Here is a 63565-nt window from a genome sequence, read left to right as displayed (position 1 = left end):
CAGGTGTTGTCTATCTGCCTTTGATTGAGAGTCCCATATATTAGGGTGTGTTTGTTAGGTGTGGGTGATTGTTCCGTGTTTAGCGTAAGTAAGCCTAACAGGACTGTCAGTTTATCGTTCGTTTTCTTGTTTGTTGTTTTGTATTCGTGTTGATTTAATTAAATGTTCAAAATGAACAACTGCACACCTGCTGCGTATTGGTCTAGCTTTTCCGATGACGATTTCGCATTATCGTCAGAAGACAAAGATATTTGTGACAGCAAGCAGTTCGACACATACAACAACACAGAGTTACACATGGAATAAAACAAACATACAGTCAATAATACAGTAGAAAAATAAGTCTACATACAATGTCAGCAAATGAGGGAGGTAAAGGCAAAAAAGGCCATGGTGGCAAAGTAAATACAATATAGCAAGTAAAACACTGGAATGGTAGATTTGTAGTGGAAGAAAGTGCAAAGTAGAAATAGAAATAATGGGGTGCAAAGGAGCAAAATAAATAAATAAATAAATACAGTAGGGGAAGGGGTAGTTGTTTGGGTTAAATTATAGATGGGCTATGTACAGGTGCAGTGATGTTAGCTGCTCTGACAGCTGGTGCTTAAAGCTAGTGAGGGAGATAAGTGTTTCCAGTTTCAGAGATTTTTGCAATTCGTTCCAGTCATTGGCAGCAGAGAACACGAAGGAGAGACGGCCAAAGGAGGAAAATATGTACATGTGTCGGTACACTGAAAAGAGCAAAACCAGTAGAAAACATTGACTTAAAGCATCAACTCCAATTTAATCCTGCCATTATAGATAAACAAGCTCACTTCAGTTTGATTGAACATTTTGTACAATATTGATCTCACAGGAGTTTATCATAGGAAATTCATATTCTATGTAATATAAAAATGAGTGTTAGACTTTTGTAATTTTGTAAATGACATCGCCGAAGTCGAGGATCGGTAGGATGGTCAGTTTTACGAGGGTATGTTTGGCAGCATGAGTGAAGGATGCTTTGTTGCGAAATAGGAAGCCAATTCTAGATTTAACTTTGGATTGGAGAGATGTTTGATGTGAGTCTGGAAGGAGAGCTTACAGTCTAACCAGACACCTAGGTATTTGTAGTTGTCCACATATTCTAAGTCAGAACCGTCCAGAGTAGTGATGCTGGACGTGCGGGCAGGTGCGGGCAGCGATCGGTTGAAGAGCATGCATTTAGTTTTACTTGTATTTAAGAGCAGTTGGAGGCCACGGAAGGAGAGTTGTATGGCATTGAAGCTCGTCTGGAGGGTTGTTAACACAGTGTCCAAAGAAGGGCCAGAAGCATACAGAATGGTGTCATCTGCGTAGAGGTGGATCAGAGACTCACCAGCAGCAAGAGCGACATCATTGATGTATACAGAGAAAAGAGTTGGCCCAAGAATTGAACCCTGTGGCACCCCCATAGAGACTACCAGAGGCCCGGACAACAGGCCCTCCGATTTGACACATTGAACTCTATCAGAGAAGTAGTTGGTGAACCAGGCAAGGCAATTATTTGAGAAACCAAGGCTATTGAGTCTGTCGATGAGGATGTGGTAATTGACAGAGTCGAAAGCCTTGGCCAGGTCAATGAATACGGCAGCACAGTATTGTTTCTTATCGATGGCGATTACGATATCGTTTAGGACCTTGAGCGTGGCTGAGGTGCACCCATGACCAGCTCTGAAACCAGATTGCATAGCGGAGAAGGTGCGGTGGGATTCGAAATGGTCGGTAATCTGTTTGTTGACTTGGTTGACTTGAGTATAAAATAATCACATATCCAAATATTTGTGAGCATACAATATAGCTTAGTATTTAAGTTATTTATTTTACACTGTCATTTTTGCTCATCTTTATCAAGGGAGTTAATAATTTTGGACCCTACTGTACAGTGAGGGAAAAAAGTATTTGATCCCCTGCTGATTTTGTACGTTTGCCCACTGACAAAAAAATGATCAGTCTATAATTTTAATGGTAGGTTTACTTGAACAGTGAGAGACAGAATAACAGCAACAAAAAAATCCAGAAAAACGCATGTCAAAAATGTTATAAAATGAGTTGCATTTTAATGAGGGAAATAAGTATTTGAACCCTCTGCAAAACATGACTTAGTTCTTGGTGGCAAAACCCTTGTTGGCAATCACAGAGGTCAGACATTTCTTGTAGTTGGCCACCAGGTTTGCACACATCTCAGGAGGGATTTTGTCCCACTCCTCTTTGCAGATCTTCTCCAAGTCATTAAGGTTTCGAGGCTGACGTTTGGCAACTCGAACCTTCAGCTCTCTTCACAGATTTTCTATGGGATTAAGGTCTGGAGACTGGCTAGGCCACTCCAGGACCTTAATGTGCTTCTTCTTGAGCCACTCCTTTGTTGCCTTGGCCGTGTGTTTTGGGTCATTGTCATGCTGGAATACCCATCCACGACCCATTTTCAATGCCCTGGCTGAGGGAAGGAGGTTCTCACCCAAGATTTGACGGTACATGGCCCCGTCCATCGCCCCTTTGATGCGGTGAAGTTGTCCTGTCCCCTTAGCAGAAAAACACCCCCAAAGCATAATGTTTCCACCTCCATGTTTGACGGTGGGGATGGTGCTCTTGGGATCATAGGCAGCATTCCTCCTCCTCCAAACACGGTGAGTTGAGTTGATGCCAAAGAGCTCCATTTTGGTCTCATCTGACCACAACACTTTCACCCAGTTGTCCTCTGAATCATTCAGATGTTCATTGGCAAACTTCAGACGGGCATGTATATGTGCTTTCTTGAGCAGGGGCGCTGCAGGATTTCAGTCCTTCACGGCGTAGTGTGTTACCAATTGTTTTCTTGGTGACTATGGTCCCAGCTGCCTTGAGATCATTGACAAGATCCTCCCATGTAGTTCTGGGCTGATTCCTCACCGTTCTCATGATCATTGCAACTCCACTAGGTGAGATCTTGCATGGAGCCCCAGGCCGAGGGAGATTGACAGTTCTTTTGTGTTTCTTCCATTTGCGAATAATCGCACCAACTGTTGTCACTTTCTCACCAAGCTGCTTGGCAATGGTTTTGCAACCCATTCCAGCCTTGTGTAGGTCTACAATCTTGTCCCTGACATCCTTGGAGAGCTCTTTGGTCTTGGCCATGGTGGAGAGTTTGGAATCTGATTGATCGATTGTTTCTGTGGACAGGTATAACGAGGGTCGTACAAAGGGGATCAAGGCGCGGTGTGTCAAGTGCTCATATTTTACTTTAATGAAACACTAAATCAAAACAACAAAAACGACCGTCAACTGTTCCGTCAGGTTACAAGGAACAAAACAAAAAACAACTACCCACAAAACCCAAAAGAAAAACAGGCTGCCTAAGTATGGCTTCCAGTCAGAGACAACGAAAGACACCTGCCTCTAATTGGAAACCATACCCGGCCAAAACATAGAAAACAAAACATAGAAATAGAAATCTAGAAAAACCCCACATATAAACAGAAAACCCAAAACCACCCAAAACAACCCACCTGTCACGCCCTGACCACTCTACTATGGCAAATGACTTCTTACAAGGGTCAGGATGTGACAACAGGTGTCTTTTATACAGGTAACAAGCTGCGGTTAGGAGCACTCCCTTTAAGAGTGTGCTCCTAATCTCAGCTCGTTACCTGTATAAAAGACACCTGGGAACCCGAAATCTTTCTGATTGAGAGGGGGGTCAAATACTTATTTCCCTCATTAAAATGCAAATAAATGTATAACATTTTTGACGTGTTTTTCTGGATTTTTTTGTTGTTATTCTCTCTCACTGTTCAAATAAACCTACTATTAAAATGATAGACTGATCATTTCTTTGTCAGTGGGCAAACGTACAAAATCAGCAGGGGATCGAATACTTTTTTCCCTCACTGTATGTGTATGAGGAACTAGAGCAGGGGTGTCAAACTCATTCCGTGATGGGCCTAGTGTCTGCAGGTTTTTGGCTTTTCCTTTCAATTAAGACGACCAGGTGTGGGGAGTTGTGACCTTAATTCATCAGTCAAGTGCAACAGAGGAATGAAAACCTGCAGACACCTGGCCCTCCGTGGAATGGTTTGACACCTGTGGTTTAGAGGGTTGTTAGAGGAGGAAGGCCAGTCTTCCTATCCTTGGAACCAGGATATTCACTGCTCTATCCGTTTGTCTAGGATGAGGTGTCCCTGCATCCTCTTTAAACTAGAGGTGTTTTATTCCCATGCCCTCAACAAAGAAAAAAAATTGACATTTGGCAAAACACAGCAGGATTAGAGGGGGAGAGATAAATCATTACCAGTATGTTAGTAACATTCTCTTCCTTAGTAACTGGGAGTAAACCCTTTCAAGTTACTCTAAAGTCACCAGTAATCCAAACACTACCATTCTGTGTGTAATGAAAGACATTCTGGTTGATGTACTGTATTAAAGCAGACAAAGTGCAGGAAGAGAAGAATGATATGACAGAAGAAATGATGGGTGGCTAGGCATAAACATCAGCAGGGAATGAAGAGTGGGTAGATTCTAGGGATGAAATAAATCTCCCTCTATTGAAATGTTTCTCTAAGATAAGTTATAATCAGCTCAGACACAATACTCAAAAACTATCCATGCCTCTCATCAAGACCGCGACACAAATTCAATGACAATAAACATTTCTCAAAACATTTTATTTTATTGTATCAATAATACTCACAATAATGTCACAGAAAAATCACAGAGTGTTTAAGACAGGTCTGGTCTATGTAAGATATTTTTCTTTTGTTTTAAAACAGCACAGCTTAAAATAAAGTCAGTGGATGAGGAGCAAGATTACAACCTTGAAATGATACTCATGAGGACAGAACACTGAAGAAACCCAAACCTCATAACACATCAGTCTCTTTTAAATGGGGCTAAAACTACAACTACTGCCAATCACAAATGCTTCACAATTTTATGAATTTCGTACAATGCAAAAAAGTTGAAAAAGGTATTGTGTTTATCAGTTAGATACAGTACAAAGACATCATTCTATTCGTTTACTGGTAATTGTAATGACGCGGTTCTAAGCACCAACCTGTCGGTTGAAGTTATATTCATTGACTTATATTCATAGATCATTTATACACAGTTAATGAGGAGGTGACGAGGCAAGAGGGGGTTGAGCACCATGAAAATCCAACCTCCCCCTGTTTGCTCTTCCCCGTCCACCCACAATAGGAAACCTTAAAAATATCTGGTGTCCCCAGAGAAGCACCATCAATATGCAATAAATACATTTAAGAAAACAAACATATACAAGTATAAATAAAGTCACAATTTACAATTCTTCGTTTTCTCTGTAATCCAGAAAAGGAGATAGCAACCAAAAAAAGAGGTATAAAACCGGGAGAATGATCCCATTAGAAAAAGAAAAAGAAGGGGATGTTCTTTAGGGCGAATTGTAGCAATCACATCTCTCTCTACCAAACATTATTTAGGATTATTATGCAAAAACTAAAATCACATTAAAACACACCAGATTTCCAACAGAGTGAAACCAGATTTGTCCTCTAGTTTTAGTTAACCCGTATTTCAGAGACATTTTTACAATTTCTTAAATTAATATTCCTAATGCTTTAGAAAGTTGTGCCTGTATGTTTGATTTTCTAATTTCCTTTCATCTAAATACAGTTCACAAGGCCAATGTGGTGTACTTTTAGGCTGGTAAAACTTTTGAAATATCTAGGTCAAAATAAATACAATGGAAATAGCACCCCAAAGAGTATACAGACAGGAATGACAAATGTCAGAGTTCACCTGAATAGAAAACCAAACCAAAACAATGGGATTTCAATGAGACTATCAGCTACTTTGCTTGTGAAGCAATTCCCCTGCTGTTACCATAGCAACACGGTAAATTCGTGGACATAGAATAACTAGATTGGTGTAAAAAAGTTCCATTGGATTTGCATAAAAGTACCTGAATTAATGCACCATATACCGGCTACTTGACGCTTTTGAATCACAGCAGTGTCCGTTTTAAATAAGACCTGATTTCCAGTGCTAACAATGTTCACATTTTCTGTAGTTGTCTGACATGTTTTAACAATTAGTAGTACCAGTCTAGTCATTCTATCTCAAGACTCAAGTCCAATCAGCAGCTGGTAGGAGGGGAAGACAACAGTGAGCTGGAATTCAATTGGCTGATGGCTGATGGCCGATATCTTATTGTGATGTAAACAATACTGAGTAAACATGGTTGGCTGTTCACCAAGTGTTAGCAGTAGTAGTATTCCTTGAAGACAACGTCTGTGCTGCCACTAAGTAGGAGCTTTGGTTATGGCTGCCAGACAACAGGAAGGATGCCTCACTTGGAGCAGGGTGATGGAGTCTGGAGAGAGAAAGAGGAAGAAAAAGACAGACAGAAAGGGGGGTAAATATGATGGACATAACTTCACAGCACATAGGAAAATTGTGTGTGTGTGTGTGTATGTCTCACCACACAGATGCTGTCATAGGTTCTCATCAGCTCCTCCATGCAGTACTGCTCCAGCACCACTACTCCTGCCAGCGAGGGGCTCTTGGACACAGTCCGGGCACAGTCCTCACAGTGCACCATGTAGGTCTTCCTGCTGCCAGACTCACTAGTTACAAACAGCAGGTCAAACACCTCCACCTGCACACAGACACAACACAATCACTCACTGCAGAAATAACCAAAGGCATACATCCACACTCTGTTGGTAAGATGCTCGGGTCATGGTAGTTCATAGCAGGTCTGATACAAGCATACATCCACACTCTGTTGGTAAGATGCTCGGGTCATGGTAGTTCATAGCAGGTCTGATACAAGCATACATCCACACTCTGTTGGTAAGATGCTCGGGTCATGGTAGTTCATAGCAGGTCTGATACAAGCATACATCCACACTCTGTTGGTAAGATGCTCGGGTCATGGTAGTTCATAGCAGGTCTGATACAAGCATACATCCACACTCTGTTGGTAAGATGCTCGGGTCATGGTAGTTCATAGCAGGTATGATACAAGCATACATCCACACTCTGTTGGTAAGATGCTCGGGTCATGGTAGTTCATAACAGGTCTGATACAAGCATACATCCACACTCTGTTGGTAAGATGCTCGAGTCATGGTAGTTCATAGCAGTTGGTCTGCTACAGGCATACATCCACAGGTTGTTGGGAGGGACTTACGTCACACTCATTGCAGTAGTAGGCTGGTTCGTCCTTCACACGGCTCTGATAAGAGATCTTCTTCCCTGCAGCAACCAGCTGGTCTCTCAGAATCTGAATGTGCTTAATGGACTGTAGGAGACAATGTCTGAGAGAGAGAGAGAGAGAGAGATAAGGTGTAGCAAGAAACAAACATTCATACTAGATAGATGACGAGGGACACACACACACACACACACACACACACTTGACCATCTTGTAGGTTTCTTGGTCGGTGATCTTGATAGTGCGGGCTACATTCCAGGTGACATGGATCATCGGAACGATGGACTTGACCTTCTTCACCTCATTCCACTCAAAGCGCTCCAGAGCCAGTTGATACTGGTATGCTGCAAGGGCAAAGACGACACACACATACTTTACAGTAGAAAAGCACACAAAAGGATTTTGATATGAATTTGACTGAGGTAAAGGATAGTGTAGATATAGTAGCTGCACTGTGTATGACCCAGCTCCCATTTCCTATCTATGTCCTGCTGGACACTGCTAGTAACTCACAGTTGAGAGGTCCCACGTTCCAGGCGATGTTGTTGCACCAGCCCACAGCCTGGACCCAGTGGACGGACCCTGCGTTGATCCACACCAGGTCCCCTGGTCTCTGGATGAAGCGGTACACTGGGATGTTGGAGCGGTACAGGTCCTCCAGAACAGGCCACCAGGACCCAGTCAGGTAGTCTACTCCATACCTGAAGGAGGGAGGAGAGATGGTAACAAAGTGGTGGTTTCTGGTTCAAATCCCCTTTGAGTCACTATTGTTATGCCTTTCAATGAGCAGAACAGCTCAAAATGCTTAACTAATTTGAAGACAGAACCCTCACACAAAAACAGAACCATGACTCACTTCTCACAGAAATTGTTGATGTGCTCCCAGTAGTGTTCATGGACTGCAAACCACTCACAATCTCCCGGCCCAATGTTAATGTTCACAGAGCAGAAGTTATTATTCTCCTGGTGACCTGAAAACAGACATACAGAGATATTTAAGCCAATGGACAGAGGCATGTAATATGCATATAAACACACACCAATAGAACTAAGACACTGACCAGGCGTGCGGCTCCCGGGGACCTTCATGTAGAGCTGGACGGTGTTCATGCCCAGGATGGTGTGTCCCACGTGGCTCAGCATGTTTCCATTGTACTCCACACGCATGAAGGCTGGTAGTTTCAGCAGCTCCTGCAGCTGGGGCTTCCACCTGGTAACACATGTCAAACACACTCTACTTCCTCTCTAAGGGTGTCCTTAGCCCTGTCTAAAACAATCAACCACATGTAAAGCTAATCTCACCTCTTAGGATCAGAGATGTCGATGTTGGTGCCGAATTTGATAATCTTCCCAGTTGATTTCGCCTCCGGCCTATAGGAAAGAGGAAGTGTCTTTAATAACGGCAGAACATTGTTTTGATTAAAAGTATTGTATTTGATTTCATAAGGAGTTGACTGCACAGTATGCTGTGGATACTATGAGGTGACCTGAGTGTGTTAGCAATAGGGGTAGGGCCAACTTTGGTAGGAGTTGCTTTGCTAGTAACCACAGTAGGGCTGGCTTTGCTGGTGCCAGATGCAGGGTTGGTTGATGGCTCAGAAGACGTCTTCTTCTCTTCTTGTTCTTCCTCATCCTCATCCTCACTGTCCTTCTCTTCCTGTAGATACATTTAGGCACATGAACTTAGCTTGGCAAAGAAAGGAAGTGGGGGGGGGGGGGTGTATGTAAGCATTATGTGTTTCTGTGTGTGATATTTGTGTGTGTGTGTGTTCATCAACAACCTGGAGGCTCTCCTGGAAGCTGGAGGCCTGGTACGCGGCGTACTTGGCGATGGTGGTGTGTGAGCGGCTGCTCTCGCAGGGCCAGGTCTGAGCTGAACCAGTGGCGTCCCAGTTCTCATCAGCAGGCTGCTGTACCTGGGTCCTCACCTCCACAGCATGCTCTGCATTGGCCTCCACCAGAGACTTAGTGGAGAACAGACCCAGGTCTGACAGAGAGGGAGGGAGAGGAAAGAGGGACAAAGGTATAGTGAGTAGATGATACATTATGTTGCTGTTTTAACTTTTAGCCCTGAGAAAAATTGAAATGTGCAAACTCACTGAGTCGTAGTGATCCAGCCAGGCCTCTGATGACAGTGACAGGGTTCTTGGGGTCGGTACAGAATTGGAGGAGGACTGGGGAGAAGGCATCTCGCTTACTCTCCAACTGGACACAGACACACAGGACAACACAGGAATACATCAACTAGGCATTGCACAAATACAGAACTGATACATGAGTAATGGATATGAGAATGAAGAAGAAAAGAGGGGGGAAAAAGAAGAAGAAGATTACTTTATGGTCTATTGTCACAAGACACAGAGCTGCATGTTTTTTTGCTTTACCCCCCCAAGACACCCACACAGACAGGTTGGTGCATAGGGTCAGCCGCAGTGCAGCGCCCCTAGAGTGTGGACTCACATAGATGCTTGGTGTGGGTGGGTTGAGCTTCTCTCTTGGGATGGGTGTGTTGGTGCTAAGAACAGGCTTGACAGAGAAAGCAGGGAGCAGATAGGACTCACGAAACTTCCCGTTTACCTTTTCCCCCCTAAACAGACAGAGAAAGAGACAGATGAAGTGGGAGAATTCAATAAGATTTAATTTAATACACTTTTCATTGTTTTGTGCCACAACCTCTCTTCCTCCAATTAAATGTCTTGGTAGTAAATATACAGCACCAGTCAAACGTTTGGACACACCTAATCATTCAAGGGTTTTTCTTTACTTTTTACTATTTTCTACATTTTAGAATAATACTGAAGACATCAAAACTATGAAATAACAAATATGGAATCATGTAGTAACCAAAAAAGTGTTAAACAAATCAAAATATATTTTATATTTTAGATTCTTCAAAGTAGCCACCCTTTGCCTTGATGACAGCTTTGCACACTCTTGGCATTCTCACAACCAGCTTCATGAGGTAGTCACCTGGAATGCATGTCAATTAACAGGTGTGCCTTGTTAAAAGTTAATTTGTGGAATTTCTTTCCTTCTTAATGCATTTGAGCCAATCTGTTGCGTTGTGACAAGGTAGGGTTAGTATTCAGAAGACAGCCCTACTTGGTAAAAGACCAAGTCCTATTATGGCAAGGACAGCTCAAATAAGCAAAGAGAAACGACAGTCCATCATTACTTTAAGACATGAAGGTCAGTCAATACGGAAAATTTCAAGAGCTTTGGAAGTTTCTTCAAGTGCAGTCGCAAAAACCATCAAGCGCTATGATGAAACTGGCTTTCATGAGGACCGCCACAGGAAAGGAAGACCCAGAGTTACCTCTGCTGCAGAGGATAAGTTCATTACAGTTAACTGCACCTCAGATTGCAGCCCAAATAAATTATTCACAGAGTTCAAGTAACAGACACATCTCAACATCAACTATTCAGAGGAGACTGCGTGAATCAGACCTTCATGGTCGAATTGCTGCAAAGAAACCACTACTAAAGGACACCAATAATAATAAGAGACTTGCTTGGGCGAAGAAACACTAGCAATGGACATTAGACCGGTGGAAATGTGTCCTTTGGTCTGATGAGTCAAATTAGAGATTTTTGGTTCCAACCTCTGGGTTTTGTGAGACGCAGAGTAGGTGAATGGATGATCTCCGCATGTGTGGTTCCCACCATGAAGCATGGAGGTGGTGGTGTGATGGTGCTTTGCTGGTGACACTGTCAGTGATTTATTTAGAATTCAAGGCGTACTTCACCAGCATGGCTACCACAGCATTCTGCAGTGATACGCCATCCCATCTGGTTTGCACTTAGTGGGACTATCATTTGTTTTTCAGCAGGACAATAACCCAAAACACACCTCCAGGCTGTGTAAAGGCTATTTGACCAAGAAGGAGAGTGATGGTGCTGCATCAGATGACCTGGTCTCCACAATCACCCGGCCTCAACCCTATTGAGATGGTTTGGGATGAGTTGGACCGAAGAGTGAAGGAAAAGCAGCCAACAAGTGCTCAGCATCTGTGGGAACTCCTTCAAGACTGTTGGAAAATCATTCCTCCTGAAGCTCGTTGGGAGAATGCCAAGAGTGTGCAAAGCTGTCATCAAGGCAAAGGGTGGCTACTTTGAAGAATCTAAAATCTAATATATATTTTGATTTGTTTAACACTTTTTTGGTTACTACATGATTCCATATGTGTTATTTCATATTTTTGATGTCTTCACTATGATTCTACAATGTAGAAAATAGTAAAAAGTAAAGAAAAACCCTTGAATGAGTAGGTGTGTCCAAACGTTTGACTGGTACTGTACATCACATGTAGTGTACTCACTTGCAGGACCTGACGACCTCGCTGGCTGTGTGTCTGATGCTGACCTCTCCTAGTGGGATCCTGTGCTCCTCGACCTTGGAGGCGATGAACGTCTCTTGGTTTCCACTCTCCACCTTGATCAGACGGATCTTCAGCTCCTTCGGAGAGCCCATGGACAGAGCCTTCAGCTTGAGGAAATCAGCAGCAGCCAGGGGACAGGGGGTCCTCCTCACTGGGGCAGCAGGAGGGGCCAGGGTGGGGGAAGGGGAGGAGGTGTTGATGAAGCTGGTGGTGGATGCTGTTGCCAATGTGTCTGGGTTGCTGCCTGGTGTGGACGTCTTGGTTTGAGGCTCACTGCGCCTCTCATCCTTCATCTCTGTTGATTGTGCCCCCTGCTCAGTGTTTCCTGTGTGCGTCTTGTCTTTCTGTCCCTGGATGTCTTTGCTCTGGAGGCCAAGGTTCCCCTGAATGGGACGGCTCTTCTTAGTGTCTTTGTGCTGCTTGGCTGGGCGACTGGGGTAAGGTGTAGATGAGGACAGCGTTATAGAGGCTGATTTTCTGTCACACTTTTCTTCCATGTTCTTCTTTTCATTTCCTCCACTCCTCTGATGACTGCTGATGCTGTTATCTTGTTTTCTTCTCTTCCTCTTCCCTTCCCCATCTCCGTTTCCATCCACACCGCTTGGCTCCCTCTTTCTGTCTGTCTGCCTGCGTGCCTCCCTCTGTCCCCGCTCCTCCTTGGTGGTGGCAGGCAGCCGGTGTGTGGTGGTCAGTCTAAACTCAGCGCTCAGAGACCCGGCCGTCTCCCCACTGTCTACACCCTTAGTCTTCTCCTTCTTTCTCTCATTCAGAATCTCCTCCAATCTCGCGTGCTTCTGTTTTGTGCGCTCCCCCACGGAGAGCTGTGGTTGGTCAAGGTTTAAAGGAGGGCGGGGTTTGGAAGGCGGATCTGAGGTAGTGTGAGTGGGTGATTGGCTAGTGAGTCTTGGGGGCGTGGTGAAGTTGGATGTGGGGGAGGGGTTCTGCTGGTCCTGACAATTGGTTTCCGGGTCCATGGCGAGGGATGACGAGTACTTCACTCCTCCCATGGAGCTAGGAGGAGGACGCCCAAACGGACCGCCGCGATACGTGTACCTCTGGCCCCCCAGGAACGAGGCCAAAGACTTGAAGACATCAGCCACTCCTGTCTGGTGAAGGTGTGGCCGACGGGGAGGCAGAGAGCTGGATGATGTGTCCCCACCACTGTCCTCCTCTTCCTCCTCTTCCTCTTCCTCCACTCCATTGGGAGTATCAGGCAAGCCATAGAGCTTGGCCAGGTCACTATGGCGAAGGTCATCAGCACCCCTCCCCTCACCGACACCCTCGGCCTTCTCATTGAGCCCCTCTGAGTTCCCATGGGGGGGTGAGAGGGGCGGGCCGTGGGTTGGGCTGGGCTGCAGGACAGGTCTCCTCATCACTCCTCCCTCCTCTTCCTCTTCCTCACTCAGGGCTGATGCTGGGGAGCCTTGCCAGCTGAGAACAGGGGGACTGGCAGGGGGGTTGTCTCCCATCTCCTCCACACTGCCCACCCCCGCCGCAGGTTGGAGATCTGGGGCCCGCAGGACCCCGCCTTCTGGACTAACACCCCATGTCTCTGTCTGGCTCTGGATGGATCCCCCTGACCCAGCCACAGGAGGAGCTGCTGGGGTTTTGGATGAGAGTGTGGAGGGGGTCAAATCAGCCTTCCACCCTGGGCTGCATTTAGAATATGTTGGAGGGCTGGTGGGCTGAGGACTGGTATTACGGGTCTTATTGGTCGTGTTGGTGCTGATGTTGTTGTTGGTGGTGGTAGTGTGAGTGGTGGTGAGTGGAGGACAGGCTGGCAGTGGTGAGTCCTTGACTTGGAATTTGGGTTGAGTTGGGTTTGACTTGTTCAGGGTCCCTCCCCTCTCTGACTTTTTGTGTTTGGATGGATGTGGGGAGGGTGTGGGTTGGCTGGGACGGGCTGCAGGCGGGCCAACAAGTGGGATTGTCTCTGAGCTATTTGGAGAGCTGTGCTCATGGGACTTTCCACCTCTTTCTTGGGCTTTCTCCCTGTGTATGTGTTTGCCATGTGTCTGGGAGGGTTGTCCTGGCTTCCCTGGCTTCCCTGGCTTCCCTGGCTTCCCTGGCTTCCCTGGAACCTTAGATCCAGACTTAGGGGAGGAAGGCCATACTGACGGAGGGAGGGATGATTTACGTAGGGACTTTGAGGATCCCCTCTCTGCTTTTTCCATCTTTTTATCCCTAAGGCTCTTCTCACTTTTCTCTGTCTTCCTCTCTTCCTCTTTCTTTTTCCTTTCCACTTTGTCCCTCCCCTCTTCTCCTTTATGGGTTTTATTCTTCACCCCATCCCCACTTTTCTCTTCTTTTTCCCTTCTCCTTGTCCGCTCCTCCATCTTCCTCTCCATCTTCCTCTTCTGTTCCCTCTTTCCCTCCTCACCTCTTTCTGCTCTCCTTTCCTTATGTTTCCTCTCTGTCTGTTTGTGTCTGTGAGGCTGTAGCTCTGGCCTGTTGCCAGTAGGTCTGTTGTTGTTGACAGTAGGAGAGCTGGGTGGGGTCTGAGGCTCTGAGGCCCTGCTAGGCTTCATCTCTGACCTCTGAGCGCCTGAGCCTAGCCATGTGGGGGAGGCAGAGAGAGGGGGAGGTGTGGGACTGGGCGAGGGTGTCCTTGGTCCCCGTTTGTGGGGTGTGTCAGTGCCAATGTCAGGGCTCCTCTGATTGGGAGGAGGATCTTTCTTCCCACTGGCCTTACTAGGAGTGGTGGAGCTGGAGAGGCCAGAGGGGCTGGAGGAGCTCAGGGTCTGATCCCTTTGCTGTCTGTGGGAGCGTGGAGCTGGGGGGCTGTGCTGAGGTACTGAGGGGGGTGATGTGGGATGCTGGTGGTGGAGGTGCTGGCTGTAAGGCACGCCGGTGCGGTCTGCTGGTGAGGAGGGGTGCTGGGACTGGCCATCCACCTCCACTCTGGATCCATGGTGAGGGGGTCTTCTGTTGCCACTGGGCTGGGCTGGAGAAGGGTGGCGGGGATAGGAGGAAGGAGGGGGGTCTTGATCATTGAAGAGGGCCTGGGGAACTGGAGAATGGGTAGAATGATGCGTTCTGTATTTGAGACTCCATAATCCTGACTTGGTGGATTCCTGAAATAACGAGAGAGAGAGGATGGTTTAAAGTCTTTAATAAAGCATTGCTTTCTTGAAGTTCATTGGCTATTAACTGACTTACTTGTAACTCTATAGACAAGCTCCTCCTGTCAGCATGGGTGCGAGGACCAGGTCTGCCATATGATTGTTTCCAGAAGCCTTGTTTGGAAGGGGGGTAGTGGGGTGGTGATTGGTGCTGGTCTGGGCCGGATAGATGCATTGATCCACGGTGAGAGGGCTGGTGAGAGAGAACAGTAATAAAAGTCGGTATCCTGGTGATGTATATTTGATCCCTGCCAGAAGGTGGTGCTATTGTATAAATATCACAGCTACACTCAGAGTTGCTTCAAACCACTGTTCCAGGATCAGATAGATACAGTGGCGACACATCATTCAGGGCAAGAATGGCAGCTTTTTACTCCAAAATGCAGGTGTTTCAGCCTAGCTCAGTGCTTTCTGTGGTGGTGGGGCAGGCCAGCAGAAAATAGGAGCATTTCACCGGGATTGGCTCAGAATTGCACTGTGATTGGCTCAGTGTTCTGTCACTCATGGGGACACTACGTCACCAGCCTTTAGAAAGGGTAGACATCGAGAATGTGAGCCCTTTGGGTCCTGCCATAGACTTAGATTAGAAGTCCCCTTCCATGAAGGCTGAAGGTCACAGATAAAATTACATCAAATCACATTATATCTACAGTAGCTTTGATTGGACTGATGTCAACATCTTACTTTCAAAATCTTAGCTAGCAGTCATCATCATAAATCAAGTAGACAATCTACTAAATCCTTTTAAATCCTTGTGAAGAGAAATAATGAAGATAAATTATAGATAAATTATAGATAAAACGTATCGGTGCTCATCGGCCATAAACATTACACAACAAGTTGGAAATCGTAAATTCAACAATGAGTTGTTTGGAAGGAATCGGTGACAGTGGCTAACTGCAAGCATTGCAACTGGGAAGTCAGACTGGAAAAATACATTTTGAATGATCATCCAACTTGGAATTGTAAATCTTTCTCTTCTGACAAAATTCGCCAACGAAGTACTGCCAAGCACAACAGTCCAAAAATTTCTTATATTCTTCTGCATAAATTATGTAATATGCCAGGGAGATATGGTCAGCCATTTCAGCTATGTTTTTATAAAAAGGCAGTAAACAAGGCTGAATTAACTGTTTCGCTGCCAGACAAGGCTCCGTTGATAGCCAGGTGGTAAGGATTCACTCCATGGAGCTGAAAAGAAAGAGATTTCCATGCTAAAATTGCCACTGGATAGATAATACCCTAATGGTTAAGGTTAGCAGTAGAGCCATCTGATCCAAGATCAAGTTAGAGAAAACTTATTTCTCAAGCACTAATAGCAGAACTAGCTGTGGTGGGGGACCTTCCACTCCTGGAAAACACAGACACAGGGAGAATGGCCAAGGAAGAGGTGTAATGTCACGATCACTTGCTCAGTTGGCGACTAATCTCCCCTGGGCAGATTCTGTGTGTAGACTGAAGAATCTGCCGAGACTCAATGGGATGTGTGAGATAACGAGCTGCAGTAATTTCGGTCTTTGGGTTTTTGCTACTGGTTATATGGACGTATCAGGTTGGGCCAAGGCAGTGCTTATTAGACTGGTTCGCTTCGAGTGCTTTGCGCGAGTACCCACATGGATCCTTTTGCGAGGGTGGAGACTTCGATTTTGTTTATTTTTGTATTCTACCCCCTTTTCCTCCCCAATGTCGATCTTGTCTCATCGGGCTCGGAAGGCGAAAGTTGAGTCATGCGTCCTGGAAACATGACCTGCCAAACCGCGCTTCTTAACACCCGCCCGCTTAACCCGGAAGCCAGCCGCACCAATGTGTCGGAGGAAACACCGTTCAACTGACGACCAAGTTCAGCCTGCATGTGCCCAGCCCGCCACAAGGAGTCGCTAGAGCGCGATGAGTAAAGCCCCCCTGCCAAACCCTCCCCCTAACCCGGATGACTCTGGGCCAATTGTGCGCCGCCCTATGGAACTCCCGATTACGGCCGGTTGTGATAAGGCCCGGGTTCGGCCTTAGACCGCTGCGCTACTCGGGAGGCCCAGAACTCTTGATTTCTAATACGTATAGACCAAGAAGTTAATCACACAGCTGACCAAATTAACATATTACGGAAGATTCTACTTCTGGGTTAACAGAGAATAGGTGTTGACTGACCTGCTCAGGACCAGAACTCCTGCTCCTTTTGGCAGGGCAGTCTTCCCTGTGAGGGGGGGGATGCTGTGAGGGTGGGGAGCGGTGTGGAAGTTGGTCACGGTGGTGGTTGTGATGGTGGGAGGCCGGGCGCTTCCATGGTCCTAGTCCCTGGTCCATCATCCTGCCTGGGAAGGCCCTGGAGCGATCTGAAGGTGCCCACCTCTCTGCTGGGGAGCCCAGGTCTCTGGGGGGGTCTCTGGGCAGATGGTGCTGGTGGGGACCCCCAAACTGGGAGAGACAATTATCCTTATTAAAGTCATGCAATCAATCATAAAAACGATGTAATATATTTAAGCAATAAGGCACGAGGGGGTGCGGTATATGGCCAATGTACCACGGATAAGGGCTGTTCTTACGCACGACGCAACGCAACGCGGAGTGCCTGGATCCAGCCCTTAGCCGTGGCATATACCACAAACCCCTGAAGTGTCTTATTGCTATTATAAACTGGCTACCAACGTACACTACCGTTCAAAAGTTTGGGGTCACTTAAAATAACATCAAAATTATCAGAAATACAGTGTAGACATTGTTAATGTTGTAAATTACTATTGTAGCTGGAAACGGCAGATTTTTTTATGGAATATCTACATAGGTGTACAGAGGCCCATTATCAGCAACCATCACTCCTGTGTTCCAATGGCACGTTGTATTAGCTAATCCAAACTTATCATTTTAAATGGCTAATTGATCATTAGAAAACCCCTTTGCAATTATGTTAGGACAGCTGAAAATTGTGTGCTGATTAAAGAAGCAATAAAACTGGCCTTCTTTAGACTAGTTGAGTATCTGGAGCATTAGAATTTGTGGGTTCGATTACATGCTCAAAATGGCCAGAAACAAAGAACTTTCTTCTGAAACTCGTCAGTCTATTCTTGTTCTGAGAAATGAAGGCTATTCCATGTGAGAAATTGCCAAGAAACTGAAGATCTCGTACAACAATGTGTACTGCTCCCTTCACAGAACAGCTCAAACTGTCTCTAACCAGAATAGAAAGAGGATTGGGAGGCCCCGGTGCACAACTGAGCAAGAGGACAAGTACATTAGAGTGTCTAGTTTGAGAAACAGACGCCTCACAAGTCCTCAACTGGCAGCTTCATTAAATAGTACCCGCAAAACACCAGTCTCAACGTCAACAGTGAAGAGGCGACTCCGGGATGCTGGCCTTCTAGGCAGAATTGCAAAGAAAAAGCCATATCTCAGATTGGCCAATAAAAAGAAAAGATTAAGATGGGCGAAAGAACACAGACACTGGACAGAGGAAGACTGGAAAAAAGTGTTATGGACAGACTAATCTATGTTTGAGGTGTTCGGATCACAAAGAAGAACATTCGTGAGACGCAGAAAAAATGAAAAGATCCTGGAAGGGTGCTTGACGCCATCTGTCAAGCATGGTGGAGGCAATGTGATGATCCGGGAGTGCTTTGGTGGTGGTAAAGTGGGAGATTTGTACAGGATAGAAGGGATCTTAAAGAAGGAAGGCTATCACTCCATTTTGTAACGCCATGCCATACCCTGTGGCCAGTGCTTAATTGGAGCCAATTTCCTACTACAACAGGACAATGACCCAAGCACAGCTCCAAACTATGCAATAACTATTTAAGGAAGAAGCAGTCAGCTGGTATTCTGTCTATATTGGAGTGGCCAACACAGTCACCGGATCTCAACCCTATTGAGTTGTTGTGGGAGCAGCTTGACCGTATGGTACGTAAGAAGTGCCCATCAAGCCAATCCAACTTGTGGGAGGTGCTTCAGGAAGCATGGGGTGAAATCTCTTCAGATTACCTCAACAAATTGACAAATAGAATGCTGAAGGTCTGCAGGGCTGTAATTGCTGCAAATCGAGGATTCTTTGACGAAAGCAAAGTTTGAAGGACACAATTATTATTTCAATTAAAAATCATTATTTATAACCTTGTCAACGTCTTGACTATATTTCCTATTCATTTTGCAACTCATTTCATGTATGTTTTCATAGAAAACAAGGATATTTCGAAGTGACCCCAAACTTTTTAACGGTAGTCTAATTAGAGCAGTAAAAATACATGTTTTGTCATACCGGTGGTATATGGTCTGATATACAACGGCTGTCAGCCAATCAGCATTCAGGGCTCGAATCGCCCAGTTTATAAAAAGAGTTATGTACAGTATTTATAGAGCGCTGCCCTCTTCCCATCTCACCCTGGTAGGCTGGTTTTTGTAGGAGTCCCAGCTGGTGAAGGGTTCCCCAGGTCCTGCTTGGTATCCCCCTTGGTTGCGACCATGGTTGTGAAATGACCGTGGGGAGTCCTGGTGCCAGCCATGGGTCTCATAAGCCTGGTCCTTCTGGTCCCAGGGTCGTGGTGCTAATCTCTGGTCCTGCTGAGGGCCCCTTCCCTGGGCATGGAAGGGTGGCCTGCCCCCCCTATGTTCCAGAGAGAAAGAAGGAATCACTACATTAAGGTGACTGTGGACTTTCTACACACAATGTAAGATCTGAATGATTGAGATGTTTCACTCACCTGTCTGAATAAATCTTGTTTAGTTGGTGGGATTGGTTGATTCCTCCATTGAACCTACAGTAGAGAAAGGAGGGTTACCATTGGCTCAGCACAGACTACAGAACGGGTCAGTAGGCAGTGGTGTAAGAAGAGAGCTCACCGGTTTGGAGGGCCCCAGGGGCGACTGTTGACGAGGGCCCATGTTCCTCTAGAAGGTCCTCCAGCAGGGTAGGAGTCCCTGGTGTTGCGGCCAGAATACTGCTCTGCTGGGTGATACATCCAGGCTGGGAAAGGACAAGCACACACTTAACACACAACATGCATACATAATATACACTCACACAACTGCTTTAGGAACTTCAGGAAACAGATTTTCAGAAGTGAATAATTGGAAATACTGTATCTATAAACACAGTAATGAATCTACATTATAATGGGTTAAGATAGAACATGAGCAAACATACATGAACACACACTTTAGTATTCAAGCAAGACGAATGGCTGCCATGGACACAAACAGTAAAAAACAACTGTAAAATAAACAAAAACTTACACTTGTTTTTTCCTACTAGCACTGACTTTATTGAGAAAAAATGTACTTACAAGCTGTGATATGTGGCTGTCTCACCTAGCTATCTTAAGATGAATATACTAACTGTAAGTCGCTCTGGATAAGAGTGTCTGCTAAATGAATAAAATGTATTGTACACAGAGGTAGAAATACTCCCCACACTTGGTCTGTGTCTGTAAAGCCCTCCACTATAAAACTGAGGGTTACACAACCTGTCTGTCTTTCTTTTACTAACTGTAATTCACAACCTAGAGAGAGAGAGAAAAAAGGGGTGAGAGACTGTTCAGTGTTCAGTTGCTAAACTACAAAATAATGTTCAGTTTCTAAACCACAAAAACAACATGTAGAAATCAACCACTAGCCACATCATGATTGACATTCACAGTCTCTGTACAGAGTCTCTACACCAGGGGTACTCAACTCTTACCCTACGAGGTCCGGAGCCTGCTGGTTTTCTGTTCTACCTAATATTTAATTGCATACACCTGGTGTCCCAGGTCTAAAGCAGTCCCTGATTTAAACGGAACAACGGAAAAATGCAGTGGAACTGGCTTCGAGGTCCATAGGTGAGTTTGAGGGCTCTACACTGTCAGTGGTGGGAAAAGCACCCAATTGTCATACTTGAGTAAAAGTAAAGATACCATAATAGAAAAAGTGAAAGCAACCCTATAAAATACTAATTGAGTAAAAGTCTAAACGTATTTGGTTTTAAATATACTTTAGTATCAAAAGTAAAAGTATATATAATTTTAAATTCCTTTTTAAGCAAACCAGACGGTACGATTTTTTATTTTTTTTAATTTATGGATAGCCAGCGGCAAACTCCAATACGCATAATTTACAAACGAATAATTTGTGTTTATTGAGTCCGCCAGATCAGAGGCAGTAGGAATGACCAGGGGCGTTGTCTTGATAAGTGTGTGAAAAGCATTACAAATGTAATGAGCATTCAAAATGTTTTTTTTTTGCGTGTCAGGGAAAATGTATGGAGTAAAAAGTACATAATTTTCTTTAGGAATGTAGTGAAGTAAAAGTAAAAGTAGTCGAAAATATAAATAGTTGTAAGGGTTGTCGTTGGATAAAGTGGACCAAAACGCAGCAGGAATATGTGCACTCATCTTCTTTTATTTGGTTAAGAAGGAGAACCAAAAAATAAACACGTACACAAAGAATAACACAACGACTATATACAGGCTGGTAAGGCACAAGGCTATACACAGAACAATCTCCCACAAACTACAAAACAAAACACATACCTATATATAGGACTCTCAATCAGAGGCAACTAAAAAACACCTGCCTCCAATTGAGAGTCCAACCCCAATTAACAAAACATAGAAATACAAAAGACTAGACAGAACATAGAAATACACTAACATAGAACAGTTCCCAAAAAACCCCAGAATACATAAATCAAATACCCTACTAAACAAACCACCACCCCGAACCACATAAAACAAATACCCCTCTGCCACGTCCTGACCAAATATAATACAATTATCCTCTGCTGGTCAGGACGTGACAATAGTAATTATGGAAGGACCAAGCTAACCCGTCGTCAGCCGACGACATAGCCCAGGCTGTGGAAACGTACCAATCTACATGGGAGTTGTTAAAAAGGGACGAGGAGGACCGGAAGGACTCTGCCAAGCCCGTTCCCCGACTAACCCTTCACGTCCGCCACCAAAACGACCGAACCCACTCCGGAAGAGGGAGAAGTCACACAACAGGGTCGGTACTATAAATGCCAGTCTCCGGACCATTATGCCCCACAATGTCCCAGAAAGGACGAGTCCATGGCCACCGAGTCAGCGCTGGCCGTCCCCGCGCATCCCGGTCCGAGAGGGCAGGAATACCCCTGTTGGCTTACCTGTCTGGGCTAGGGGGCAGTATTTTCACGGCCGGATGAAAAACGTACCCAATTTAAACAGGTTACTACTCTGGCCCAGAAACTAGAATATGCATATTATTATTAGATTTGGATAGAAAACACTCTGAAGTTTCTAAAACTGTTTGAATGGTGTCTGTGAGTATAACAGAACTCATATGGCAGGCAAAAATCGGAGAAAAATCCAAGCAGGAAGTGGAAAGTCTGAGAATTGTAGTTCTTCTTTTGATTCTCTATCGAAACTACAGTGTCTGTGGGGTGACGTTGCACTTCCTAAGGCTTCCATTGGCTGTCAACAGCCTTCAGAAAGTGGTTTGAGCATTCTCCTGTCACTGGGCAGATAATAGGAGCTCAGTTTCTGAGTGGACTGCCTGGCAACAAAGGGATTGGATTTGCGCGGTCACGCGAGCGCGCCATTCCTTCTTCTTCTTGAATGAATATGCTATTGTCCGGTTGGAATGTTATCGCAATTGTACATTAAAAATACCATAAAAATTGATTTTAAACAGCGTTTGACATGCTTCTAAGTACGGTAATGGAACATTTTGACTTTTCGTCTCTGGTTCCACGCTCGCGCGTTATGCCTTTGGATAAGTGATCTGTACGCACGAACAAAACGGAGGTATTTGTACATAAATATGGATTATTTCGAACAAAAACAACATTTCTTGTGGAAGTAGCAGTCCTGGGAGTGCATTCTGATGAAGATCAGCAAAGGTAAGAGAATATTTCTAATACTAATTCTGAGTTTAGGTTGCCCCGAACTTGGCGGGTGTCTAAATAGCTCACCGTGATGGCTGAGCTATGTACTCAGAATATTGAAAAATGTGCTTTCTCCGTAAAGCTATTTTAAAATCTGACACAGCGGTTGCATCCAGGAGTAGTCTATCTATAATTATTTAAATAATTGTTATATATTTTGTCAACGTTTATGATGAGTATTTTTGTAAATTGATGTGCACATTCACCGGACGTTTTGGTTGGAATACATTTTCTGAACATCACGCGCCAATGTAAAATGCTGTTTTTGGATATGAATAAGAACTTTATCAAACAAAACATACATGTATTGTGTAACATAATGTCCTAGGAGTGTCATCTGATGAAGATCGTCAAAGGTTAGTGCTTCATTTAGCTGTGTTTTGGGTTTTATTGACACATGTCCTTGCTTGGAAAATGGCTGTGTGATTATTTTTGTCTATGTACTCTCCTAACATACTCTAATGTTTTGCTTTCGCTGTAAAGCCTTTTTGAAATTGGACAATGTGGTTACATCAAGGAGAAGTGTATCTTTAAAATGGTGTAAAATAGTTGTATGTTTGAGAAAGTTGAATTATGACATTTTGTTGTTTTTGAATTTGCCGCCCTGATATTTCACTGGCTGTGTCCCGCAGGTGGGACGCTAGTGTCCCACGTAGCCCATAGAAGTTAACAGAAATTGCCCCAGCCACAGAGATTCCGGTTCGAATAGAAGGACGAGACGTGGTAGCCATTCTCGACTCGGGAAGTATGGTTACGTTAGTGGAGGAGCAGGTGACCATAGCAACACTGCTACCAGACAAAGTAGCCATGTCCTGTATCCATGGAGACACCCACTATTACCCCACAGCGAGTCTGTCCATTCTCACCCCGAAAGGAAGGTGTACAGTCAGGGCGGGGAAAGTACCCCAGCTGAAGGTTCCATTATTGATCGGGAGAGACTGTCCCCTATATAAGGAGCTTTGGCAGGTGACGTTACGCACCGGACAAAGGGGATCAGGTCTCCCTATCACACTCCAAGAGCTGGGCTACCCCAGGGGGGCAGGAATGCAGAGAAAGAACAAAACCCAGTCCAAGCCTGAGGTGGTAGTCCTACAAGGAAACCTAGCCTCGGCCTTGTCCTTTGGAGCAGAGGAAGAAATACAGACACAACGCCTCCGACAACTTTTCCAGGAAACCTCCATTGAAGACACCTGCGAAGGGTTATACACGACGAAGGAAGGAGCCACCAGAGGCTAAGGGCTATATTTGAAGCTCATTCAGAGGAGGGAACATAGAAATTATTCTCCTCGGGCACCCCCGACGGGGATGGGGAACAACCTCCATACCCCTCTACCGAGGTCGACCTGCCCCAAGAATTAAAGGGACAGTTTGGTACCTCTCAGCATAGAGACCCAGACCTACGGGATGCCATGAGGAAGGTGAAGGTGATCGACGGGAGGAATGTCGATGGATCAGGTGAGCCCTCTCTTCCCTACTATGGCGGGGCCTCTTGTATTGGGTCGTGCAACAAAGGGGGGAAAAACAGGAATTACTAATGGTGCCTAGACCTAGGAGGACACCTGGCATGGGACAAAACGATCAACAGAATCATGCAGAGGTTCTATTGGCCCCATGTCACCCGAGATGTGGCCAGGTATTGTAGGACGTGTGATCAATGTCAGCGTACAGCCCCGTGGCCACACCTGCGTAATCCTTTGATTCCTCTCCCCATTATAGAGACTCCCTTCGAATGCATTGCTATGGACCTCGTGGGACCCCTCCCAAAATCCACCAGAGGACATGAGTACATCCCGGTGGTCGTAGATTACGCTACCAAGTTCCCAGAGGCCATACTCCTTCGCAACATGTCGTCAAAGGGAATCGCCAAGGAATTGTTTATGCTGTTCTCCCGGGTGGGCCTTCCCAAGACAATCCTAACCGGCCAGGGAACCCCGTTCATGTCCCGGTTGTTGAAGGACTTGTGTCAGTTATACCAGATTCAACAGATACACACAAGCATATTCCACCCGCAGACAGACGGTGTGTGTGAACGCCTGAACAAAATGATTAAAAGCATGTTGTGAAGAATGGTGTCCAGAGATGAGAAAAACTGGGACATGCTTCAGCCCCACTTAATGTTTGCCCTGCGAGAAGTACCCCAGGCATCCACTGGGTTCTCCCCATTCGAATTGCTCTATGGCAGGCCATGTTGAGGGATCCTTGACTTAGCCAAGGAGACCTGGGAGGCCCAACCATGCCTGTTCCGGTTGATAATAGAACATGTTACATGTCAGCAGTCTGGCCCATAGTAAAGGAACATATGGAGAAGGTGCAACGGACTCAAGGCCGGGTCTACGATAAGTCAAGCAACCGGACAGGAGGAAGAAGGTCCAACTCTATCATATCAACCTGCTGAAGAAGTACCATGGGAGAGAGGACGGTGTGGCTTTGATGACTGTGGAGGACAAGGAAAAAGAGGAGGCCCTGCTACAGGTGCGCCGTGGCCGAACTCTCCTGCCGGAGCAGTCGAGACAACTAGACAAGCTGATTATGCAATTCGGCAGGGTATTCTCACCCTTTCCAGGACAAACAGATGTCCTGTTTCATCATATCCACACTGAACCCGGCAAGAAGGTGCATATCCGGCTTTACAGGATTCCTGAGGACCGCCGAGTCATCGTAAATAACGTGATATGGGAGATGCTGAGGATGAGGGTGATCGAGCCATCTGTGAGTGAGTGGTCCAGTCCCATAGTTCTGGTCCCCAAACCCGACGGTAGTATGAGGCTCTGCAACAACTTTAGTGGTGTAAACGCCATTTCTACGTTCGACACATATCCCATGCCCCATGTGGATGAACTCCTCAAGCGCTGAGGAAAGCAAAGTTCATCACCATCCTAGATTTGACGAAGGGATATTGACAAGTGCCGGTGGCTCCCGAGGACAGCCCAAAGACTGCCTTCGCCACACCGGAGGGGCTTTTTCAGTATGTGAGGATGCCCTTCGGACTGCATGGGGCTGCAGCAACTTTCCAACACCTCATGGTTGCCATTCTACAACCCCATCAATAGTACGTGGCGGCGTATATAGACGATGTGGTCCTCCACAGCGAGGACTGGGATAGCCACCTCCTGCAACTACGGGCGGTGCTCGTGAGCCTGGAGGGTACAGGGCTGACTGCCAATTCCAAAAAACGCTGCCTGGGTCTGTCCGAAGCGGATACCTGGGATACACCGTGGGGAACGGAAAAATACGCCCACAGGCAGAAAAGACCAGGGCCATTCGGGACTGGCCTCGGCCCCAGACGAAATGGGACGTCTGGGCCTTCTTGGGGATAATGGGATATTATCGCCGTTTCATCCCTGGATATGCAACCATTGCCAACCCCCTCACAAACCTCATCAAGAAAAAACTGCTAAACCGGTTAGTGTGGAAGGTCGAGACGGAAGACGCCTTCCAGTTGCTAAAAGATAGCCTGTGCTCTGATCCCATCTCGCAGGCTCCTGACTTCTCCCAAGAGTTCATTGTGCAGGTAGACGCCTCAGATACGGGGCTCGGAGCCGTCTTAGCTCAGGGTGAAGGCGAAGCAGAGGCCTATTCTCTTTATAAGTAGGAAGCTCAGTGATCAGGAACAGAGATATGCTACCGTAGAGAAAGAGGCCCTAGCCATTAAGTGGGCCATCAATTATCTCCGGTACTACCTACTCGGGCGTAGGTTTGCCCTCGTTACTGACCATGCTTCCCTCACTTGGATGGCCGGTAATAGAAACAATAACAACAGAATAGCCAGACGGTTTCTTGCTTTACAACCGTTCTCTTTCCATGTCTTCCACAGGGCTGGATTGAGGAATGGGAATGCGGACGCGCTGGCCCAACGTGACCAAGACAGTGCATCTGGCGCCTGGCCCTCTGGTCCGGTCCTGAGGGGGGAGGTATGTGGAAGGACCACCAGAGGGCAGGCTGCTCCTACGGACAGTAGCCCAGCCCGGCATGTGAGTCAAGGTGATCAGAGGCAATTAAGCACAGCAGACGGTACTAATGAGCTATTCTCTTTCCCATACAAGAGAGAGGAGGGAACCGGCAGAGGGGGGAGAAAGAAAAGAGTGTTTGCTTCTCCAAGGGATAGGATGTACCTTTCGGAAGGGAGACGAAGGGGACAAACTACCTCTTGGGAATGGCCACCATGGATCCGGACCACCACCCGAAGGGAACTCTCCACGGACGGATCATTAAGGCGGTGACACACCCATGATTTGTGTTCCTTGTTCTTGTAAAGAAGATTTGTGTTTTCCTTGGGAGATAATCCTTGATTGTGTTGGAGTGTTTAAGAAGAAAGAAATACCTCAATAGAGAACTTAGTTCGATTAAGAAAACCTGTTCCTGGCTCGTTTATTCCACCTTTCCGCTTTAGAGCAACCTCAAGGTACTTGGTCCGCTTACATAATGTAAAGTACAGATACCCCAAAAATATACTTAAGTAAAAGTAATTTTACTTAAGTACTTTACACCACTGTACATGATAATGCACCTCCAACACTGCACTACAACTCCCTACAATGGTACACATTATAACTGCTATCGCCCACACGCCTACTTACCTTTAGGCACTGGTCCAAGATCAGCTTTACTTTAATAACAACAAAGAAATGCGTTGCAGCTACACGCACACAACACTATCCTCTCCTCTCCTCTCTCCTTTTCTGTTTCACTTTCTCTCTCTCCGTGTCTGCCTCCTAATCTGCTGGAACAGTAGTTTGTTTGGGGTGAGCAGGCAGGCAGTTTATCACCAGTCAACCAGACCGGCACCCTGCATCCAGACCCTCTCTGATCACCAGCTCCCAGCAGCAACTGCAGCCCGTGGCCAGCCACTGATAAAGGCCTGCCTGCCTGGTTCTCTGAAGAGGACGGATCATAGCAACCGCTCTTGTCTCCAACCATTCTAGTCTGGGCATAAAGAGGGCCACAGAGATAGCAGGGAGGGAGAGAGAAAAGGGGGCAGAGCTGATTTGCAATTTATAGATGGAATATGCATGTGTGAGACCGCAACAGAAATGGAGAATGTGTGTGTATGAATGTACTTTATCTGACAGTGAAAAAGGACTTTCCCATTTTTTTAATATTATTTTTATTTCACCTTTATTTCACCAGGTAGGCCAGTTGAGAACAAGTTCTCATTTACAACTGCGACCTGGCCAAGATAGAGCAAAGCAGTGTGACACAAACAACACAGAGTTACACATGGGATAAACAAACATACAGTCAATAACACAATAGAAAAGTCTATATACAGTGTGTGCGAATGTAGTAAGATTATGGAGGTAAGGCAATAAATAGGCCATAGTAGTGAAATAATTACAATTTAGCAATTAAACACTGGAGTGATAGATGTGCAGAAGATGAATGAATGTGCAAGTAGAGATACTGGGGTGCAAAGGAGCAAAATAAATAAATAACAATATGGGGATGAGGTATTTGGGTGGGCTATTTACAGATGGCCTATGTACAGGTGCAATGATCGGTAAGCTGCTCTGACAGCTGATGCTTAAAGTTAGTGAGGAAGATATAAGTCTTCAGCTTCAGTGATTTTTGCAATTCGTTCCAGTCATTGGCAGCAGAGAACTGGAAGGAAATGCGACCAAAGGAGAAGTTGGCTTTGGGGGTGACCAGTGAAATATACCTGCTGGAGTGCGTGCTACGGGTGGTTGCTGCTATGGTGACCAGTGAGCTGAGATAAGGCGGGGCTTTACCTAGCAAAGACTGATAGATGACCTGGAGCCAGTGGGTTTTAGCGATGAATATGAAGCAAGGGCCAGCCAACGAGAACATACAGGTTGCAGTGGTGGGTAGTATATGGGGCTTTGGTGACAAAACGGATGGCACTCTGATAGACTACATCCAATTTGCTGAGTAGAGTATTGGAGGCTATTTTGTAAATGACATCGCCGAAGTCAAGGATCAGCAGGATAGTCAGTTTTACAAGGGTATGTTTGGCAGCATGAGTGAAGGATGCTTTGTTGCGAAATAGGAAGCCGATTCTAGATTTAATTTTGGATTGGAGATGCTTAATGTGAGTCTGGAAGGAGAGTTTACAGTCTAACCAGACACCTAGGTATTTGTAGTTGTCCACATATTCTAAGTCAGAACCGTCCAGAGTAGTGATGCTAGACGGGCGGGCAGGTGCGGGCAGCGATCGGTTGAAGAGCATGCATTTAATTTTATTTGCATTTAAGAGCAGTTGGAGGCCACGGAAGGAGTGTTATATGGCATCGAAGCTCTATGATGTTATGATGTTTATAATAATGATAATACTACTCTGTACTAAAGCACAATGCAAACACATGCACATAAGGAATGTGTCTCTTATATGTTCCATATGGACAGCTGTACATCGCAAGTTATTACATGCCCTAAATTATCTCTCTGTAATAAATTGTGGTTTGCAAACCAGCTCCATTCCATTCAGCTGTTTGGTACAGTAGTTGCAGTGACAAGGAAAAACATGGCCAGCCAGCTGTGTGTGGCCATGCCCATGTCCGACCTACCTTTGAATGAGTCTCTCCTTTCTCTCTCTTAATCCTCATCCCTATCTCTTATCCCTAGATACTATGATGCTAAACTGAAATGCCAGTTTCGCCTGTTATGGTTTCACTACTTTTCTTATACACTGAATAAATAACTTCAAGCGCTGCCCATCCATAGGATCTGCTCAATTAATACAATTGTGTGTGCATGTGTGTGTGCATGCGTGTGTGTGTTTGCGAATGTGTGTTTGGAATCAAGTCAAATTGAGGTAAACATGCCGCCTTATTTTCAGCAAAACCCTAATATTCCGACTCAGGGGACTGGCCTGTGACCCAGTGAATCAGAGTAAACACACATTGTACTCATTGTGTAGAGCAGCCAGAAACACTAATACCTTCCTTCCTTCCTTCCTTCCTTCCTTCCTTCCTTCCTTCCTTCCTTCCTTCCTTCCTTCCTTCCTTCCTTCCTTCCTTCCTTCCTTCCTTCCTTCCCCACTGCTCCTTCACTTGCCTGGCCACTCAATCAGCCACACCACTCCCCCATCCTCTGTGCACTTCTTTCTGATGAATGGACAATCGCTCTTTCAAACAGGGGTTATGGATGGACGGGGACAGGGGGGCGGGGGGTGGGGGACTGCTCAAAGTAGTCCTTGTGCATAGAGTTGTATGGTTTGTTAAACTCTGAAATCAATGGTTTTTGTTTGACATACATTTTAAATTAAAGATCTGAGTCAAAGTGTAATTCCGTTACCGTCGAATTGCCCAAAGCGATATAGACTATAGGTAGAACAAGAATTCAGAACATTTTATGAGACAAAGTCACCAAATATATTGTCAGAGATGTTTGTGAGGGCTGCAACTATGCATTATACTATCTTGATTCTATAGTGTTCTTCCAAGTTACATATCCAATAATCTAGCACTTGTAGAGATCTATGCTCCATTGATGCATGGATGCATGCTCCACCATAATGTATGTCAGATCTAGTGAGTCTACAGGTACATGTCTGCCTCCAGGCTTGTGCCATTAATGAATTAGGACAACAAAGGAGGACAGGTGAGAGGGGCAACATGATATCAGCCCTTTATGTATTTTTTCAAATTTAACCTTTATTTAACTAGGCAAGTCAGTTAAGAACAAATTCTTATTTACAATGACGGCCTAGGAACAGTGGGTTAACTGCCTTGTTCAGGGACAGAACAACATATTTTTACCTTGTCAGCTCAGGGATTTGATCTAGCAACCTTTAGATTACTGGCCCAACACTCTAACTACTAGGCTACCTGCTGCCCCAATGTTTGTCTATGGAGTGTGTGTGTGCACGTGTGTGTGCACGTGTGTGTGTGTGTGTGTGTGTGTGTGTGTGTGTGTGTGTGTGTGTGTGTGTGTGTGTGTGTGTGTGTGTGTGTGTGTGTGTGTGTGTGTGTGTGTGTGTGTGTGTGTGTGTGTGTGTGTGAGACCGCAGACGGATTATAGTATGTCAGCACACAGGAAATCTCTCTAACTCAGGGGGTGAGAGGGTGTAGGGGAAAAATAGCTATTTTTACATCCTCCTTGTGTCCACAGGCAGAGAATAGACTTTTGCTTACTAATCTACTGTAGCTGTCAATATACAGCAAACACTGTATGTATACACACATACACTAACCCTCTCTCACACAGATACCAGTATGCAGCAATGTGCATTGTCTCTCACAGAACCATTATGCACACAAACAAATGCACACACACACACACACACTTAAAATAATAAAGAATGTATTGTTCATACAAAATACATGATAGATAGACCGCTCATACACTGTATATACAAAAGTATGTGGACACCCATTCAAATGAGTGGATTCGACTATTTCAGCCACACCTGTTGCTAACAGGTGAATAAAATCGAGCACACAGCCATGCAATCTCCATAAACAAACATTGGCAGTAGAATGGCCTTACAAAAGAGCTCAGTGACTTTCAACAAGGCACTGGCATAGGATGCCACCTTTCCAACAAGTCAGTCCGTCAAATGTCTGCCCTGCTAAAGCTACCCCTGTCAACTGTAAGTGCTGTTATTCTGAAGTGAAAACGTCTAGAAGCAACAACGGCTCAGCCGCAAAATGGTAGGCCACACAAGCTCACAGAATGGGACCGCCCAGTGCTAAAGTGCGTAGTGTGTAAAATTGTCTGTCCTCGGTTGCAACACTCACTACGGAGTACAGCGTCAGCACAATAACTGTTCGTCCGGAGCGTCATGAAATGTGACTCGTTTCAGGAAACTAGGCGTATGTCGCGGGTCACTACTTCACTTTCTTTTTAACCAAAATGTGTTTTTTGGCAGAAATGCCTTCTGGAACATGTGAACTTTCATGTGCCTTAATAACAGACTTGTATGCCATCTGTAAATACAAATACAATTGTTAAATTACGAGCCTAGTTGGTTTAGCCACAGAAAAAGACAGCAATCTTCCCTCTAGCCATGATTGGCTGAGATAATGAATGGGCTGGACATGCCGAGAGATGAGTTCAGATTGGTCTGCCATATAACACACTTCTGTCTATTTGAGCTGGTCAGTATGTGTAGGTAATCCTGTCTAACGTGGCTTAAAAAAAAGTATTGCATAGTAGAACTGCATAAGTGTTGCTCTCCACTTTCTGGAGGACCAAGTTTTGAAATCAGTGGAATTAGAGTATGATAGCTAAGGAGATGGAGAAAACACTTGTCTCTGGATTACATCTTCAAACTAAGGGCAGCCATGGCATTTGTGACAGGGAGAGGCGTCCATCCATGATGTATAAGGGTAAGATAGTCTAGCTAGCTACATTTTCAGATATTAGACATTTCTAATTTTGACAGAAAGTTGTTTTCATTTAAAAAGTTAGTGTACTGTTAGTTAGCTAGCTAACGTTAGCTGGCTGGCTCGCAAGCTAACATTACATGTATGATCTTATTATTTGTATCTCAGAGCCATTTGCTTTGCTAGTTATAGCCTAATGTTAGCTAGCTAACATTGAACCTGGTTGGTTAGCTACCTGCAGATTAATGTAGGGTAGTAACATCATGAGTTGGGATTATGGTTCATTGTTGATTTAGCAAGCTAGCTACATGTCTTAACAAAAGACTCCACTATGCAAGTAACCATTTCAATAGACTGTCACTGCGACAACTGTTGATCAACGTAGCTGGTAAATTCGCTCTGGCTATCTACTCCGATTTCAGAGCACTCTCATCTGAGTGTGCCAGAGCGCAGAATAACTGACGAATTTACGATTGCTCAACACCCGTTGAATATGGCTGGTGTCAGTAAACGTTGGCAAAAAAGCGTAAATTGCTGCCAGCAGCACAGTTGCAGTCACCAACGCTCTGGATAACATAAAAACAGCCTAACCAGCTCTGCAAGGGCGAGTAAAATGGTCAGTTAGCTGTTCTCTCATTTGTATCTGGAAGTAGCTAGCAAGCTAGCCAATATTAGCCAGTTAGCTTTGTTGTTAGACTGTTGTTGTTAGGACAGAATGCTCAGATCAACCCTTAAAGAGATGGGTGGGGCTAAAGCTTAAGAGGGTCTAAACGATGCTGAATGTTTGTAAACAAAGAAGAGCTCTCCAGTACGTACCGAAACATTCAAAGGCCCTTTTCTCAAAAGTGAGGTTACAAGTTTATCAACTTTCGAAGCAGAATTACTTTCCCATTGTTCCTCAAATACAGTGTATGATATACCATTTTATAGCTCTGTGTCTCTGCTTTTATCCAATGTAAAAAAACACAATTTCAAATTTTGCTACATAAGACCAAATCAAGGCGGTTGGTCACAAACGGGTTTCCATGGCCGAGCAGCCTCACACAAGACCAAAAACACCATGTGCAATGCCAAGTGTCGGCTGGAGTGGTTTAAAGCTCACCGCCATTGGACTCTGGAGCAGTGGAAACACGTTCTCTGGAGTGATGAATCACGCTTCACCATCTGGCAGTCCGATGGACAAATCTGGGTTTGGCGGATGCCAGGAGAGCACTACCTGCCCCAATGCATAGCACCAACTGTAAAGTATGGTGGAGGAGAAATAATGGTCTGCGGCTGTTATTCATGGTTCGGGCTAGGCCCCTTAGTTCCAGTGAAGGGAAATCTTCATGCTACAGCATACAATGACATTCTAGACGATTCCGTGCTTCCAACTTTGTGGCAACAGTTTGGGGAAGGCCCTTTCCTGTTTCAGTATGATAATGCCCCTGTGCACAAAGCGAGGTCCATGCATAAATAGTTTGTTGAGATTGGTGTGGAAGAACTTGACTGGCCAGCACAGAGCCCTGACCTCAACCCAATTGAACACCTTTGGGCTGAATTGGAACACCGACTGCAAGCCAGGCCTAATTGCCCAACATCAGCGCGCAACCTCACTAATGCTCTTGTGGCTGAATGGAAGCAAGTCCCCGCAGCAATTTTCCAACATCTAGTGGAAAGCCTTCCAAGAAGAGTGGAGGCTGTTATAGCAGCACAGGAGGGGACCAACTCCATATTAATGCCCATGATTTTGGAATGAGATGTTCGACAAGCAGGTGTCCACATACCTTTGGTAATGTAGTGTATCTCATCTCTGTCTAGTCCACATCACACACACAATACAGTATACAGAGTTGCAATAGTCAGCGTGTCGCTAGTGCTGCCTGCCTGGTGCCTGAGATCACCATAGCAATCAATAATGATTCCATTTCCTCCACAAAAGCCTCTATCTGTACACCCCCCCACTACTATTCTACCCCAAGCTGTGTCTCACACATGACCTCTAACACACACATGCAGGAATTCTGTTTCCAATGCACAGAGAGGGAGTAGAAGGAGAGTCAGAGAGAGAGAGACAGTGAGAGAGAGAATGGGCATTTCATAAGACAAATGAAGAAGTGTACTGTATAGCTGAGTGAGCAGAGGGTGGAGGAAGGTGGTGGCTCCACATTTCATCTTTAGTTTCTCCAGCAGCACAAAGAGAGGGACAGTCAGTCAGTCAGTCGCTTCATTCTGCAGCCCTCCATCTGTCTCTGTCACCAAGAAGACCGGTGTCTCCATCCATGACACTCTGTCACCAGAGAAATCACTGTCCTCAAACCTTACTATATCTCCACGGTAACTGGTGTCTCTGTCACCAGAGAAATGCATATCCCTCTCCGGGGCAACCTCGGTCTCTTACTGTGACCCCCTGCCAGTGTGTGTGAGAGAGGAGAAGGAGCATTCTAGTCTTACCTTGCTGCTGAGTGCTGTGAGAGAGAGAGAGAGAGGGGGAGACAGTCTCTCTGGTCCCAGCTGTGTGAAGATGCCACTCACTCAGGGAGAGCGAGACAGCAGCCCACTTCAGCTTCAGCCTGACGTCCCGTTAAACAGAACGGGCATCCACTACCTCTGCTAGCCGGCACACACATACACGCACAGGAGAGAGGGAGGAGAAACCACTGTCAGGTAGGACACAGATGTGAGGACATGAAAGGGGTTATTGTCTGAAAAGAAGGTATGTATTGCCATTCCATTCTTCCATCTTGTCATTCCTCTCTTGTCCTCCCCTCTCCCCCCTCTCTCTCTTTCCCTCTTTCTCTCTCGCTCCCTCTCTGTCACAAACACTGTTTTCTCTAGCGTTTCTCCCCTCAGTAGACAGACAAAGACAGGGAAGGAATGGCTCAGTAGAGAAGGCAGAGAGGAAGAGAGAGAGAAGCGAGAGTGAGGATGGCCCTGCCCCCTTTGACCAACCAGTCGAATTTCATTTATTTTTGCCTTCCTCTCTCTGGCCCCTCCCATAACGCCTTGTCACCTCTCCTATTCCAGCCCCATTCAACAAGACTGATTCCAGTCTACCTCACTCCTTCTCTCTCTCTCCACATGTCTGTCTCTCACTCTCTCTCTCTCCACATGTCTGTCTCTCACTTTCTCTCTCTCCACATGTCTGCCTCTCACTCTCTCTCCACATGTCTGCCTCTCTCACTCTCTCTCTCTCATACTGTATCCTTGGCAACAAATTATATAATTTACCCCAGAGTCAAGATCAAGACTCTGCCTTACAGAGACACCTTTCCTTCACTGTGTGCTTGTGTGTGTGTGTGAGGGCTGCACCTGACTGTCTGCATCCCCCTGCTATTTGTGTGTGTGTGTGTACATTTGTGTATGTCTGTGTGTTTGTGCATGCATACACCAGTTTCTAGGGAAATGAAAGCATAAGGAAGGTTTGTATACTCTGGCGACTGACTTGTTTTTCAATTAGCGTGTGGATTTGAGTGCAGAGGGAGTGTGATTGTGCATCTCTCTGACACTCTCTCTCTATCTGTGTGTGTGTGTGTGTGTGTGTGTGTGTGTGTGTGTGTGTGTGTGTGTGTGTGTGTGTGTGTGTGTGTGTGTGTGTGTGTAAATGGCCCTTGAGATATACGAGTGTCAATGTTATTATGACATTCCCATTATTATTACCCATTCATTAGTCCAGATGTTGTTATGTGGGCTGTGTTATGTGGGTGATGAAAATGGAAAACCGTCTAAAATCTGTTATTAATTGCATCTCTTTTTAACATCTGCTTTGGAAAGAAAAACATCTAAGAGGATAAGTCGCCTCTAAACTGTGATGTGGGCCTTTAGATGTTCATAAAGAACTGAAGATCCCCCGCTGCTGCAAGAAGCCCTGCTCCACTGACTTACTATTCCATCCCATTACTAAACCAGTTACCTTCCTTTCCTGAATAACCTTGTTCTTAGTCAACTCCTCCTCATCCACTATCTATATTTTCCCTATCCTCCATCCCTTCCCTTTCCCTCTCTTCCTATCTCCTCTCTCAAATCAGGTGCCAGCTCCAGGGGTGAGACTGTCCCTCCCACTCCTTCAGAATGAGTTTATACTAGAAGACATGTTGGCCTCAGTGACCAACCAGCCATGGTGCAGATTAACACTGAGCACAATAGACATCTGCCAATGGAAGTCATATGCTTACAATTCTCCTATTTTAGTTGCCTCAATAGACAATAGTCTCAAAGTTTGCAAAAAATATTGAGGTTAAAGCAAAATGTCTTTGCACTGTCAAACCCTGCTTTGAACTTTTCTGAAAATGACTCAAGAACAGTAGTGTCCCTCAACCAAAGAGGCAGAGACAACTGATTCCAATACAGCAATAATCCTCACCCTGTTACACTACACAGACACACTGAACAATGTGTTTGTATCAGCCTGCTGGTGGCATAGCAACCCAATGCAGATGTGTTTCCCTCTGTGTGGGTGAACATGGCGGAGCCTCTACAGTCAGTGCAGGAATCACAATGATACTATCTTATATGGGGGGATGAGCTGCACCACCACACCACACCTGGCTCTGATCCCACCTAATAGAACAAACTGAAAGAGAGAGAGCTGGGAAAGTGGGGGCTTTCACTTCTCAGTACTTAGGGTTGCAACATTCTGGTAACGTTCTCAAATTGCCCAGGTTTTCCAGAAATCCTGGTTGTAGGATTTCCTGCTGATCGGGAATCTTCCAACTGGGATTTCTGAAAAACCTGGGAATTTTGGAAAATGTACTGAAATGTTGTCCCCCTACTTCTCAGTCAGACCTATAATACATAACTACAGAAATCAGCCTGAAATACAGACAGACATGGTAGCAAACAGACAAACTGACACATACACCCTCAACACCACAAACACTGATGTGTATGTAGCCTACTGTAGGTAATCCATGTTTGTAAGACAATGTAAAGGCTGATGCTGACCTGAGTTGACACAAAGCAGAAAGCATGAGATGAATATAAATAGTTTTTCTAAAAATAACTTTCTACAGCTCTGCTCTCCGTCCCCTTCTTTCCCACATCTACCTTCTCCTTCTCTCCAAAATGGAGGCTTCTTCCTCTGTATGCTCCAGAAAGCACAGACCTCAGAGGGGTACTGGAATGTACCACTGCAGGCTTGGAACAGGGGGGACGGAGGTGAGTGTCTTTTTCTTACCAACAGACCAGGTGGCAACAACACCAACAGACCAGGTGGCATTTCAAAGACGACAACAGTGAAGCAGTGTGTGTGTGGTTGTGTGTTAGGGAACGTGTCTGTGTGTGTGTGTGTGTTAACGTGTGTCAGAGAAAGTGTGTCTGGGCGAGTACATCCAAAGGGCTGGTTGTCATGGTGATAATCACTAGGAACATGCATTGGCAGGGCAGGCACTGTATTATCTGTGACACTGCAGGGTGGTGGAGGGGCTGTGTCCTCAGACAGGCGTCACACTGACCCCTCACCCCTGACCTCTAACCCCAGCCTACTGACTTCTAAACCCAGCCTCTAATAACAAATACAAACATTTACCACTAAATTCCTGCAATGAAACACAAACACCCACACAAATCTGACCACCTGGAACCTATTTGGGAGGAAATTAAAACAGACAGCTGGTGTGTGTGCTGAACATTAACCTCATAATAGAATCAGCATGGTCAAGTGGTTGGGTGTACTGGTTGGTGACCAGTGGTGGACCACAGAAGAAACGCATCCTGATGCCCAGAGTGTGTGTTAGGGTGTTAGTATCCACGTGGGTAAGTTGTTGTGATTTAACGAGGGGAAAGAAGGCTATTCTTTACTCATTCTATTTGCAGCCACCAGAGGAGAGTGAGTCACTGTACTCTATAAATACTGCACTAAATGTGGGTCAACAATGCCCAACCATTTTTAGCACAAGGAAGACACCATCGTCTTTAGCCCACTATCAGGCTCCCTGTTTGGGCTCTGCACACTAGGAAAACCTCTGGCAAGCTTGAATCTAAAAGGCCTGCATTGTCATTAAACTTCTGAACAATACACTGGGTATATCCAATTAATTTTAACCCCATAACATATTTTAGGAATAAACTGGCAAGCAGCATTCCCTATGGGAAAGCTTTCTATTGACACTATGTTCTTCATACTACCGTGTCACAGCAACCAAACACACTCATCAACACAGACCAAAAACACTATTGTTATAAAGTACAAGTCGATGCCTGAGTCTAAACAGAGGCTTAGAGACAAATCAGCTGACTGTGTTTATGAACAGTGTGTGTGTGGGCCTGTGTGCATATGCATGTGTGTGTGTGTGCATGCTTAACTGTGCTGCACAATCTGCAGACATAGACAGAATACAGTATGTACACATTAAGCTACAGTTTGTGCATTGTGCTGTAGTCAGATATGAACACAGACTTACAGACATGTCCCAACACACAAACACCAATAGACGTACTATAACAATATTTGCAAAAAGGCATACACAATTGCACACCTACTGTACACACACACATACACACATTTCTTGTTTTACCTGTTATTTCCTTTGTTTTCACCCCTTGGCTCCTCTCCCTTTTCCTCTGTCCTCCTCCTCGTCTCCCCCAATCCTCTCCTCTTTCTCTCGTCCCTCTCCTCTTCTCCTGGTTTCCTCTCCTCTCTGATGCTCAGGCTCTAACACCAGACTGATCCACGTGCAGAGACCGGAGGGGCGGGGCCACACACCGCCATTTAATTCACACCAGCCAATGAGGAAGGAGGGTCTCCTGTCAATCATCCAACATTAAAAGAAGGAGGGGACAAAGGCAGAGTGGGCAAGTTCGTTTTGCATTGCCCGGTGCCCCTGATGGGAGAAGTTTGTTCATTTTAGACCATTCCATTGGTCCTTAACTGAAATCTCCTCCCACCCGGGGCACCAGGACATGCAAAACGAACTTCACCAATGAAAGATAGAGGGTGTGTGTGTGTGTGTGTGTGTATTTGGAATAAAGCCAACAGAACTAGAAGCTATTTTTAAATCACCACACTGAGGTAGCAAAGACTCCATTTTCTCTCTGGCAGATATTCCCCAAATCATACAGCATCATCCATACTCAGTAAGGACAACTGTAAAGCTTTCCATCAATACATTTATTTAAAGAACTTGCCCTCTAAGCAATGCTCCTACTGTCCCCTTACTGTTTTCAAGTGTTGGAATCAGTTGTATTGTGCTCTAATCAGAGGGACTAACTCTCTCCTTCCATACTGTATGAGACAAACACTTTACATTTTAGTCATTTAGCAGACACTATTAAATCAGAGGCCATACATTTTAATACTTTTTCATACTGGTCCCCCATTGGCATTGAACCCACAACCCTGTTGTTGCAAGAACCATGCTCTACCAACTGAGCCACAAAGGATCCCTTTTTTTTCCAAACATAAGATTTACATGCCCTGAATCTTGTCTCGAATGCTGCGTGAGCTCACAAAACCTTCAGTGTAAAAGCGCTACAAGAGAGCAATAAAGTGCCATGGGAAGCTAATGACTGGGACTTCAATTATGTCAGAGGGTAAGACATTACATGTGTCACGATAAATCATTTGCAGACAATATATTGGAGGAATATAGAGTCATACTGGCAAAGTAGGAGGCTGCACAGACTGTCCTCTGATGGCTGTGTAAAAATGTATGTCTGTGTGATTAATCCGGAGAGAGGTGATTATGTGCAGGGCTCTGGCAGAGACATTGGAATGAGGGATAACCAATAAGTCGTAGAGGACAGCTGACCAGGCCAGCAGCACTGGACCCACAGGATGTCAGGTGACTGCTACATGGTCCGGGGGAGGCGGGGCAGGGGGCACTGGGTATATGTAGGGAGGGTCTTGGTTACATGACTCATAGCCCATACCCTCTAGAGCTGCCTCTCACTGGCCCCTTCTCCTCACCTCACCCATAATCAACCAATACACCAGAGACACAGAGAGAGTAAGAGTAGTAGATAGACACATACCGTCTGAAGGACAGAGAGAGAGAGAGGGAGAGTCAGTGAAAAATACAGGAGCTAGAGAGAGGAGAGAGAGAGAGAGGAGAGAGAGAGCGAGAGAGAGAGAGAGAGAGAGAGCGTAGATTCCAATGAGTCCAGCTGACTCCCCTTAGCAACAGCCCCAATGCTGTCTCTACCCTATTGGCCAGCCATCTTCTCACAGCACAACCCCAAGTGGGCATATCAGCCAATCAGCAGGCCTTGCCGCAGAGCTGGATTCCATTTTCACCATGGAAACTGAACATTACACTCTCCATGTGTGAGTCGTGTAACATGGAACCTCTCCCTGGCACTCACACATACACAAAGCTTGAATGTTATGTGTCCCTTTCGACCACTTGGCCATCTTGAAAAGCAAATCAAGTGGCTACTTATTTGTATACACTATTCATACTGCATATAGCATAGTGGCTGCTGTGCTGTGGCTGCATAATGTGGATGGTGAAATGCTGTGCATTCAGACACAGTATTATGAATCTGTGGAGGTGAATATATTGTAGAAATTGAAGAATAGATACTTGTAGCAAGAGATGATTTGTGAATGCAAATGAGAGCTTGCTTCATTTACTATCATGGATTTGTTTATTTTGGACATCAATGCTAAAGGAAGCAAATAGTGTCTGTGTGTGTACACAGGAATGTGGATCACACAATCATAGACTATTTGAGTAATATTCATAATTTGGTTGAGCTATCTCTTTAAAGGGATACTGCGAGATTTCAAGATGTAGATAGTTTTCTACTTACCCAGAGTCAGAAGAACTCATGGATACCATTTTTATGTCTCTGCGAGCAGTTTGGAGATTATTGAAGTTAGGATGTCGTTAGTTTAGCGCAATAGCTGGAAGTCTACCGGTACAGTAGCCAGCTCCTCTCAAAAGCAGAGAAATATACATTCAAACTACCCTAAAGCTGTGTGGTTGGTCATTTATCGTCTGACAAAGCTATACACAGTAATCAATATTTTATTAATTTGTTAATGTTTAATCCTGGCTCTTCATCACTTTGTGGTTTATGTGTCGGTCTCTACTTGCCTGGCTTCCCAAACTCCTTGCTCTGGCCAAACGCTACATCATGCCTATGGATGTTAGTTTCTTCTCTGCAATAAGTCTGGATCTGACTACATCTGACGATTTCTGGAATGAAAATACATTTTAGTGTCCCATCTGCTCCTGCAACGCCCTCTACTGCTCATCCTGTGTCTCCTTGATCTGCCTCCACTTACCCAGTACTCTCTCCCTCTCCCGCTCTCTCTGTGTGTGTGTGTGATTGTGTGGGCGGAGACAGGTGTGCTGGAGTCAGAGCAGATCCCCACCAGCTGCAACCTGTTCCATAATCAAGACCTCTACAAATACTCAGCCCTGCCACTTCCACGCTGCCAGATTGTAAACTCTGCTGAGACAATCTACGTTTCTAGCCGTTTGTTACTATTCAGATCCTGTTGTGCCTGTTTTCCTTGCCTGACACTGTATTCCTCTCTGCTACAGTTATGCCTGCTCTGACCCTGGTCCCTGTCTCCAGTCCCACTTCTCGTCATCCTGCTACTCTGTCCTGGATTCCCCACTCTACCCCTCCCTTGGATTCCCCTCCGGACCTGCTCACCCTGTCTCAACCCCTCTCGCTCCAGCCTCAGCCTCCGCACCTGGTTTCCAGCAACCCGCCCGAGCTTCCCCTGACCTGCACGCCATCTCCCCCCTGTGTGTCAATAAATACCTTGGTTACTTCATCCTAGTCTCCTCGTCTGAGTCTGCTCTTGGAGTCCCCTGTTCCACTCCGCATTACAGTACGATCTGGCCGACGTGATGAACCCAGCAGACTCTGCTACTCTCCACCAAACCCTCGTCAGCCAAGGCGCCCTGCTCGAGCAACATGACCAAGCCCTGAAGACCCTTCTGGAGCACATCAAGGAGTTTTCACAGAGCCTGTCTGACCTACAGGGCCGACCCTTCGCCCAGAGCTCTCAACCAGTTCCAAGTCATTCTCCTCCGCTCCGGGAACCGTTTGTTCTGACTTCTGAGCGTTACGATGGCAACCTCGGAGCTTGCAGAGCCTTTTTGGTACAATGTTCACTAGTATTTGAGCAACAGCCCTACTCTTATGCTAGCGAACGGGCCAAGATTTCCTTTTTGATTGGCTTCCTCCCTGGAGCAGTGCTTTCCTGGGCCACGGCGGTGTGGGAGAGACAGTCCCCCATCTGCTTCTCCTACTCCAGATTCATGGAAGAAAGTCTTCGACCACCCGGTCTGTGGTAAGGCTGCCGCTAAACGACTCCTGTCCCTCTGTCAAGGCCCCCATAGTGTTGCTGAGATGGCATGTGAGTTTCGCACCCTCGCTGATGGAGGTGGCTGGAATGAGGAGGCCCTTCAGGGAGCATTCCGGAACGCGCTCACTGAGACCCTCAAGGATGAGTTGGTGTCCAGGGATGAGCCTGACGGATTTGATGAACTCATCTCTCTTGCTATCTGCATCGACAACCGTCTCAGTGAGCGTCAGAGGGAGAGGGTAGGTAGGGTTGGATGTTCCATAGCAGTCTTCCCTGTGGCTCAGTTGGTAGAGCATGGTGTTTGCAACGCCAGCATGGTGTGTGCAACGCCAGGGTTCTGGGTTCGATTCCCACGGGGGGCCAGTACAAAAAAAAAAAAATGCATAAAATGTATGCATTCACTACTGTAAGTCGCTCTGCATAAGAGCGTCTGTTAAATGACTAAAAACGTAAATCTGAAATCTTCTTCAGTGCCTTTGTCCTTCTACAACTGCATCTCATCCCCAGGCTTGTCCAGATCCTGAACCCATGCAGCTTGGCCAGGTTTGTCTCTCCTCCAGAGGAGGCAATGATGAATTGGCGTTAGGAGCTGCCTATACTGTTGGTCACTTTGTCTCCACTTGTTCCCTGTGTCCAGCAAAAGAGGGGGTTTGGCAGTAGTGTACTGTTGAGCCAAATTGCCTGCCCATCTTCCCCCAGACCTCTGCTTGAAGGCAACCTTGTTTGGCAGAGGAAAAGCCTGGCTCTGCCACACGTCTGCTCTCATTGAGTCAGGTGCTGATGAGAGCTTCCTGAGGTGTTGTTACCCAGTTGGGCCTGAACACTGTCCCACTCGATTCACCCCTCGATGCCAACCCCCTCAATTGACAGCTCCTCGCCCGTGTCTGTGAGATTTGTCCCTGTCATCCTGCGTCTCTCTGTAAATCACCAGGAAAAGATCAATTTCCACATATTGACTGTCCTTACTCTCCCCTGGTTCTTGGCTATCCTTGGTTAAAGCTACACAACCCACAAATTGACTGGACTGCCGGAAAGGTAACCACTGAGTTAATTGTGTCACTCTAATTGTTTACATTCTGCCCTTCCCCCTGCCTTGTCTGTGCCCCAGTTCATTCCAGAACCTCTGGACCTGTCATCAGTCCCTCCTGAATATCACAATCTAGCTCCTGTGTTCAGCAAGCACCACACCCTGTCGCTGCCGCCTCACTGGCCGTACGACTTTGCCATTAACCTGTTGGGGATAGGGGGCAGTATTTGCACGGCCGGATAAAAAACGTACCCGATTTAATCTGGTTACTACTCCTGCCCAGTAACTAGAATATGCATATAATTGTTTGATTTGGATAGAAAACACCCTAAAGTTTCTAAAACTGTTTGAATGGTGTCTGTGAGTATAACAGAACTCATTTGGCAGGCCAAAACCTGAGAAGATTCCAAACAGGAAGCGCCCTCTCTGACCATTTCCTGGCCTTCTTGATCATCTCTATCCAAAACAGGGGATCTCTGGCATAACGTGACATTTTCTAACGCTCCCATAGGCTCTCAGAAGGCGCCAGAACGTTGAATGATGACTTTGCAGGCCATGGCTGAAAAACAGTAGCGCATTTGGTAAGTGGTCGATCTGAGAACAATGAGACTGGGGCGCGCGTGCATGAGACTCCACCATGTTTACATTTTCAGTCTTTGAACAAAAACAGGGTTTCCCGGTCGGAATATTATCGCTTTTTTACGAGAAAAATCGCATAAAAATTGATTTTAAACAGCATTTGACATGCTTCGAAGTACGGTAATGGAATATTTTGAATTTTTTTGTCACGAAACGCGCCGGGTTCGTCACCCTCCTTTACCCTTCGGATAGTGTCTTGAATGCACAACAAAACGCCGCTATTTGGATATAACTATGGATTATTTGGAACCAAACCAACATTTGTTATTGAAGTAGAAGTCCTGGGAGTGCATTCTGACGAAGAACAGCAAAGGTAATCCAATTTTTCTTATAGTAAATCTGAGTTTGGTGAGTACCAAACTTGGTGGGTGTCAAAATAGCTAGCCTGTGATGGCCTGGCTATCTACTCAGAATATTGCAAAATGTGCTTTCACCGAAAAGCTATTTTAAAATCGGACATAGCGATTGCAAAAAGGAGTTCTGTATCTATAATTCTTAAAATAATTGTTATGTTTTTTGTGAACGTTTATCGTGAGTAATTGAGTAAATTCACCGGAAGTGTTCGGTGGGAATGCTAGTCACATGCTAGTCACATGCTAATGTAAAAAGCTGCTTTTTGATATAAATATGAACTTGATTGAACAAAACATGCATGTATTGTATAACATAATGTCCTAGGAGTGTCATCTGACGAAGATCATCAAAGGTCAGTGCTGCATTTAGCTGTGGTTTTGGTTTTTGTGACATTATATGCTAGCTTGAAAAATGGGTGTCTGATTATTTCTGGCTGGGTACTCTGCTGACATAATCTAATGTTTTGCTTTCGTTGTAAAGCCTTTTTGAAATCAGACAGTGTGGTTAGATTAACGAGAGTCTTGTCTTTAAAATGGTGTAAAATAGTCATATGTTTGAGAAATTGAAGTAATAGCATTTCTAAGGTATTTGAATATCGCGCCACGGGATTCCACTGGCTGTTGAGTAGCCCAGAGAGGTTAACCTCCAGCCTGGAGCTCCTCTCCCAAGTAGCCAGTTGTTTAACCTCGTCCCGAGCAAGAGGCTATGGAGAGGTACATCCAGGCTTCTCTGGCTACAGGACTTATCAAGCCATCTTCCTCCTTTTTCTTTGTGAAGAAGGATGGGTCACTGAGGCCGTGCATAGACTTCTGTGGGCTGAATAATATCACTGTTAAGAACAAGTACCTTTTGCCACTCATCAGCTCTGCTTTTGCCCACCTCTATGGTGCCATGGCATTTACCAAACTCAACCTCCGGAATGCCTATCACCTTGTCCTCATAAGAGAGGGGGACGAGTGGAAGACTGCATTCAACACACCACTTGGTCACTGAGTATTTGGTCATGCCCTTTGGTCTTACTAACAACCCTGCTGTTTTCCTGAACCTAGTCAATGACTTGCTGAGGGATGTGATTGGACGCTCCGTTTTTGTCTATTTAGATGACATCCTGATTTTTATTTTTTTTCCCCCCCAAGGACCCTGAGGCTCACCAGCAATACTTTCGCCAAGTTCTTCAACGGCTGTTGGAGAATAAGCTTTTTGTTAAAGCTGAAAAATGAGAGTTCCATGTTGCCACAGTGTCTTTCCTGGGTTATATTATTGCACCGAGACAGTTACGTATGGACCCCGCCAAGGTCATGGGAGTCACAGAGTGGCCTACGCCCTCCAACCTGAAGCAGCTTCAGCATTTCCTGGGGTTGGCAAATTATTACAGGCGTTTCATCCGCAACTACAGCCGTCTGGCTGCACCTCTCACCACTCTCACCTCCACCTCCACTCCATTCCACTGGACTCTTGAGGCAGAGGCAGCATTCCTGGAACTCGAGCGTCGCTTCACCTCTGCTCTAGTCCTTGCTTAGCCCGACCCAGAACTCCAGTTCATCGTGGAGGTGGACGCCTCTGACACCGAGGTAGGTTCTGTCTCAAGGTTCCGCCTCTGATCAGGAGGTCCACCCATGTGCATTCTTTCCCGTAAGCTCTCACCTGTAGAGGAATTTTGACATTGGAAACCGGGAACTCCTGGCAGTTAAGCTGGCTCTGGAACAATGGCGTCACTGGCTGGAGGGCTCTGTAACCCCCTTCATCGTGTGGACTGACCATAAAAACCTGTCCTACATCCAGACTGCCAAACGTCTGAACTCCCGGCAAGCCAGGTGGGCTTTGTTCTTCGGTAGATTCAATTTCACACTCACTTATCGCCCTGGTTTGAAGAATACCAAACCTGATGCTTTCTCTCGCCAGTTCACGACCGACAACACAGGTACCGAGCCAGAAGCCATTTTGCCATCCACCTGCATCGTTGCCGCCGTCACCTGGGAGATCGAGTCCCGTATCCGCCAGGTTCAGCAGAACCAGCCTGACCCGGGTAACGGTCCTAGTAATGCTCTGTTTGTTCCAGATTGTGTTCGCCCTGATGTTCTTCCGTGGGACCACCTCACCTGCCACCCTGGAATGAACAGGACCCTCGTCTTCCTGCGTCAGCGCTTTTGGTGGCCCACCATGGAGAGATATCCGGGAGTTTGTCTCAGCCTGTTTGGTTTGTGCCCGGAAAAAATACCTCCACTAAACCCACTTCTGGTCTGCTCCGCCCTCTTCCCATACCCAGTCACCCCTGGTCACACATAGCTCTGGACTTCGTCACTGGCTTTCTCCTATCTGCGGGTAACTGTCATCCTCACCATTATTGACAGGTTATCCTAAATGGCTTACTTCATTTCCCTCTCCAAGCTCACATCCTCCAGGGAGAATGCGGACCTGTTAGTATCCCATTTGTTTCGTCTGCATGGCATCCCCACAGACATCGTTTCCGACAGAGGACCCCAGTTTACCTCCCAGATATGGAGATCCTTCTGTTCAGCTCTTGGTATCAATGTCAGTCTTTCTTCTGGATATCATCCCCAGACCAACAGCCAGACCGAACGGGCCAACCAAGAGATGGAGACTGCCCTACGCTGCGTGACTCCTGCTAACCCTTCCTCCTGGAGTGCTCCGCTACCCTAGGTTGAATATGCCCACAACACCCTCACCAACGCCTCATCAGGTATGTCACCCTTTGAGTGTGCTCTGGGTTACCAACCACCCCCCCCGTTCCCCGCCCAAGAGGTTGTGGTTCCCTCTGTCCAGGACCATCTGCGCCGTTGTCACCGTACCTGGAGGAAGGCCTGGGCTGCCCTTCGTGCCTCCGACAGGACCCAGTCCCAAGCCAACCATCACCGGGCCTCAGCTCCAGTCTACACCCCGGGTCAAAATGTATGCTCTCATTGAAGGACCTGCCATTGAAGGTGACATCAAAGAAACTTTCCCACCCGATTCATTGGTCCCTTTGAAATTGACTGTCATTAACCCCTCTGCGGTGCGCCTGAACTCCCAGCCTCTCTCAGGATCCATCCTACCTTCCATGTATCCCTGATTAAACCTGTTTGCTCCAGTCCCATCTCCTCCTGCAGCAGCTCCTCCACCCCTTTGGCTTATCGATGACCGTCTTGCCTATACCATCCGGTGGCTTCTGGACGTGCTCCGTCAGGGTCGTGGCTGGCAGTACCTGGTGGACTGGGAGGGATATGGGCCTGAGGAGTGCTGCTGGGTTCCCCGCCATCACATTCAGGACCCCTCCCTCTTACGGGATTTCTATACACTCAGATAAGCCTGGTCAGGTGCCCGTAGAGGGGGGTACTGTCACATCTGCTCCTGCAACGCCCTCTACTGCCCATCCTGTGTCTCCTTGACCTGTCGCCACTCCCCCAGTACCCTCTCCCTCTCTCTGTGGGTGATCCTGTTTTCCTCTCTGCTACAGTTCTGCCTGCTCTGACTCTGGTCCCTGTCTCCAGTCCCACGTCTCGTCATCCTGCTCCTATATCCTGGATTCCCCACTCTACTACTCTACCACTCTACTCTAGTACACCCTTCTACTACTACTCCCCACTATACTACTCCCTTCGATTCCCTTCTGGACCGGCTCACCCTGTCTCAACCCCTCTTGCTCCAGCCTCAGCCTCCGCACCTAGTTTCCAGCAACCCGCTTCCCCTGACTTGCACTCCATCTCCCCCCTGTGTGTCAATAAATACCTTTGGTTACTTAATCTCAGTTTTCTCGTCTGAGTCTGCTCTTGGGTTCCACTCCCCATAACATTTAGAGCGTCTGATTGGTCCCAGAAACTGTTGGGTTGGGCCAGAACACAGGTGGGTAAAGGGGCATTTTTAAAAATTGTCATTGGCTTTGATACTGATTAGTTAAAACACCCCTCATTTTGACACATCACCATAAACTACTTCAATGATGGAAGTCTCTGACTGAAGTATGTAGCGAACGATATAGAAGCGGAAGAAATCCGTTTGAGTCGTCAGGCAAGGTCTCTATCCCTCTAGTGGTCTATACCAATCATAATCCTCTCGTATTCCTGTAAAAGACTAGTTCTTAGCTGGGGTCTGATATTGAAGGAGTTTCCCCTTAATCTGTCTTGTCCGTGGTAAAGAACTTGGTGGTTGACTGTTTATCGAGGGTGGGTAGACAAATTATATTCTGTGTTTAGCCAGTGAGTAGACCTGGCAAGAATTTGTTTGGTTGCATGTGTTGCCATATCGGATATGTAAGGTTTGTTTGAACTCGTCTCGAGGGAATAAGTATAATAGGAAAATACAGTGCCATTGGAAAGTACTCAGACCCCTTGACTTTTTCCACATTTTGTTATGTTACAGCCTTTTCAAAAATGGATAAACTCAGCAATCCACACACAATACCCCATTATGATAAAGCAAAAACAGTTTTTTTTGTTGAAATGTTTACACATTTATTAAAATGACCCTTTGCTATGAGAGTTGAAATTGAGCTCAGATGCATCCTGTTTCCATTGATCATCCTTGATATGTTTCTACATGATTGGAGTCCACCTGTGATACATTTCAATTAATTGACATGATTTGGAAAGGCACATGCCTGTCTATATAAGGTCCCACAGTTGACAGTGCATGTCAGAGCAAAAACCAAGCCACGAGGTCGAAGGAATTATCTGTAGAGCTCCAAGACAGGATTGTGTTGAGGCACAGATCTGGGGAAGGGTACCAAAACCTTTCTGCAGCATTGAAGGTCCCCAAGAACAAGTGTCCTCCATCAGTTTTTAATTTGAATAAATTAGCAAAACATTTCCAAACCTGCTTTTGCTTTGTCATTATGGGATACTGTGTGTAGATTGATGAGGGGCAAAAAATGATTTAATCAATTTTAGAATAAAATAGATCAGTGACACAAAATATTCATTTTAATTTCAGGCTGAACACAACAAATGTGAAAAAATCATTAGTCGGTGTCAAAGGTGACTAACATGTATTGACTCAGGGAGTTGAATACATACCTAATCAAGATACACTATATATACAAAAGTCTGTGGACACCCCTTCAAATTGGTGGATTCGGCTATTTCAACCACACTCATTGCTGACAGGTGTATAAAATTGAGCACACAGCCATGCAATCTCCATAGCCAATTGGCAGAAGAGCTCAGTGACTTTCAACATGGCACCGTCATAGGATGCCACCTTTCCAGCAAGTCAGTTCGTCAAATTTCTGCCCTGCTAGAGCTGCCCCGGTCAGCTGTAAGTGCTGTTATTGTGAAGTGGAAACGTCTAGGATCAAGAACGGCTCAGCCGCAAAGTGGTAGGCCACAGAAGCTCACAGAACGGGACTGCCGAGTGCTGAAGTGCGCAGTCCGTAAAAATAGTCTGTCCTCGGTTGCAACACTCACTACCAAGTTCCAAACTGCCACTGGAAGCAACGTCAGCACAAGAACTGTTCGTCAGGAGCTTCATGAAATTGGTATCCATGGCCGAGCAGCTGCACACAAGCCTAAGACACCATGCACAACGCCAAGCGTTGGCTGGAGTGGTGTAAAGCTTGCCGCCATTGGACTCTGGATCAGTGGAAACATTTTCTCTGTAGTGATGAATCACGCTTCACCATCTGGCGAATTAGGGGATGCCAGGAGAACGCTACCTGCTCCAATGCATAGTGCCAACTGTAAACGTTTGGTGGAGGAGGAATAATGGTCTGGGGCTGTTTTTGAAGGTTTTTCAAATCTTACAGCATACAATGACATTCTGGACGATTCTGTGCTTTCAACTTTGTGGCAACAGTTTGGGGAAGGCCCTTTATTGTTTCAGCGTGACAATGCCCCTGTGCACAAAGCAAGGTCCATACAGAAATGGTTTGTTGAGATCGATGTGGAAGAACTTGACTGGGCTGCACAGAGCTCTGACTTCAACCCCATCGAACACCTTTGGGAGGAAATGGAACACTGACTGCGAGTCAGGCCTAATCGCCCAACATATGTGCCCGATCTCACTAATGTGCTTGTATGTCCTTCGCCACTGACTTGTTGAAGTAGAAATGTTCATCCAAATCGAGGTTAGTGATTGCTGTTCTGATGTCCATAAGATATTTTCGGTCATAGGAAATTATGCCAGAAACAATATGTACAAAAGTTAAGATCAGCGCAAAAACCCCCACAAAATACCATCTATTCATTGCAGTGCCATTCTAGGAAGCACGTTGGCACGCACTGATTGGAGTCACCTCGTTAGTCAGGCCCAGTTGGTATTTAAGACCTGCTGGCCTAGCGCATCAGTTGGTGAGGAGACGATTTACAGCTTTTCCACTTTAAGTAGCGAAACAAAGCCTGAGTCTGGTGTTTTCCACTGTTTAGTTTGGTCCATCTTCTTTGTTACTCCCTATCCTAAGTTTTAGTGGGTTTTTCCTTTTTCCCACTATCTTTTCTGAGGCACATTTAGTGGGCACCCATGGTGGGTGTCTTTTAGGACGCCTTTGCTAGTTGTTTTGCCAACTTTAAGTTTTTCTCAGAAACCCTTATAAAACCCCTTCTTTTTTTGTTTGTTTGTAGAAGTGACCCTTTTGTTAGTTCCCTTTTCTTTAGAGCGATGACATTTTAGGTTTGTCTTTGGGGATAGAGATTGCAACGTTGCATCTGTCTCAATAGCACTGCCCATGCGCTCACAGACGCCATAACGTGATCTCTATAAATCTATGTGACAACAGGGAAAGAATGAGGAAGTGGATAGAATCTCGTTTCTTAAGATTATCAGTCAAATGAACAAATGTATAAAATATTGATTACTATGTATAGCTTTGTAAGACTATAAATGACTAACCACCAAACTTTGAAGTAGTTAGAAGGTCTATTTCACTACTTTTGAGAGGAGCTGGCTTGGAGACTTCCAGTAATTGCGCTAAACTAACGATATGCGAACTTCAATCATCTCTCAACTGCACACAGAGACATAAAAATGGTATCCATGAGTTTATCTGACTCTGGGTAAAATATATATATATATTTTAAACGACTTAAATCTCGAAATCTCGCAGTATCAGTTTAACTTGTGATAATACATCCCTTCCCATTGGCTGAGCAGATTTGGACACCTACCTCATCCTGAAGGCTATTGGCTTCGTTGGACAATCATCCTCTGCAAGTCAATCAAACCATGACTTCCATTGGCTACAGCTGACACTTCATCTTCTGTCCTCTTCTCCTATGACACACCCTGTCCAAGGTGTGGATGTATCGCTCTCTGCTATTGGCCAACAGAATGCGCTACTCGATTGTAGGTGTCTTATAGGGTGTATACAAAAGCTTCGACATTTTTCACCTCTCATTACCTGCCATCCACTGTCAAGAGAAATTAACAACCTATTAGCGTGTGAGAATAGCATGCAATTGACTAGCAGGGCTTCCCAATTCTGGTCCTGGAGTGCCCGAAACACTTCGTTTTTTCATCCTCTCTTTCTAATCAGGGACTATTTCAGACCTGGGACATGCAGTGACAGCAATTAACTACCAGGTAGAAACAAAAAACAGAAGTGTTCTGCCCTTCAGGACCAGGACTGGGCAGGCCTGGGTCACTAGAGCAAACATTGCATTGTTAATTTAATCAGAGAGTAACACATAGAGAGATGGGTCGTGTTCAGGAGGGCACAATGGCAGAAGCCTCATGTCTGTTCCAAGCCCTACTGATCGCCACCCTGGAGTCCATTTGATATGACAAACATACAGAGAACTACTAGATTGACACCTGATTAGAATTCCACTGACTGAACATATACTATCTACAGCAGTATCTGATTTGAGTATTATGGCTCAACTGGTCAATGACCAGTGACTGAGAAATGTAGTTAAGTTACAACCATTAACTGAGAAAAAAAATGTCATAATCTAAATTAGACAATAATCCATGATATATTATTTACACTAAACAGACCTACATATAACTGTATGAAAGTGAACTCTAGACCTCGAAACAAAAGTAGGCTGTTATATCCATGTACAGATATCCCCACCTTGTGGACAATAATCCATATTGCATCACAGAAACGAAAGCGAAAAATTGGGGATGTTTCATTGTGTGTGTGTGTGTGTGTGTGTGTGTGTGTGTGTGTGTGTGTCAATTCTGTATTCCTCTTATTTGCCAATTCTCGCTGCAACTTCAAGTGATATTTAACGGTGATAACATTTTCAGAACGAAATGGACATATTGAGAATGGTAATGAATTCATATTATTGGGTAAGTAATAGCCAACTAATTAATCGAATAATTTTTTTTTACACCATCAGTACCTATGGAAATGTCCTCTAGTTCTCTTTTTGGGGTGTACATTAGAAACATAATTAGCCTAATTTACGTTTAAAACTACAAGAGGATAACACAGTATCTTAGCCGAAAATGTGTAGGTGTTATAGGCTAAATTGACATTTTATGTAACTTTAATGAATAGGCTACATTTTATAGCCTAACTGTAGATCCCGATATACAGTAAATCCCTTACATTTTAATACATGTATATTTTTGTCATTTAGCAGACGCTCTTATTCCTTCTCATGCATTGTCCTTTTAACATTATGGGTGAATTGATTGACCGTTGGCTTTTCAACCGCATTATGTAAGCTTTTCAACAATCAAGTTATGCATCAGATATATTTTTAATGAGAGTATTTGCTAGACAAGTTTAGTCGCGTAAATAATATACAAATAGCCTACAAACCAAGTGAAGCTGTCGATGACTGTCCCTTGCGCTTACCTCTGAGAAACGAAGAAAGAAATCATTTCGAGAAGCAGAACAGATGTAAGGCACTCAATACGCACGCCTCTGTCTATGGCGCAGCATTTCCCCACCCCTCCGGTCCTCGGTGGACGATACCGCTCGCGACACAGTGCACCATCACTCTTTATGAAATAGAAGACAAGGGCCACGGAATTTGAATAAAACGTGCGGTAAGATAATTTGTCAAAATTCCCCAAATAAGCCCTGTGTGGCGCTACACGTGTCCACAGTGGAGACAAAGTTAGAGAACTTATATTATATTTATGAATCACCTTTTACAGTTGTCACAAAGGGCTTTACAGCAACTGGGCCAGATCCCAAAGCAGCAGTGGCAAGGAAAAACTCAGAAGAGGACAAAACATGGAAAGGAACCATGAGAGGAGGCCCATTCAGATAGTTGAAGAAATGTAATAACTTTTAAAAGGGTACTATAACACCCAACGGTTCTAGATAGATCAATGAAGCCACGCAAAATATAGATTTTATTACAGTGAATTAAGATTAAAATTGGACAACAGGTCCATAGCTGGTGGACTTGGAATTACATTGAAAAGGGGGGTTTCAAGTTTTCAAAAAAAGCCATGCAACATTCCATTGTCAAGTACATGTATCTCAAAAGGCACAGCAAATCTTAAGGGATGAATATCAAAGCAGCGTTTGTACAGAAAGTGGCAAGTCAAATTCAAGGACTTTCAAATACTTTTTCAAGCACTAATATTTATTTTCAAGGACCATCCATTTGTAATAGTTCCTGTTCCTGTACCCAAGAAAGTAAAGGTAACTGAACTAAATGACTATCGCCCCATAGCACTCACTTCTGTCATGAAGTGCTTTGAGAGGGTAGTTAAGGATCATATCACCTCTACCTTACCTGACACCCTAGACCCACTTCAATTTGCTTACCGCCCCAATAGATCCACAGATGATGCATTTGCCATCGCATTGCACACTGCCCTATCCCATCTGGACAAGAGGAATACCTATGTAAGAATGCTGTTCATTGACTATAGTACCCTCCAAGCTCATCATTAAGCTCGGGGCCCTGGGTCTAAACCCCACCCTGTGCAACTGGGTCCTGGACTTCCTGACAGGCCGCCCCCAGGTGGTGAAGGTAGGAAACAACACCTCCACTTCACTGATCCTCAGCACAGGGGAACACAAGGGTGCATGCTGGGTGCATGCCCTCCTGTACTCCCTGTTCACCCATGACTGCGTGGCCACACACGACTCCAACTCAATCATCAAGTTCGCAGACGACACAACAGTAGTAGGCCCAATTACCAACAATGACAAGACAGCCTACAAGGAGGAGGTGAAGGCCCTGGCGGAGTGGTGCCAGGAAAATAACCTCAACGTCAACAAAACGCAGGAGCTGATCGTGTACTTCAGGTTACAGCAGAGATAACATGCCCCTATCCACATCGACGGGACCACAGTGGAGAAGGTGGAAAGCTTCAAGTTCCTTGGCATACACATCACTGACAATCTGAAATGGTCCACTCACACAGACAGTGTGGTGAAGAAGGCACAACGCGCCTCTTCAACCTCATGAGGCTGAAGAAATTTGTCTTGGCCTCTAAGACCTTCACAAACTTTTACAGATACACAATTGAGAGCATCCTGTCGGGCTGTATCACCGCCAGTTACGGAAACTGTACCGCAGGGCAATCCAGAGGGTGCCCGACACCTACAGCACCCAATGTCACAGGAAGGCCAAAAAGATCATCAAGGACATCAACCACCTGAGCCACTGTACACCCCCTATCATCCAGAAGGCGAGGTCAGTACAGGTGCATCAAAGCTGGGACCGAGAAACAGAAAAATAGCTTCTATCTCAAGGCCATCAGACAGTTAAATAGCCATCACTAGCCGGCTACCACCCAGTTACTCAACCCTGCACCTTAGAGGCTGCTGCCCTCTATACAAAGACATGGAATCACTGGCCACTTTAATAATGGAACACTAGTAATTTTAATAATGTTGACATACTGCTTTCCTTATCTCATATGTATATATTGTATTCCATTCTACTGTATTTTAGTCAATGCCACTCCGACATTGCTCGTCCTAATATTTATATATTTCTTAATTCCATTCTTTGACTTTTAAATGTGTGTATTGTTGTGAATTGTTAGATACTATGGCACTGTTGGAGATAGGAACACAAGCATTTCACTACACCCGCAATAACATCTGCTAAATATGTGTATGTGACCAATAAAATGTTATTTTATTTTGATTTTATTATACAATTGTTTCAAGTCACCACCAGATGGCAGTCTATTGCCAAAACCTCATAAAATTCTTTACTATTCATCACTACCTTACAAGTTCTATTCAATAATATGTGTTTCACTACTTATTTACTATATACATGAGTGGTAAGTCAGAACTGATGCTGTTGACTGATTTCCTTATATGAACTGTAACTCAGTAAAATCTTAGAAATTGTTGCATGTTGCATTTATATTTTTGTCCAGCGTACATAATATTAAATTGTCTTTATATAAAAAATGTTATAGTTCACAAAAGTTTTGGTCCTACAGGCTGTCCCAACACATAATGACATGGAAGTGAATTATGATGGTGTAAAAGGCCCTTGGTTTACTCTAAAATGTTGTATTCTATACCCATTTGAAGATAAAAACGTTAATAATGTGTTAGATAAGGTTCAAGACAGGTCATGTCAATTTTCTTCATCTTTTGTGTTTGATAAATGCTTACATATTATTTTGGTGATTTTACCACCACCTGCATTGCTGGAGCACAGAACACATTCTTGAGTCATTCATTTGTGGCCACTAGATGGCGGCGTTAAAGCTATTTGCAAACCATAGCACCCAATTTGAAGAAGAAGACAATGCTGTGATTATTGTCTGATTGCTCCCCTTCCATAGGAATCTCCACCCAGTTGACTACTTTAAAAATGGTGTAAGTGTTGGCTATTCATTTTCCAACTGACTTGCCAAAATAAAAATTAGCTGTCTCATTATACCAGTCACTCAAATTCAACAATTTCCATTTTTATCTCAAGGTCAATTCATTCAAATGGTATTCAGGTCACTTCACTTTGAAGGCATTGCACATATTCCCTTATTCACAAGATGCCTGAATTTCAATCAAAATTCTAAGATGTATTTTTTCTCTATAGAAGTATTACACACAAACCCTGTCACACCACATTGCTTATTCCCTTTTCAATGGTCCTTCCAATTGAAACTCAATTGAAATTCAACATGCCATAGTCCATTAAGGAGTACATAGAGAAAGCCTAGGTACTCCTGATTAAAAAAAACTGGAGAAGCAAAACAGGGTTTTCAAATAACCTGAAAATGCCAACTGTAATTATTAGTATTCAAATTTCCTTCATAGAAGTTTGTATCCAGGAATGCACATCATACCATAATCTTGACATGACAACAGTGAATGCTCAGTAAAGACATACATAAAACTTGTTGCAGCCCAGCCAGCAGGACATAACAATCTAAAGTATCACTAATCTCTAAAGCAGGTCTGAGAGCGCATTTGATTGTCCAAGGAGGACTGTGCTCAGGGATAAGTGGAACAATCACTTTTGAGGAAATTAGTTTAGCCTAATAATGGCCTCATTTGTATTATGTAACATGTGAGTGTGTTTTAGCAGCGTAGGTCAAGAAGCTAGCAGTGGGCTATTCTAGTGAGATACTGAGACCCCATTCGCTGGCTGTCTGGAGGGCTGCCGTCGTCATGGCAGTGTGTGGAGCGGAGAATACCAAATGCTTCAGGAAATGAGAGAAACAGCCTCTTCAGCATAGAGACACACTCTTGACCTCCAGCACAGATGAGGGAGTATCCACCACACATACACAGGCAAACAACTCATACATAGGGAAAAGAGACATTGATGAAGACAAAATACAGAACCTCATGTTACATGTTATCCAACCTGAGCATGTTACATGCACCCCCCCCCCCCCCCCCCCCCCCCCCACACACAGCCTCCCCTCAAAGATATTCACAGCACATTGCATATATTCACATTCCCACAGGTATGCTCTACTAAGCACAGTATACTTATACAGCAGATAGATAGATATATTATGGATGGTCATAATGTGGTTTGATAATGTGAAATAGCATTTCTAAAAACAAAATTCCACTTTGACATTATGGGGTATTGTGTGTACTGTAGATCAGCGACACAACATACATTCAGGCTGTAACTACAAAATATGGAAAAGTCAAGGGGTGTGAATACTTTCTGAAGGCACTGTATTTACCTGTCATGTGGTGCTCATTCTAAACACCAGGAGGCAATATTACACTTTGAGTAGACGGTAGTTGGCCCGTGAGGGAATGTTTGAGTAGACGGTAGTTGGCCCGTGAGGGAATGTTTGTGGCATCTTCATTTGAAAGTTTATGCCTCTTAGAAAGAGATTATCACAGAAACCGGTAGAAACCCATTATTGTCGCTCCTTCATCCTCCTCATCATCAGCAACATCATCATCATCAATCATCATCATCCTTCCGTTGTTATGACCCAGTGTGTCTTGTTACATCTCTCTTGCAGGTATGAATGCGGCAGGTATTTTTTTCCACCAGCGTTTCCTCATTGTTTTTAGAATGCTTTTACAGCTCCCCTTAAATATCTTCTTACCCCAGTAGCACAAAGAGAACACATGAAAGTTATGGCTGAATTAGACAGTAGATCCAATCATCGAATACACCAATTATAGCGCAAAGTCAGTTAGGGCTGTCAGTTAGGACAGGAATTTGAACCCTGGCTGGGCTTGAGTTCTAGAAAGAACTCTCTGACTGTCTCTGTCTGCTGTGGTTGTTGTTGAGATCACAGACTTTATGTTGCTCTTGTGAAAGGTCTTGCTGCTGATTGGTAGGAACATTTCCTGGAAACCCTTATGTACCATGCTAAACACTGAATCAAATACACATGATTTCTATTCGAGTCTCAACTCCACTGTGTTGAATAACAAAGTGTTATTAAATTGACAATATTTTCATCTTTCTCTCATCTTCACAGCTCTCTGACCCTGGCTAGGGAGATGATCATGTTCATGTTGTTTCCAAGCTGCTGACTTGTGCAACATTTTGACAGAACATGATATCTTGTGATGTGTTGTGGTATGAATTATGCTCAACTGCCAAAACATCATTGTGTAGTAGAGCATTCATGAATAATGAGAAATGTATGAATATGAATGTGCACTTCCACATGTCAAGACAGAGTGTACCTTTCCTGTAGACATTCATGTGTCCATACCATTTGAGAAGGTCAAGCCCAGGCTTCATGGTGCTCTGTGTGGTCATCATTTCCAAGGCTACAGCTCCATAGTGATTTGAAACTCATGCTGGATCCAAGGCTCCTAACAGAGCAACGGCTAGAGCCAAGGGTCCTTCCTAACAGAGCTGCTGTGGGTTTGGGAGACAAGACGAGTGCCTGCCCTTGAATGAGCATGCTGTAAAACCAACATTTGGGCTGAATAGATAGGAAGGGAAATGCTTGATGTGCACAACTGCCTCCCTGGATCAGGCTCATTGGACCAGTTACCATATGAATGCAGCTGCTGCAGGCTGCCATCCACCTAGAGACACACTCGGGCTCCCGCTCCCCTAAACAATTTTTCCAAGCCAATTACTGACACTCTCTGCAGGCTGAGGGACGACTCCTCTGCTCTCCAACAGCACTTCTTTCTATTCAGCCCTTTATCAGCCTGGATATGAGTAGCAGACGCACCGGGATTTGAATGATTGTCTTAAACCATCTTAAATATTCCTTTTTATATCTGCGACGGAGGGGCTGCATCCCATTTGTGAGTGGCCAGGATTGCATCAGACATATCTATATGGGGGGGCCACAGCCTCTCTAATTCGGCCTTCAGGGGGGATAATCCAACAAATCCCGGTTATTGAAACCTCAGCAAATATTAACCCTCTTAGACAGGAAATGAAAAGACAGAAATCAATTGGAGGAAGTCAGAAAAGTAGATGGGCACATACGAACAGAGACACAGATACAGACATCGGGGCAAGCAGAGAAAGAGATTGGCACATGTCAGGGAAAGGCAAATACTGGGAGAAATATTGAAATGAAAAGCGTCTGGGCAGAGAGAGTGTGACAGTCGATTATGTCCAGTGCCAGGTTTATTTGGAGCTGATGTTTGGTATTGATTTCCTTGCCTGGCCCGGGCCTGCCTGCGCTGGCATCCAGGGAAACTGCAGCGGATTGGAAACAGCCGGGAGCCAGGGCTTTAGAGGAGCTCTCCACATCCAAACGCTTAACTCTCGCTGCATCAAACCCACTGCACAGCACACTCATACATTCTTTCAGCTCCACACACAGATGTTCAATTCCCACAGCTATACGCCCCACTCAGAAACACACAAAGATATTTGTCCTCTGCATCAAAAACAGGTTTTTTAACTCCTTTTATCGAAAAGGAGAGATGTTTAGTATGCAAGACATCGGCCAGGTGATTTGCATACTGTGTGTTTGTGTTGGAGAGAGGGAGGCCCGCTCAATGTACTGTATAGCTGTCCAGTTTTATTTCACTACAGTATAATCCCTGTGAAAGGGTCAAATGCCCCTGTGTGGGTTAATATGAATCAGAAAGAGTTGCAGTTCCCACATTTAATGATCCAATGTGAGTCCATCCAAGTGTAATTATTAGGGATTTGGATTGGGGTTAAGCCCAGCCCAAGGTAATGGATTCTTTTTCTCTGTCGCTACCCAACTCTGGGATTACTGCCTTACAGAATGCCTGGCCTCTTCCAGTCTCCCTCTCTCTAACACATCACCACAGGCTGCCACTAGGTTGAATTAGCCTAGCCAGAGATCTGTATATGGGTCTCCGCCCAAACAATGAGAGCTGTTGTCCCAAAGGCGAGAAGGCAGGCCTGCATATTAAGCCCAGAGAAACGCATTGTGCTTATTTTGGATACATTTTGGCGAGAGATAACCATTCTCACTTCGCCTCTTCCTCTCTGGCCTAGCTAGGGGTCCTGCAGGTCTGTGGATGGCTGCCATCTTAGTCAAGATTTGATGGTCTGTGCATGAGAGTGTGAGAGCCTATGTGTGTGTGTGTTTGTTTGTTGGTGTGGCGCATGATTTATTTGTGTGAATGTATTACTGTGTATTTGTGTGTTTATGTTAGTAGTACAAAATCCTTTAGGCTTTTAGGATTAGAGGAGGTTGTCAGGTTATCAAATTGGTGCAAAGAAAACCAAGCCCAAAGCGAGGAATAAGGATACAGACAGAGAAAGGTGAACGAGAGATGTATGAAGGAGAATGATGGATAAGGGCTGTGCATAAAATGAGAAATGGCGATAAGGGATTGAGAGATATAGAGAGAGATAGGAATATAGAAAACATGTTCACCAGCCATGTGTTTGGTAGCTCACTAGCGATAACACAACCCATCCTATGAAATATTCCTGGAACCTGTGGTGACCCGTTAATCAGGGCAACCGCACCTGTTTTGAGCCCCATATTTTGAGTGTTTTTTCTTTTGCCATTAACACGTGTCACATATCAGTTTGGAAACAATGTAAAAAAAAGCTGCACACAAACATGGTCTCTTTTTCAAAATGCAGGTGTTTCAGCCCAGCTCAGTGCTTTCTGTGGGGGTGGGGCAGCCAGCAGAAAATATGGAGCGTAGGTGTTCTCTACTTGTGCCATGATTAGCTCAGTGTTCTGTCACTCGCGTGGACAGTATGTCACCACCAAGTCTATGTGTCACGGGTTTCGCAAGGATTAGACCAAAACGCAGCGGGAATGTGTCTAGTCATCTTCTTTTTAATAGGCAGAAAGAAGGAAAACCAAAACACACGTATACAAATATAACGACGATAACAGTCTTGTCAGGCACACAGCTAAACAAGAAACAACTACTCACAAAATCCCATAGAAAAACACCCCTCTTAAATAGGACCTTCAATTAGAAGCAACTAGAAGCAGCTGCTTCCAATTGAAGGTCAACCCAACAAACACCACATAGAAATAGACATACTAGAACATAACCCAACAAACCCCGAAACACTCTAAACAAACACCCCACTCAAAACAGAACATAGCCCAACCAACCCCGAAACACTCTAAACAAACACACCCCTGCCACGTCCTGACCAAACTACAATAACAAATAACCCCTTTACTGGTCAGGACGTGACACTATGGGTAGACCTCGGAAATTCTAGCCCCTTGGCTGCTGCCATAGAGTTACATTAGAAGTGCCCATTCAAGAAGGCTCAAGGTCATTGGCCACAGATAAAATGAGGTCAAATCACATTATATCTACAGTAGCTTTGATTGGACTGAGCATGTCAACATTATACTTTCAAAATCTTAGCTAGCAGTCATCATCATGAATCAAGTCGACAATCTACTGGCAAATCCTTTTTAATCCTTGTCATATGAAGAGAAATAATTAAGAGAAATTATAGATAAAACGTATCGGTGTTCATCGGCCATTGGACATAAACATTACACAACAAGTTGGAAATCGCAAATTCAACAATGAGTGGTTTGGAAGGAATCAGTGACAGTGGCTAACTGCAAGCATTGCAAAGCAATCATTAGCCTGCTATTCAGTGGAGTGGCTGTGTGGTCCCTAATCTTGGATTAAGTGTCAATTTTCCAAGTTTAAAATCATACATATTCAACATTGGCCATCCTGTCAATGAGCATGATTTGTGCCGTGCACAAAACAACTGTTGTCGCAGAACTGCGAAAACTTCAGTGAGTTCAAGACAACTGGGAATTCCAGAAAAAACGAGCTTGAGTTTTGAACGGTCATCCAACTCGGAATTGTAAGTAGGGAACTCGGCCTCTTTCTAGAGCTACGACCTGAAGATCAATGACATCATCATGATTCAACCTTGTTTTTTTCCCAGTTGTTCCCAGTTGTCTTGAAAGCACCATAAATCCAGAGAATGCCAGGCTTTGATGACAAAATTTGCCCATGAAGGACCACCGTGCCACCTTCCTGTTCAAGTGAGCACAGCACAACAAGGTGAGTCCAAAAATGTATTGTATGCTGCTGCATGAATGATGTAATATGCCAGGGAGATATGTATACTGTAGCTAAGAAAGTAATACTAAGTGTATGTTGTGTAGTAAGCTGTTAGTAGCCCATGTGCCTCACCCTAATAATTTGGTCTATTTACACCTTTTAATTTCGCCTACTGTTCTGACTTGGTGGTGCACATGTAGCCTATAACCTGTTTTAGAGAAATGTAATCATTGAATTTTGTAAGCGCTTTCATTGTCTGCCTTTATGCCCTCTTTATTTATCCTACGGTTCTGACTTGGTGTACAGGGAGAACACTGTAAGAATAGCCACTTTTCTAAGTTCTGTCGCTGTACATTTCAAAAGTGCTAAACAAATAGTTATATTGACTACGTCCGTCCGAGCTCGCTTATTAATGTCTTAATTGAAATTACGAATTGCCTCTTATCTGCTTGTCGTCCCCTTATGCCATAGTTTGTACATCTCAATTGACATTAGAAACCACTTGTTTAAGCAAGTCAGCCATATCAGCTATGTTTTTTTAAAAGGCAGTAAATGAGGCTGAATAAACTGTTTCGCTGCCAGACAAGGCTCAGCTGATAGCCAGGTGTAGCAGTGGGAAAGTGTTGACTCTGCTGTTGGGACAGCTTTATGTGAGCCCTAACAGTTTGTGGGCACCATTTGTCACCGTTATAGTGCAATTAATGTATTGTTTTGTGTTGTGTTGTGTGGTGTGGTGGCTTTGCTGGCATGCATCCCACTTTTATTTGTTGTTTTTGCCCCACCAAGATTTACATGCTAAAATCGCCACTGCGTGAAACGTAGCTGGTAACCATTGAGGCAATCTCTAACTTGGGGGAAATCAACACTTGTTGTTGTTTCCAGTCCCTTATCTTAGAGTTTCTGCATTAATGAACAACACAATCTATTATTTAAACTCCAAACAGTGCATCACAGTACAGCATGTTACTAGCATATTCCTTGAACCGCAGGGCAACTTTAGGTCTGGTGTTTAAGGACAAAGGGTATCCATTCTCTTTATTCTACACAAATGGCTCTATACTGTGAGAATGCAAATATCATATCTTCCTGTTATAGTAATAGAGAGATGATTATAGAGGGAACAAGTCATGATGAAGAGAGATCACATTCCAAAATCAAAACAACCTCACAAACCACAAACTTTTGATTTTCAGATGAAAATCTAATATGTTCAGAACTTTAATATTTTTAAGATGTAGTAAAGGCTACTGCAGTTTTATGGACCAAGTAATATTTAAACAAACTCATCAATAATTCATCCTGAAAACCCTGTGTAACTGCAGAAATCAAATGAACAAAGTACACCTTACTGACTTACAAAAAAGGAATCAATCACACACACGCACGCACACACACACGTGCACGTGTTACTAGTTCTGTCATCGTTGAAATACGGAAGTTTTGTGTGTCCTTGACTGGTTTTGGCCCATGAAACAGTAGAGGACAAAGCCTTGATGTTTGGGTGAGTGTTGTTTGAGGACGGGTGATAAGAGAGACTCTGACAGATGGATGGATGCAGCAGCAGACAACTGCACCCCTGTTCAGGTCCCGCTGGCTGTGTGGACACATGACACGCCTCAGCCATCTCTTCCAATTCACTCCGATTCAATTGGACAATTCCTCTTGAT

General features: G+C 45.0%; 1 protein-coding gene across 5 annotated transcripts; it reads right to left on the bottom strand.

The window, feature by feature from the left end:
* Positions 1 to 4640: 4640 nt before the first annotated feature.
* LOC115204229 (lysine-specific demethylase 6B) lies at positions 4641 to 38592 on the bottom strand. 5 transcript variants are annotated; one of them, XM_029769627.1, is made up of 20 exons: positions 38354 to 38592; positions 34293 to 34448; positions 19515 to 19638; positions 19376 to 19429; positions 19056 to 19278; positions 16836 to 17102; positions 14728 to 14883; positions 11509 to 14642; positions 9650 to 9776; positions 9289 to 9394; positions 8971 to 9176; positions 8677 to 8846; positions 8492 to 8560; positions 8251 to 8399; positions 8046 to 8160; positions 7703 to 7890; positions 7392 to 7533; positions 7166 to 7292; positions 6452 to 6628; positions 4641 to 6343 (listed from the first exon to the last, which is right to left on the bottom strand). In XM_029769627.1, exons 3-20 carry the CDS (start codon positions 19631 to 19633, stop codon positions 6320 to 6322), a joined length of 5553 nt encoding a protein of 1850 aa, XP_029625487.1. In that variant the 5' UTR covers positions 19634 to 19638; positions 34293 to 34448; positions 38354 to 38592; the 3' UTR covers positions 4641 to 6319. The 5 variants fall into 5 exon arrangements, with proteins under 5 accessions (XP_029625487.1, XP_029625492.1, XP_029625488.1 ...); XM_029769632.1 differs by having other exon boundaries at positions 9767 to 9776; positions 38354 to 38566; XM_029769628.1 differs by having other exon boundaries at positions 34293 to 34451; positions 38354 to 38564.
* Positions 38593 to 63565: the final 24973 nt, after the last annotated feature.

The sequence above is a fragment of the Salmo trutta genome, chromosome 12, assembly GCF_901001165.1.
Source record: "Salmo trutta chromosome 12, fSalTru1.1, whole genome shotgun sequence".
Taxonomy (NCBI): domain Eukaryota; kingdom Metazoa; phylum Chordata; class Actinopteri; order Salmoniformes; family Salmonidae; genus Salmo; species Salmo trutta.
The sequence above is the reverse complement of the archived record's forward strand: the minus strand, read 5'-3'. Positions and strand labels throughout refer to the sequence as shown.

What these genes read in the sequence shown, in the direction of transcription:
- LOC115204229 (XM_029769627.1), bottom strand. Translation starts at nt 19,633, where the DNA reads ATGTATCACCCAGCAGAGCAGTATTCTGGCCGCAACACCAGGGACTCC. An exon ending in GCTTGTCTATAGAGTTACAA is followed by an intron (nt 14,643 to 14,727) that starts GTAAGTCAGTTA and finishes TCGTTATTTCAG; the next exon opens with GAATCCACCAAGTCAGGATT. An exon ending in GAAACCTACAAGATGGTCAA is followed by an intron (nt 7,293 to 7,391) that starts GTGTGTGTGTGT and finishes TCTCTCTCTCAG; the next exon opens with ACATTGTCTCCTACAGTCCA.